This window comes from Balaenoptera musculus, chromosome 8 (assembly GCF_009873245.2).
Source record: "Balaenoptera musculus isolate JJ_BM4_2016_0621 chromosome 8, mBalMus1.pri.v3, whole genome shotgun sequence".
NCBI lineage: Eukaryota > Metazoa > Chordata > Mammalia > Artiodactyla > Balaenopteridae > Balaenoptera > Balaenoptera musculus.
In genome coordinates this window covers 24,928,452-25,000,540 of record NC_045792.1, presented here as the reverse complement: position 1 = coordinate 25,000,540, position 72,089 = coordinate 24,928,452, and the positions used below count along the sequence as shown (strand labels likewise).

At 39.0% G+C, this 72,089-nt stretch overlaps 1 pseudogene; it reads right to left on the bottom strand.

The window, feature by feature from the left end:
* Positions 1–20,778: 20,778 nt before the first annotated feature.
* On the bottom strand, positions 20,779–54,572 carry LOC118899064 (annotated as a pseudogene).
* Positions 54,573–72,089: the final 17,517 nt, after the last annotated feature.

Sequence of the window (72,089 nt, the reverse complement as noted above, 5' to 3'; positions counted from 1 at the left end):
ACCTACCATATGATCCAGCCTTTCTGCACCTAGATATTTATGCAAGAAAAATGAAAGCATATGTTCATACAAAGACTTGTACATGGATCATCATAGCATCTTTATTTTTAATAGACAGAATTTTAACAACCTCGAGCACCCATCAACAGGCGAATGAATAAACATACTGTGGTATACTCATACAGTGAAACACTACTCAGCAAAACAAAGTGATAAGCTATTGATACCCACGAAAATATGAATTACTCTCAAAATAATTACATTGAGTGAAAGAAGCCAGATAAAAGAGTCCTCACTGTGTGAAACCCTTTATATAAATTTCTAGAAAAATGCAAACACATCTATAACGATAGAAAGCATATCAGTGGTCACTTGGGGATGTGGAGGGGTGGAATGTGAGGGAAAAAAAGGGGCTTTATGAATGAGGCATAAAAACACTTGCAAGTGATGGATATGTTCCTTTTCTTGATTGTGTTGGCAGTTCCATGGGTATATGCATATTTCAGAACTTAAATTGTGTTCCTTAATTATGTGCAGTGTACTGTGTGTCCGTTCTATTTAACAGAGCCATTAAAAAAAGGCTAAGAACAGACGTTTGTCTCAACAAATAAATGTAGCAAAGAACAGAAAAGTCAAGTACAGTATGATCTCTGTCAGTTGAATTTTCCTATAGTTTATTTCCCTCAAAAAATATATCCCAGTTCTTAAAAGAGATGGGACTCTTAATAAAAGGTTAAAAAAACCCGGCAAAGCCATCACCAGGGTGAGCTCCAGCTACTTTTCCATTGTGAGACACTAGGTGCACGGTGCAGACATGCTAGGATGTTTGTTCTTCCTGCCCAGTATTTTAGAGAGGATATTAAACATCCCTGTTAAATGCCTGCAAGTTGATGGCCAGAGTGGAGTTTGGAGAATGATGGCTGTGATCTTTAATATGGTTGTGCCTTTGTAAAGAGTCTCACTCAGAATTTCCAGGGTAATTTTGGAGTCAACTTTTTTTTTGTTTTTTAGATGATATATATGTCTAACTCACCTCAAGAATATATCCACGTAGACTTGAAGTTAGGGACCAGCTGGTGTAAATTTGTGTGGTTATCTCCTGACCTAACCTTTTAGCCTCTTTTTGTTCCTTGATTATAGTTAAGCTTCATCTTGCCTCAGGGCCTTTGTATTTGCTGTTCCCATGTTTTGGAAATATTATTTCCAGAAAAATTTTGTCCATAAATGATTCCTTTCTATTCTTTGGCACTCATCTCTTAAAGATATGTTTTCCTTTATTGTCCTACTAGCCTAACTCAGTCCCAATTTATCAGATTACCTTACTTCTTTCACAGAATAATAATCAAAACAAATATTATCTTTGGTGTCTCTTTGTATTTAGATGAACTTCTTCCCAAAGAACTCAAGCCCCACAGTGACAGAGGTTGTTACCTTTCTTATCCCTTATTCTGTGTCTTAGAACTGTGTCTGGCATGTAGTAATCACTCGAGGCCTGTTGACTGTGTAAAGAATATGTGAGTAGATGAACAGATTTGGAGTTATTTGAGGTCGCTCTTAATGATGGCTGGTGTTGGTGATTAAATTAAAATTGTATGTTTTAGAGTTGGAACTGATCTTGCTGAGTCTCACAGCTACGGCAAAACTCTCCCTACTGTAGCATCCTTGAGAGATGATCAAGTCTGAGCTTGAATAACTGTATATGAAAGACCTTAACCAGGGCAACCTCCTAGCTTTCTTCAAGCAGATCACAACCTTCCATGGGAGTTTGCTCCCTATTATTCAGCTGTAATTAGGAGAAAACGGTTTGATTTACCCAGAATCATCTTCTCTCAGTCTCCTTGTTCTAGTTCCTAGAGAATAGACAGGACAGAGTTTCCTCTAAATTACATCCTTTGGGTTTGCATTCCTGCTTGTAACAAAATAAGCACCGTGCTATGGCAAAATTCCCCTTGATTGTCTGCCACTTATTGCTACATTCCTTGTTAGTGTTTAGAAATAATTTGTCTTAGTGTTCCACATTATAACTGATGGAGTACAGAAATAAAAGAGATCTCGGGGTTATGTCAGAAGCAATCAGACAGATATTTTAACTTACCCTTTTAATGTATTTAATGCTGACACTGTGAGGAATTGAGCAGTATAGTCACCGCGTTATTGCCATTGCTGAAAAGATGTATTTATGGTGAAATTTATGGTAACTTTGAAAGCATTAGCTGATGGGGCAATTGTCAGCTACATCTTAGAGCTCTGAGCATTTCTCAAAAAGTTGTGATACAAAACACCTCTGCCTTTTCTTGTATTTCTGTTATGTTCAACTACTTCACAAAAAGCATTCTTCATATTCCTGAAATAATGATGGGCTTAGCTGAGATTCTTTTGGGTCCTAAGGGACAAACATGTGTGCATAATAGTGTCGAGTTACACAGAGCCTGGATGTTTGGCTCCAGACTGAAAGCCCCGTGGAGTCGTTTTTTCACATCTGTTCACCAATGTGTATGAATGGGAGAAAACAAAAGTTCTGGTTTGTTCGATCAAGGGGAGCCACACTCCTTTTACTTTTGCTGTGACAAACAAGTAAAGAGGTGTAAAATATCTGAAAACAGCCTCTTAGGGTTTGGTAGAACGCTTAAGTGGGATGTAGAGAATATACAACAAAAAGAAAAGCAAGTGAGTACTGCTGGCAAACTTTTTCAAGGACAGCTAAAGAAATAATAATAGTAGTAACAACAAAAATAAGATTGATTATAAAAGACTTAAGAGTGGCATGGATTCCTAACCACTCTACATGTATTAACTCCACGCCACGGCTCTGTAAAATGGGTGAGGTTATTAAGCCCTTGTTTTTCAAAGAGGAAGTGAAACACAAAGAAGTAACACTCCTGAAGTCCCACCACTAATAAGTGGTGGAGCTGGGGAAAAAAGATCCAGGCAAATTAATTTCAGAGTTAGTGCTCTTAACTAGTAGGTTATGTCCCACAGGTAATATTTGCACATTTTGAAATCACTTTACGAATACTATTTTTACCCCTAAAGTACACAGGGAATACCCAGGGAAATTGGCATTATAATTATTTTTATTTCTTTGCCAATAGTCTGTTAACTTTTGGCAGTTCAGTATCCTTCCCCAACTTCTTAAAAATTCAGCCTACAATCCAAAAAAATAATGGCTAGTGAAAATAAATGTCTTGTAAATCCAGTTCAAGAGAGTGACTAAAAACTAAGGCCCCCAAGGATGTAAAAGAGAAAGAAAAAGAAAAGAAGAGACAAGAAGCCCAAACCCTATGATTAAGCTCCACGTTGTTAGGTAAAGGGGCATTTAATTAATGCTTCTTTAATACCTTGTGCACAGAGGCATGGCTCTACAGAAGCCAAGGAGTCTCCCTTTCATCACTGATTCATGGTATGCTTCTGGCAGGGTCACTTCCTTCTTTGAGCCTCAAAGCTATTCATCAATACAGTGAGGGAAATGGAACAAGGTTAGCTCTCACAAGCCAGCTCTCATGTTCTCTCATGTTACCTGTGAGTCTAGGTAAGTGCCGAATGTCTTTAACATGACTGATTATATTTTTTCTTAACCATTTCTCTTCTCCTGATTTTTATGTAATTTCTAATACATAGTAGAATGGTAGAAAAGAAAACATACCACACTGAAAAGTAACTGATACACTAACTTTCCATTCTCATTTCACTGCCAATTCAGCCAAAAGCCTTCTGTAGAATTCTGATGCAGACCATGAAAACACACTGTAAGTGTTCCAAAGTCTTTTCCATATTTGGTAGTCCTATGATTTCCATTGGCAGAACTATCTTGGACTGTCATCTGAAAATCTATCAAAAAGAAATTAAGTAATAGGAATTCATGTCAATGGTATTGGAGAAAGAAATCCTTGAACTTATCTTACTGTGTGTACCTTCATCCATGTAAAAAATCAACAAGAAAGGTTCAACTTTAAAGGCAACATATTCCAATGAATAGAAGGGAGAACATAACACAAATAATATACAATGCTAACATTATGTACATACACATATACACAAGTGGTCTTGAAATATATTCCCAGGTATTAATTGGATTAAAGTTTGCGGCAATAAAGCATTTTTTCTCATAGAGAACATTATTCTTTAAGACACATACAGACACACATATCTGCCCTGCTGGCCTCTCACAGTTTCAGTTGATTCCAGTCATGTCCCCAGTTCATTTCCCTATATATTTATTCTCGGATTAGTGATATTTGAACAGGTGTTCATCTCTTTAGAAATACCTGTGCCATGACTGCAGAGTACTCAGATTTCTTTTTGGCATTTGGTGGCATATGATGGGGAAAGTGACAAGTTGTATGACAGGAGAAGTGAAAGGTGAACCTTAGAGTAAGTAAGACTTTATGCATAGTTCTTAATCCCAAAAGGAAAAGAGAAGGATAGCAGCGAAAGTCATTGGAATAAAGGACCTCTCAGATGAATCAGCATTAGGATAATTCATCGGTTACTGGCTGTCCAGTCGTTTTAGGTTATAAAGCATTCCTGAGTAACTGCATCACTTTATGAAAGGATCTACCTAACTATAGCTTTCTTTTGCTGGAATTAGTTTAGATGGCAATAATATGCATAGAGAATGGCAATTGTGAATTCATGTCTTCCCCAAATTGAAGACACTTGTTAAGGTACAAGTTTACCCAAGACTGCAAATGATTTATCCATACTATACTAACTGAGACTGTGTCTTAGCATTCTTGTTTGTAAAAGGAGATAACAAGGCTAACTTTGAGTAGAGTAATAGCAGGCTACTTAGAAAATACTTTCAGGTTAAGTTTTTTAAACAAAGTTCAGTGTTCACCCACCAAAAGCAAATCAGCTCATTTAGGAAATGCCTTCATACTTTTTCATTGCCACTAAAGGAATTTAAAACACCTGTTGGATATATCCCCTCCTAGAATGCCATTTGTACACTTATTCCTAATAGGACCTGTTATTTTAAATGCAAACTCATATTAGAAGGCTCAGAATTGACACTCAGTATTTTTAGTGATCACATGGTTTAGGGTTCTCAGATTTGGGCTCAGACTTACATTTCAAGCATTGTAATCTGGGCTTGTTAAATGATTTCCTTGCAACCAGGAAAAATTGTTTATCTGAATCTAAAGTCCAATTAAAGAAATGTGATAGTGGTGATAGTCGTTGATGAAGCTGACTAGCATAGCAGCTAGGGCGATTATGGACAAGTTACACTTAACCTCTCTGTGCCTCAGTGTCTTCCTTTGAAATTGAGTTTCTTCATCAATGGTGATAAATACTGGTACCAATCTGACAGAGTTATTGTAAGAAATGAAGGCGTTCACAAATTTCCTAAAGGCTTAATGTTTGGCTTGTCATTACTAAATGCTGGTAATTATTAGTAAAATAATATCCCTCTATTATTTATTATATCAAAATAATAATGATAAGGGCCTGTTATTTTAGTATTTCTATTTTCTGGTCATATAGTTTAGACTAACTCATATTGTTTTAATGTGAAACCAAGAAGAAAAAGAGTTTTGTTTTGTTTCTTTAACCTGGTCAAGGAACCCAAATCACCTAATTCAGAAATGTTTCTAACTTGGCATCTGCTTTGAATCTGTCACAGCCAGAGAAAGTTTATTGTCTCAGAAAGTGACAGCCTTGTATTTGTGTAGCATAGAAAAGAAGATACAGGCTAGATAAGATACATACCCCTTATCATAGTCATGCCACATATAGTGCAAAACTATTCCTGCTGGGTTCAAACATTGTGATCCAGAGCCTGCCATTGCCTATTATCAGGAGCAGGAAAGCATAAGAACCGTATGTGTTTGCCCTTAAGTTGGTCTACAACACAAATACTGTCAATCAGCCTCTGATAGTACCCTCCCCATGGACAACCTTCTGTGCTCTTTTGAGCGTGCTCAGATGAAGTCTACCATCAGTGTGGTGGGAGTTCACTTGGCTTCAAGTGTGTCCAAGCTGAAGGGTGAAATTAACAAATACTAACCAAATTTGTGGCTGTCCAAACTAGGAAAATATTTAAAGAATCAGGACATGAAGAATCAGGCAAATACTCATTTGGCGTCAATCCAATAAAAAAGCTTCTTGGTGAGAAAAAAGTTGCCAAAGATGAAAGCCCAGAATACTGCTACTTTAGCCTAACCACAGTGTCAAAGCAAATAACACACATACACACAAACGCAGAAGGAAGCCCTCTTCACACTAATGCCCCAAAGTCCTTTATGGGTCTTCAAATTGAGCAGATTAGGTAGATTGATGGTTGTCCTTTACAGACTGGGTCCACCTAACAAGACTGGTTACTACCAGAATATCACTGTTTTGTCATTTAATAGACATCCCAAACTTAATATACCTTGCAATCAAATACACAGTCACTCATGCTTTTCCTGTAGACTTTCCAAAACAGAAAAGGGCAGCTCCATTCTTCCTGGTGCTCAGTTACAAAATGTGATTCATCTTTGACTTTTTTCTTTCTCTCTCCTTTCACATCCAATACAGAAGCAAAATGTGTCAGCCGTATCTTTGAGATAGAACCAGAATTTGACAATTTCTCGATTTTTCCACTATTACCACTCAGGATTAAGATTTCGTTGTCTGTCATCTTAATTATTATCCCTCTGAAATGTGTCCTTAACACAGTGGCCGGAGAACCCTCTGAGAATCTAAGTCAGAAGAATTATGTGACTTCAGTGTCTTCCCCTTCATCATAGTTGAAGCTGAAGTTCTTAAAATGCTGGAAAGTTGCTACATGATTACCCTCCACATTATATATTTGATCTCATCTCCTCCACCTCTACTCCTTGCTCACTCTTTTCCAAACACCTTATACTCTTTAGTCCTTGATGTTCAACAAGTATAGTAGCAGACATTTTCACTTGCTGTTCCCTTTACCTGAATTGCTGTTCTTTTTAGTATCTACAATACTCATCCACTCACTTTTTTAGGTCTTTTCTCAAATATCACCGTCTCCATTATGAGGCCTTGCTTGGATTCCCTGTAATAACCTGCAGCCCCACTAATGCACCCTACCTCCTTAGAAGCCTCCCTTCTGCTGTAGAATCTGTTGAATGAATGAATGGAGTGAGCTATGTCTAATTTCCAAAAAAATAAACATCAACCGTAAACACTTGTTGAGAGACGGGTTCAGGGTATAAAGAATAAAAGAAGTGTAAATTCAGGCCTTACCATTCACCATCCATTCCCTCAGGGTTCTGCTATGGTGTATCTTTGAATAAAAAGCAAAATTTGATAAGACTAATTAATACCTTAAATTCGTTAGAATCCCAAACCTTTTATAGTAGAAATGTGATAAAAATTGTGTCAGAGATTCTCAACAAAATGTTAGCAAGTTGAAGCCAAAAAGTATAAAAACAATTATATACCATGACCAAATGGGATTTGTGTCAGGTATGGAAGGCTGGTTCAACATTTGAAAATTAATTAATATCCATCCAAGACAAAAAAGGAAAAAAAAAAAAAAACCATATAAATACATGCAGAAGAAGCATTTGACAAAATCCAGCATGCACTCATGAGAAAAACTCTCAGTAAACTAGGAATAGAGAGGGACTTTCTTAACGTGAAAAGTACGATCTACAAAAAACCAATAGCTAACATCATACTTACTGGAGAAAAACTCAATGCTTTCCCACTAAGATTAAGCACAAGGCAAGGATGTCGTCCTTTATTATAACTTTTCAATATTGTGCTGCAAGTCCTTGCTAATGCAATAAGGCAAGAAAAGGAAATAAAAGTTGTACAGATTGAGAAGGAAGACATAAAGCTGTCTTTGTTCACAGATGACATGATCATCTATGTAGAAAATCTTAAAGATTTGACCCAAAACTTCTGTAACTAATAAGTGATTATAGCAAGGTTGCAGGATCCAAGGTTAATATACAAAAGGCAATTGCTTTCCTATATACCAATAATGAACAAGTGGAATAGGTTAAGAAAAACCCCACACTATTTACATTAGCACTGCCAAAAATGTAATACTTCAGTATAAATCTATTAAAATAAGTACAACCTCTATAGGAGGAAAACTACAAAACCGTGATGAATGAAGTCAAAGAATAACTAAATAAATGGAGAGATATTGCATGTTCATGAATAGGAAGACTCGGTATTATCAAAATGTCAGTTCTTTCTGACTTAATCTCTAGAAATTCAGTGCAATCCCAATCAAAATCCCAGCAAGTTATTTTATGGATATTGGCAAACTGATTCTAAAGTCCAATGAAGAGGCAAGAGACCCAGAATAGCTGTCACCTCACTGAAGAAGGACAAAGTTGAAGGAATGACACTACCCAACTTGAAGACTTATTATGAAGGTGCAGTAATCAAGACAGGGTGTTATTGGTGAAAGAACAAAGAGATCAATGGAACAGAATAAAGAGCCCCAAAATAGACCCACATAAATACAGTCAACTGATCTTTGGCAAAAGAACAAAGGCAATACAATGGAGCAAAGATAGTCTTTTCATCAAATAGTGCTGAAACAACTGGATGTCCATAGTAAAAAAAAGAAAAAAAAAATCTAACACAGACTTTATATCCTTCATAAAAATTAACTCAAAATGAACCACAGACCTAAATGTAAAACACAAAACTGTAGAACTCCCAGAAGATAACATAGGAGAAAACCTAGATGACCTTGGGTATGGCAATGACTTTTAAAATATAACACCAAAGGCACAATCCATGAAAGAAAGAATTGATAAGCTAGACTTCACTAAAATAGAAAATTTCTGCTCTGTGAAAATCACTATCAAGATAATGAAAAGAAAAGCCACAGAGTGGGAGAAAACATTTGTAAAAGACACATCTTGTTAGGATAAAGTGGCAACTTGCAAGCTTCTTACATGTGCAACTGGTGTAATTTATTTTGGTATGTAGTGTGAGGTACAGACTTTAGTTTTCAATGGGTGTGTAGTTTTCTAGGCATCAGTTTTAGAGATTATACCTTGACTTTATCACAATCAAACTCCCCAGACATACTTAGAAGTATTTGTGGATATTCTTTTCTGTTTAATTTGTATATGTGTTCATTCATGTAGTAATGCTACAATGTTTGAATTGTAGTGGCTTTATAGTTAAGTTATATAGCTGCCTGTTAATTAACACTCAACTTCTAATAAAATTTATGACTTGTACCTGAATGCCTCCAGATTATGTTCTTCATTCAGACTCTTTACTATTCACTCAATATAAATTCAGAGCTGATATACATTAAAAACTGAACTAAGGTGGCTAACATGTTTTAGTTTTCATCTATATTCCTAGATTTAAAATATGAGAAAGTAATAGAATGCAACATTTTTAAAAACCTCTAATGACTCACATTTTCTATCTCTAATTAAAACAGAATACCCTGTGGAATATCTTTGCATCATTTACCCGGTTTCATTAATTCTGTCTGCTGAAGTTAATTTAAATTCACTCTGGTAAAATGAGAGCTCAGTATAAGCTTTTAGCATACTCAGTGAGACTTACAAATAGTCATCTTCTAGGTGGTAAACAGTAAACAGTCTTGTTTATTGCAAATAATCTTAGCCAATAAATGTTATTTATGCTCCATTTAAGAATAAAGATGTTAATCTGATATCACAAAACGATTTTTTTGTTAAAGCTAAAAGCAATTCTGCTTTGATTAGTTGCAAATGCAAATATTACCCAACTTCTTTCTCTTTCTTTGATAACTGTATAGAAATAAAACTAAATATAAGAATGTAAGCCAAACCCACTACAAATGAAACTGCATTACAAGTCCAGTATCTTCAGTGATTTCTAGATGATTTCTATGCTCAAACCTTCATTTTATCCTCTCTTCCTAAAAAGAATTGTTTGGTTTGGTTTGGTTTTCGTTTTGAGTAACTTTTATTACACAAGGGATTCATATTCTTTATAGAGAAATCATGTAATCAGATAATCCAAAAATAGATTAAAAAGCAGCCATAATTTCACCTCTCAGATATATTATCACTGTATCTATTTTATAGTTAGCTTTCATATATACATTTTTAACATCTTTATTGGAGTATAATTGCTTTACAATGTTGTGCTAGTCTCTGCTGTATAACAGTGCATCAGCTATACATATATATATATCCCCATATCCCCTCCTTTTTACGTCTCCCTTCCACCCTCCATATCCCACCCCTCTAGGTGGTCACAAATCCCCGAGCTGATCTTCCTGTGCTATTTGGCTGCTTCCCACTAGCTATCTATTTTACATTTGGTAGTGTATATATGTCCATGCCACTCTCTCACTTCGTCCCAGCTTACCCTTCCCCCTCCCCATGTCCCTAAACAGAATTTTAAGAAGTTAGCCAAGATAAAATGAGAAACTGATTGAGACTTAGGTTCCAAATTTACACCTTCAATGATTTAGGAAAATTCCTTGACAGCTATACTGAGCCTCAGTTTTCACATGTGTAAAAGGGTGAGGATTAAAAAAACTGATACTTCTGGAAATGCCTGTCATTCTGATTGGATATTTTTAAAATGTTAACTGAAATTTACATGTATAAATTATAAAAAGAAGATGACAAAAAGGTCTCTTATCATTTTATTACCCAGAAAAACCCTGGTGGTCCACTGATAGGAGAATGGTCTTCTCTAAGCAGTTTTCTTCATCCTGATTTCTGGACACTCCCTTCTTTAATTTGCTTTTGGAGGCAGTGGATGACATTTAGGCAAGTTTTATTCAAATTCTTTATGCCTTGATTTTAGGAAAGAAGAATAGTAGCTGTGCTGAGCTCTGCCAGGTCAGATAGAATTTTGGAGTATTCTCTTTCTCTCTCTTGTAGATAGCCACTGTCATTTGGTAAGCCATAAGCCTTCCTTTGCTTTGACTGTGGTTAGTGTGTTTGCTGGATTTCTAAAATGTATTTTTAGTGTTTACTTGTTTAGATTGAAAAGATTGGGCTATATTTTTAAAAGTTTATCCCTTCATTTTGGAAGGCCTTTTAAGTTGTGATATTGCCTGCAAGAGAGCTAACAGAATTCTGGACTCCATATTTTCGTTTTTACCTTTTTTTTTTTTTTTCTCAGACTTTGAACCAACAATGGCTATGAATGAAAGGAACTCAGACCCAAATATTTTTTTCCCTTGTAAAGCACAGAGAATATGGGAAAAAATGAAATTGGGAAATTGTTTTGCTCTCTTCTTCCTCCTTTTTGGTCAGTTACCTCAGTCGTCCACCTCACTTTGTGTTTCTAGCCTGGCTTCAGAAAGACCTGAATTTGATGAACTACACACTGTTGGAGTAGTAGATTGCTAGAAGGAACCAAGATCCAGACAACCTTAAATGGCTGCTTCATGGAATTATATTCAAGAAGGAAGGTCCAGCCAATTTCCTCACTTCCATTGTGAAAGGAGTTCCCTATTCCTAAGAAAATGGACCTATGTCCGACTGACACAGAAGATGGAGATTTATCCCAGTGCATTTATATATGTATAGATATTAAAATTTTGTATATATATATATTTATATATATATAATGCCTAATGGAAATATCTCAGATGGTCTATTTTGTGTTTTTTCTTTAATTTTACTTATAAAATTGTGACCATTTTTTAACTCAAAAGAGGAGAACCTTAAAAATTAATTAAAAAGACATTCTCAGTAGTCTAAGGTTCAGAGTGACTTGGCAGAGAAAATTGCTGAATGGTTAGATAACAGCGCTGGTATGCTTGGCTATTGTAACACTTTACATTTGAGTTTCTCTTCCTTGAAATTATAGGAACTATATGACTCAAGAGAAAGATTGATAATTAGGAATATTCTGCTTGCTTTTTATATAGCCTATTGAAGAACATTTTGATTAATTATTTGGAGGTCATAGGAAGGAACCTTCATGATCTAACTTTTGAACAAGTAGTGTTGCAACACAAAGCTATGACTTAAAATTAATAAGGAAATTTGAAATGACCTATTTCTTTTGACATCTCAATCCAGATATCTGTCAGCAAAATGAGTCACTTTTCAGTCAAATGGATGGTCAGCAGTATAATTTTTTATTGGGAAGCTGAAAGACACCATTGCCAAACAGAGCATCTGCAGTGTTAACATCTATATTTGAGCATCTTTTGTTTTCCCAAGGGGTGCAGATGAGAAGAAGGAAGGCAGAGAAATGCCCTTGAATAAAGCTTTTCAAGATGGATAGAACAGAGAGCATTCTCAGAGGCAGGTCAAGATCAACCCAAGAACAACTCTCTCAGTGCTTTCACAACTAGTTAAAATACAAGACCAGTAGTAACTCAGCTCTCAAATCAGTGCTGAAATCAAGCAGAAGGTTGTTAATATTGATACAGTTAACATACATCAAATAGGATTACTGAATTTTCTGAATCCAAAAGTTCTCCACAGTGTTGACATTTCCTTACTGAACTCCCAGGATTGTTTGGTTTCAAAGGCTGTTGGGCTCAAGATGCATTTTGTTTTAAATAATCCTTCATAAAAAGTTCAGCTTTCAGTCTAATATGACTGAAACCCAGCTTGAATGTGTTTTATAATGCACTGAACTGGAAAGACTATGGGCATTGAAATATTCAAAACATGGTAGATGAAGGAGTGATATGTGGGGAGGAGGTGATCAAAGAAATCAGTGAGATTTGATATGTCTTGTTATCTCATTTTATTTACCTTTTAGAACTCTTCCAAATATTAGAGGAAAGAAATCAATATCAATTTTCACCTGTCACGTTCCACACTTCAATTATTAATGAATGTCAAATTTGACCACAGTTTTCTGTACCACCTGCTCTGCAATAATATTTCTGAGCCTTTATTAAAAATGTAAAAGTGTCATTGAATTTCCAAATATGATTCTGCAGTGGCTAATTCAGCTTGTTTTATTAATAAGCAAGTTCTGATGAGTAATACTAATTTAATACGCCTGTATGTAAGGTTAAAGTGTAAATTATTCCCGCCGAAGGTGATGAGACATGACTGCGATGTGGTGGTAAGGCACTCACCTTCCTGAACGAACCCTGCGAGCACACAGTTCTTGGGAGAAACCAGTACTTCATATAGTTGCAAATCTGATATTATTTTGCATGTCTCCTGTAGCAGTGGAATGCACATACACACACACACACACAAACATGATCATGGGTGAAAAAACACACATGCACACCTTAGATGCTTACAGTAATTTCTGAATATAGTTCTCCAGAAAGAAAAAGCTTTACTGATGATTTGTATTTTTATAGTTTATTATTTTATCCATACTAAAACACTTCATGAAGCCACTTACTGTTTTGTTGTCCATGGAATCCTTTCAATTTTGAGATGTTAAATATAAATCGAAATAATGAGTATAGTCCTTGGCCATGAAAGACTAAGTTACAGAGAACCCGGTGACTGGAGGTCAGAGCTGCCACGTAATTATTCTCTGCTCCAGAGACCATTAGAATATCACTGTGTACCCACTTAAGGATAGAATGCTGCTATTGAGAAACTAGCTCTCTTTTATTTCTACTAAAAGGATAGAACAGTAGGGGACCTTGGCTGCGTGAGTGTATGAGACTGTCTCTGTTTTGTACAATAAGCCAAAAACATACATGAAATAGCCTCGGGTCTTTTGTCTTTTGTACCCAGCTCTTTCCTCTATTACTCCTGATCAATTACACTTAAATCAACGAGAGTTGCTTGAACATTTTGACAGTTATGTTCCGCATACCCTGAAGCATTTTTAAAGGGTTACTGGGATAAAGTTATTTCAAAAAATACTCCCTCCAAATTTTTTCAGGGTGGCCTCAATGAAAGTAACTTAGACGAAAAAAACTTTACCTTGAGATCCTGGCCTACCACTCTAAGGCCAGGCAAGCATAAACCTTCATAGCAAAACCTAAGTTTGCTCCCAGTTGAGAACTTGGTTTCCATGGTCTTATATAAAAAGTATACGGAGACTTTAATTCCCTATAAGCCCTTTCCAAAGAGTAAGTACAGTTCATCATTTGTAAGAGATGATGAAAATTACAATTTTGTTGAATAGGTGGAACATATATATAATATATATATTTATTATATATATATATATATATATATATATATATATATATATATATATATATATATATAAAGTTACTATTCAGAGTCCTAAAACATGGATTTTTCTTACTTACCAAGAATGAGCAGTAACTTGATCTCTAAACACAATAAAGCACCTGGTTATAGCAGAATCATAACAAATATTTGATATCAGAATGAATTCACTGTTCAGGTGTAAAGAGGGAATACCTTCAGTTTTCCTCTTTCTTGTACCCCATTATTGCATCCTGGACAGAGGGGATTTTCTTGATTTTAATCTAAAGGAGAAATGTTCACTTTTTTTAAGATGGAAATTGACAACCTCAGTAGGCAGAGGCACTGTTTTTATTTGGCTGAATTCATGTTTCTAGAGATAATTCAAGGTATAATAGGGTTTTCTCTGCCACTCCAAAATCTGAAAATGATAAGCATCTCACCAGAGCTTCAGGACGGCCCATTACCAATTCTGTGGAAAGGATATTCAAAATACCATGCTTCATCAATGTCTTCTTTGACTTATTAATCAATGGACAACTACTGAGTTAAGACAGTGTCTTATCCTTGTTTCAAAAAAACAAAAAAAACCCCAAAAAACCACAAACACAAAAAAACTGTTAATGATGAAAACTTATTGTGCCAGGCCTTAGTATGGCCTGACTTGGAAATTTAGTTTCAGAGGCTTTTGTGAATATACCAAGGAACGAGGACCTAGGTGTATCTTATTCCCACAGGCCGTCAATAAATATTTGCTTAATGGAGAAAAAATTAATATATAGTATAGGAGAGAACCTGACAGATGCTTAACATTATTGAGTGATAGCAATGCCCAAACTCATCTGTGATCAAACATTATGAAGTATCCTCCTAAGGATAAACTTATTACAAATAAGAAGTGAAAATTCAATTATGGAGATAATTTCAGTTTCAGCTCTGATATGCAAAAAGCTTGGAAGTTGTCACTGTATCTTGTACTTACAAGATAATGCTGTACAAAATGAAAATCAATGACTTTTCTCAGACGTGATTAATAAAACATGTAACTATGAAAGAATTTTAAAACTGTAATTATGTATGTGTATATATGTGTCTCTGAAAAATCTGTGTCAAAGAAAACTGCGGCTATCAGTATAAACTCATTTAACTTCTATCTCCTTACCTTTATTTCCTCCCAAACTTACCAGTATCCATCCAACTCGAAGGATACAAGTGATTTTTATATACTGTGCAAGGTTTTTTTCTTATTCATATGCCCATGTTTCCCCAATTCTCTAAATTATTATCTACATCTTCAGGATCTCCTTTATCGGTTCCTTCATTTCAACATATAAAATATAAGTCCCGGGCTTCCCTGGTGGCACAGTGGTTGAGAATCTGCCTGCTAATGCAGGGGACACGGGTTCGAGCCCTGGTCTGGGAGGATCCCACATGCCGCGGAGCAACTGGGCCCGTGAGCCACAACTGCTGAGCCTGCGCGTCTGGAGCCTGTGCCCCGCAACAGGAGGGGCTGCGATAGTGAGAGGCCCGCGCACCGCGATGAAGAGTGGCCCCCGCACCACGATGAAGAGTGGCCCCCGCTTGCCGCAACTAGAGAAAGCCCTCGCATGAAACGAAGACCCAACACAGCTAAAAAAAAAAAAAATAATAATAATAATAATAATAATAATAATAATAATAAATAAATAAAAGTAGCTATTAATTAAAAAAAAAAAAATGGGAACTCTGTTCCCCAGCTCAGAGATGCTGAGCTTGGCCCTCCTGCAGTGGCCATAGGAAAAAAATATATATATATAAGTCCTTCTCATTCTAAAAAATTCTTTTTTGCTAATTATTTTCTCTTTTCATCCAAACTCCTTCAGAGCAGCCTATTCCCACTGTCTTCACTAGCCCCGCCTGGCCCCGACAGGCAGCCCTATGCCCTCAATTTATTGCAACCTGGCTTTCTTGTCCACCACTTCACTGAACTGCTCTAAGGTCACTGCAGACCCAACTGCCCAAATCCAAAGGACACTTACATTCTCTGAAGGATGACGCTGTCATCTACTTCCTCCTTCTTGAAACTCTATCACCTCTCTCCTTCCCAGAATTCTTTCTCTGCTATTACTTAAACGTTGTCAGTACTCAGAATTCTCTGAACTCTCATCCATTTTCATGATTTTAATGACTGCTAAGTGCTGATGACATTCAAATTTTTATCTTTCCATGTCTTCACGTGCATGTCCAGTTATCTACCAGTTTGTCTCCTGAATTCTACAGGTGCTTTAAAATTCTACATGTGCAGAACTAAAGTCTTTTCCCCAATTCAGTTCTTTATCCCCTATTTCCAAACTCAATGATACCACCACCCAACCTTAGTCACACAGATGGGGGTTCAGCCTCCGCCTCCTACTTCTTCCTTACTTCCCAAGATCAAGTCTTGCTTGTAATTTCCTAAATAAAATTAGAACTTATTTCCTCCCTTCATTTATACCTTATTTCAGACCCTTTTCTTCTTGCTATTACCTGGTCTAGAAGTTACCAAATTGCTGTTTGGTGGAACCAGTTGTTAGACACTTCTATTAAAAAAGGACTCTAGAGTCAAATAGCTTTGAGGATGGCTGTGTACCATATGCCTGCTGTGACGATCCAGAATGAACATTAGCCTACAGCAGCCCCGAGAAGCTGTACAGTAAAGAAACCTGATTAACTTTACTTAAGCCAGGTTCTCCCTTCTGCCGGCCTATAAACATTTCAGTAGGGACAGGAGAGGAGGTGGCAGCGTGAAAGTCCCACTCGAAAATAAAAAACACTGTTCCTCAGAAGAGTGGGGCATAATTGTCTCCAAGCTTCTTCAAATTCCTCATCCATACTGACGTCAGTGGTCTAAAATGCCACCTGAACTTGTCCTTTCCATCCTTAGCTATTTTCTGAGGAAACCAGCTCCACGCACATGGATGGCTAAGACCGCTCTCCTCCTCCTCGCTGCCTCCTTTAGGGGCACTTGCCACTGCCTGGTGACACTGCACTGATGCTCCAGAGCCTGTGCCTGTGGCTCCGTAACACACCCCTCTCACACTCACGGCTCTGGACTTCCGCTGTCCTCTCTGCCTTGAATGTCCTTGCCCTTCACTGGCTGACTCACCAGTTTTTCACGAGTCCTTTAAGACTTAGCTTAGGGACTGCCTCTTTAGATGACTTTTTTTGCCTCACAGCTCCCCCTCTTCTTCCACAAACACTGACTAAACGCCCTGAATATGCCCGTCACAGCATGTCACGCGCAGGATGAGACATCTGCTGTGTGTCTTCCCCTCTCACTCCACTGCTAAAGGGCCAACGCTACATCTTGCTCATTGTTCCACTCCTCTAACATTCAATCCATGACTAATTAACTCCATGTTATTTTACAGATGAGGGAAACAGAGGCAGAGAAGTAGAGTAAGTAGAGCAGCACAGCCAAGGTCACACCACTAAGTAGCAGAGCCACACTGTAGACTCAAGAAGCTGGGTGCCATTACTGTTCACGGAGGTGGTAGTCTTCCCATTCACCAAGGTCAAAAAAATAAAATGAACACTGATAAACTCTCTTAGGGGTTTTAGGAACTAAGACACTTCGGTCCTTGAAGTGGGGACACTGCTTGCAATAGGCAGAATTCTAACAGAGCCCCTAAGTCTCCTACTTACTGAAGTACACAAACCTTCCACTTATCCAATCAAACCCTAAATCTGGGTGCTGTAGTGAAGGGATTTTGCAGACGGAATTAAGGTCAAAATCAGTTGATTTTTTAAGATAGGGAGATTATTCTATGTGGATGTGACCTACTCCGGCACCCCATGAAAAGGACCTGAACTCTTTCTGAATTGAAGTACAAAAGGGACAAGAGAGAGACTCTCCATTGCTGGCTTTGAAGAAGTCCAATGCTGTGGCAGGGAAGGCAAGCGAGAGGCCTCTAGGAGCTGAGACTGTCCCCCGACTGACAGCCAGCAAGGAAATTGGGACCTCTGTCCTGCAACTGCAGAATCTGAATTATGCCAACAAGCCGAAGAAGCTTGGAGACATTCTTTCCCAGAGCCTCTGGATGCTAACACAGCCAGACTGACATCTTGACTTCAGCTCTGTGACCCACACAAACTATGGTGAACATCCAACTTTTGGGGCTCAATGTGTTACACTTAAATTTCCCGTGCTTTAACACTCTCAGGAGGGAAACCACATGTTCCCGTTTGTATCTGAGCAGGAAACCCAGTCACGCTGTGCCTGGACTTCTGACCTGCAGAACTGTGAGCTAGTCTAATAGGTATTGTTTTCAATCAGTAAAAGTGTAGTAAAAGAATTAATATTCTACTCAACCTCCAGGTTTGTGAACAAAATAAATGACTGTCATTGTTTTAGGCCACTGTTTCGGGGTGGTTTCTTATGCAGCGATAAACAATCAGAATACCTATACTTATGAAAACAGTAAGGTATATTTATACAATTTAACTGCTTTGAACAATCACTTAAAGAATGAGGAACTCTATTATATGCCATCATTGGGAGAGGAACTGGTATCACTTTCTGGAGAGTAGCTTTTGGTACCTAACAACAATCCTACATCAGGAGTTTACCCTAAGAAAATCAAAGATGTGGGCAAAGATTTATCTACCAACATGATGACATAAGATTGTTTATAACCAAACCCTAGAAGAAAGCTAAGAGCCTCCAAATTGGGATTGGTTTCAATAAAAACAGCTCACCGTCTGAAGGAATGCGCTATGAAGCCACTAAGAAAAGAATGACAAGAGGTCTCCACCAGAGTTAATGAATGGGATTCAGGAGTTCTACATTCAAAATATATCTGTGCGTTTTTCCTGGGAGATGATGCATAAGCTTAATCAAATTCTCTGATGTAGAAGAATATTTAGGGATATGGCAAAATATTTTTGATACTTTTTTAAGACAAAAGAGCAGATTAGGTGTGTGTACATGCAGAGGTGGCTTTTATTTCCTTCAATAAGTTGTTCATTGTTTTCAAACATTTGCTCAATGAACATCTATTTTTATATTCAGAACATGTTTTAAAAATTGAGAGTCTAAGAACTTCAAATTCTTTAATGTTTCATTACTAAAGCCAGTCAAGTTTCCAATTGGGAAAAAGGGAAAAAAATTACAAACTTCCTCTACTTTTAATATAATGGTTTAATCAATCTTCTAAAACTGATTTCAAAGAAATTCTAAACAAATAAGCAAACAAACAAAAAACCCTCCCCACAGTCAGGGCAAAGTAGACTAAAATTCCTGACTGGTTCTAAATAGCACATCAAAGTGCAATTACATGAAGTAGTTTCTCCCTCTAATGGAGGGAATTAGAACACAGTGTTAAATTTCTGTGAAAAAGTGTACCCTCTTCCTACAAAGTATTCATAATTCATGTCCCTTACATGGAAATATGGAACCAAAAAAGTTAGAAAGTAAAATTGCTTGATATTCTATTACTTAAATAAGACTAATGATAAGGCTTTGGAATAATTTTCCTTCCTGTCATCTGCTCTCCTTCCTCCCTTCTCGACACTGGCTAGCGTGATTTTTCTGGGACAAAGCTCCCATCATATTGGATATCAAATTTTATGTTCAACTTTTCTCCATTTGACATTGAAATCAATCATTTCTCATATAATCAAGGGATTCATAACCTTGATTTTTTTTGTGGGCTACAAAATATTCCACTGAGTGGGTTTACTGGTTAACTATTTTACACATTTAAATTCTTTCCAACTTTTCAACATTATCAGACAAAATAACCGTTTTTATGCATGAAGGCTTATTTCCATATTGAGAATAACGTTCTTGCAATAAGTCCATAAAAATGAGTTTGAGATCAAAGCAAGTGAACATTTTTAAGGCTCTGAGGTACCTATCTCCAAACTTCTTTCCAAAAGATTTCTGAGATTTTAAACTGCCATCAGCGATGTATCATTTAGTATATAACCTCTACTATAACTGTTGGCTTACTTCCTCACTTAGAGTGCAAGTTATTTGAAGATACGGGGTGTATTTTATTAAGTGTTTATCCCCAGCACCTGTGCCTAAGCACAATGTAGACGGTCAATAAATAATTGCTTAATAAGGAAAATCCCTGCCAATACAAGATGTACGTGTGTGAAACACAGTGTGTTTTTCTCTAACTGGATAGATGAAAACTTGTCATCTTCTTTAATGTGCAATTTTTTTGCTTATAATTAGTAATTAAATTTCTCTTTTAGATTATATTGTAAAAATTCAGATTCTCTGAGGCAAATGGGCCTGACACTACCCATTAGCTATATAACCTTGGACAAGTTCTATAACTCTAGGCCTCAACTTCCTCATCTATAAAATGGAGATAAGCTCCCATATCACAGAGCTTTTGTGAGGAGATAAGCTCCCATATCACAGAGCTCTTGTGAGGATTACGAGTTAAAACACATATAAAATTAGAAGAGTGTTTGGTACACAGCATATGTTCAATTAATGCTGAATGAATGAACATGTGAATGCAAGCAGTAGTGACGGGCTGAAAATGAAATAGTCTCATCCCACTCCCACATCCAGCATTCAAGAAGCGACCGATTCTTTACTCAGGTTTTTAATTGTAGAATACGATATGCGTACTGAGAAGTGCACAGAACAAAACTGTCAATGTGACAAATAAAAAGAGAATACTTACATAACCACTACTCAAATCTGAAAGTATTGATATTTGTCAGTATCTCAAAACCCCCCCATATCCTTTTCTCATCACAAGCTCCTTCCCTCTTCCCGGTTAAACACCATCCTCACTTCTTGACAATCATTTCCTTTAACCTGCATGCATCCCTAACAAAAGAGTTTAGTTTTCTCAACATCTAACTTTATGTAGAGGATCATAGTATATGAAGTCTTGTGTATCTTATTTCTTTCACTCACCATTGGTTTAAAAAATTCATCCACATTGCTGCCTGTAGATCTCGTTCATTCAATTTTATTGCTTGATAGTTTTCCCACTGTACGAATACACATTATTTAATTTTTGACTCTTAATGGACATTTGGTTTGTTTTCAGTTTGTGCTAATGCAAATCATGGACAGGAATCCTGCTGTACCGGTTATTCTGGTGTATTTACACAGGGCGGGGGTGAGGGCTGCTGGGTCACAGGCTATTTATATACCTTCAGTTGATGGAGAGTGCTAAATGCTTTCCAAAGTAGTTGCGTCGATTTATACTCCAGTATAAGCAGGGTAGAAGATTCCCATAGTATTCCAGGTCTACAATACCTGATACTACCAGATTTTATGTATCTGTCAATCTGATTGGCATGTAGTTTCATTGGTTTTGACTCACTTTTCTCTTATTACTTAATGAAGTTGTACACTTCTCTGTGTTTACTGGCTGTTTGGATTTCCTTTTTTATGAGGTTTACGTCAACTATTGTTATTTTTTATTCTTTTTTTTATTATTATTTATTTATTTTTGACTGTGTTGGGTCTTTGTTGCTGCGTGCAGGCTTTCTCTAGTTGTGGTGAGCGGGGGCTACTCTTCATTGTGGTGGCTTCTCTTGTTGTGGAGCACAGGATCTAGGTGTGCAGGCTTCAGTAGTTGTGGCACGTGGGCTCAGTAGTTGTGGCTCGCAGGCTCTAGAGCACAGGCTCCGTAGTTGTGGCGCACGGGCTTCGTTGCTCCATGGCATGTGGGATCTTCCTGGACCAGGGCTCGAACCTGTGTCCCCTGCCTTGGCAGGCAGAGTCTTAACCATTGAACCACCAGGGAGGCCCAACTATTGTTATTTTGAATTCTTCTCCATTTCCAAGTAATACTCTTACATGACTATTTTCTCACTAAATTGGAGGCATTATCTGTTCACTTTCTAACTTACTAAGTAAGAGTTTAGTTCCTTTACACTCTTTCCTATGTCCACACTGCTCAGTAAAGTTATGTCATCATTAGTTATTCCACTGCTCATGATCTCTTTGACTTGTAGTGATATACTTAAAAACCGACATTGTTGATCAACTATAAACTCTCTCAACGTCACGCTTTGTAAAATGAGGACATTCATACTATCTTCCCTTTTTTCTACCTCCTGTCTACCTTCGAAACCTAGCTTTTACGTTGTCAAAGTTGAAATTTATATTCTGTTCTATGTGCAGTTAAGTCTTCTGTTATTTGAGAGTCAGTACGGAGTAAGGTTTAAGAGAACAGGCAGAGAGCCTAAACTCAAAGCCTCGATCCAACCCTAAATTAGGTACAGCCTGGGCAAGTTCCTTCCCTGTCTCTTAGCTTCCTTTTCTCAAAAGTGGGAATGATATTAGCACCAACCTCATAAGGCTATTCAGAGGATTAAATGAGTTAATATATGCAAAAATACTTAGAGCCTAATATATACTAATTACATACTAGTACACAATACATTTCAGTACATACCAAGTTAATACTAATACATACTAAGTATAGTTTAGGTTAGTTATTTGTTATTACATGCAAGTTGACAATAAAAGCTGCAAACCAAGACAGTATTGCCATTATTACAATTAAGTTAATATTGCCCACTGCAGACGTACTGTGTCTCTGTGTATAGACTACACCTCGTTCCATACTGTGTCAGTGTCACTGCCCTTGTGCAGGGTGACCACATACCCCAAACCGCCTTGGGCTGTTCCAGTTTATACCTGTTGTCCTGATGTTACAGCATTAGAGCGTCTCCTTACACTATTGAAGTGTAAGGAGTTTGGACAAGTTCTGGTTTGGACAACAAATTACATAGGTGGTCATTACCCCTGTGTGTCACTGAAAAAGGGGACATCTATAGTGTCAAGTTTAAGTGGATTCTTCTCTTCCTCACCATTAGTAGGTTAAAAATCAACCATAGTTTAGTTTGCTTCATGTTTATGTCAGTATAGCCTTTTCTCCTCTGGAGTTCAAGTTCCTTCTCCTCTTCCTCTTCCTCCTCCTTTCCAACAGTGTCTAATACCTAGTAAGTACAATATGCCTCAAGGTGTTTCTAAGCTCTCAATCACACAATCAATAGAAGCCTCTCCAATCTAGACTAGCTGCTCTCTGCACTGAATCCCCTATTACCTTCCTTCTTGGTTTACTGCCCCATTTTGCTGGATTATTTCTATAAATAGCTTAAGGTGTAGCACAGGAGGTAAAATTTTCAAATTTCTTTGTGTGCAAAATATCTTATTCAGCCTCCACTTATGACTAATAGTTTGGCTGGATACAACCCCTAGGGTGAAAATTATGTGCCTGAAAAACTTTCGAGGTATCTTTTCTAATGCCTTCCAGGATCCATGGTGCTGATGACAAGTATGATAAAGTCAGATTCTAACTTTTTTTTCTCTCTGGAATGGATGTATCCTCTCAGTATTTTATTCTATTTTAATTTATTTTTTCAGTATTTTAAAGTTTCACAATGAAGGGTGCTTAGGTATGAGTCTATTCTTGTTCATCTTGCTCAAAACTTGAGTAACTATTTTCAATCTAAGGCATGATATCTACTTTCAGCTATGGGGAATTTTGTTGCCCTTTGACAGCTTCCCTCCATTTTTTTTCTGGGTCGAGTTTCTAAAAGTAACATGTTGGATCTCCCAGATGCAGCCTTTCTAACATATTTCTATCACATTTTGCATTGTGTCTTTCTTTTTTATATACTGAGAAATTTTCTTAATTCATACTGAATTTATTTCAGCAACCATATTTTTATTTCCAAGACCCCTCTCTTGCTTTCTGACCATTCTCTTTTTAATTAACACCCTAGTCTTATTTTATAGTTGCTAGCTCTTTTTAAACCTCTCTCAGGATACTAATCAGGGTTTTTTCTTAAATTATTTTGTTCCCTAAATTGTCCCTGGTCCTACTAGGATATGTTTTCACTCTTTTTCCCCCTCTCTCATGTTGTAAACTTTACTCAACTATCAGGCAAATGACAGTTATTTTCTATTTAAGAATGAGTGCCCCCCTGACTTCAGACTATACTACAAAGCTTCAGTAATCAAGACAGTTTGGTACTGGCACAAAAACAGAAATATAGATCAATGGAACAGGATAGAAAGCCCAGAGGTAAACCCACACACATATGGTCACCTTATCTTTGATAAAGGAGGCAAGCATATACAGTGGAGAAAAGACAGCCTCTTCAATAAGTGGTGCTGGGAAAATTGGACAGGTACATGTAAAAGTATGAAATTAGAACACTCCCTGACACCATGCACAAAAATAAACTCCAAATGGATTAAAGACCTAAGTGTAAGGCCAGACACTATCAAACTCTTAGAGGAAAACATAGGCAGAACACTCTATGACATACATCACAGCAAGATTCTTTTTGACCCAGCTCCCAGAGAAATGGAAATAAGAACACAAATAAACAAATGGGACCTAATGAAACTTAAAAGCTTTTGCACAGCAAAGGAAACCATAAACAAGACCAAAAGACAACCATCAGAATGGGAGAAAATATTTGCAAATGAAGCAACTGACAAAGGATTAATCTCCAAGATTTACAAGCAGCTCATGCAGCTCAATAACAAAAAAACGAACAACCCAATCCAAAAATGGGCAGAAGACCTAAATAGACATTTCTCCAAAGAAGATATACAGATGGCCTACAGACACATGAAAGAATGCTCAACATCATTAATCATTAGAGAAATGCAAATCAAAACTACAATGAGATATCATCTCACACCGGTCAGAATGGCCATCATCAAAAAATCTAGAAACAATAAATGCTGGAGAGGGTGTGGAGGAAAGGGAACACTCTTGCACTGTTGGTGGGAATGTAAATTGATACAGCCACTATGGAGAACAGTATGGAGGTTCCTTAAAAAACTACAAATAGAACTACCATACGACCCAGCAATCCCACTACTGGGCATATACCCTGAGAAAACCATAGGTCAAAAAGTGTCATGTACCACAATGTTCATTGCAGCTCTATTTACAATAGCCAGGACCTGGAAGCAACCTAAATGTCCATCGACAGATGAATGGATAAAGAAGATGTGGCACATATATACAATGGAATATTACTCAGCCATAAAAAGAAATGAAATGGAGGTATTTGTAATGAGGTGGATGGAGTTAGAGTCTGTCATACAGAGTGAAGTAAGTCAGAAAGAGAAAAACAAATACAGTATGCTAACACATATATACGGAATCTAAGGAAAAAAAAAAAAAAAAGGCCATGAAGAACCTAGTGGCAAGACGTGAATAAAGACACAGACCTACTAGAGAATGGACTTGAGGATATGGGGAGGGGGTGGGGTGAGATGTGACAGGGTAAGAGAGTGTCATGGACATATATACACTACCAAATGTAAAATAGATAGCTAGTGGGAAGCAGCCGCATAGCACAGGGAGATCAGCTCGGTGCTTTGTGACCACCTAGAGGGGTGGGATGGGGAGGGTGGGAGGGAGGGAGATGCAAGAGGGAAGAGAAATGGGAACATATTGTATATGTATAACTGATTCACTTTGTTATAAAGCAGAAGCTAACACACTATTGTAAGGCAATTATACTTCAATAAAGATGTTTAAAAAAAAAAAAAAGTAATGAACAAATAATAAATGCAACATGAGCAAATACCAAAAAAAAAAAAAAAAAAAAAAAGAATGAGTGCAGAAAGCTCCCTGAAGTCAACGATTGATTGGTTTCTTATGCAGGAAGAAGCGGGGAGTAACTGTAATAGGATCCTTCCCAAACACAATTTTCTAGGGTGTAAAAACTCATACTAGCTGCCCTAGTTCTCGCCAGTTTCACTGTTTTCAAAATGAAATCATCTCATTTCAGGAGCGTGAGGGCGGGGCTGGGAGTCCACTCCTCCAAACCCAAACCTTCAATGAGCTCCCCTATTTCTGTCACACTTTTAACTAACTCAACCATCTCCCCTACATGCGCATCTGAGCATGGGGCTACTTCTGCAGGTGGCGTCAGAATCCTCCTCAGTTGCAGGTGGTCTCTGTGCTTATTCTAGGTGAAGCTTTTCATCTGTTCTACTGCTTCAGTTTCACACTCTTCCACTTGTCTTCCGTCTTTCAAAACTATGTTGAAATCTCTTGATTGTTGTGGGCTTATATACTTAAACACTCTGATACCATCATTGTAGTGTCTTGTGAAAATGGAGGAGAGCTGCAAGCGTTCTCAGTGCATTCTGAATCTGCTATTCTGTGGTCCCAGTGTTTAAACTTCTTGGTCTTCCCCAGTGTCTATCATTGCTTTTAGAAATACAATCTCCTGGTCTTCTCGTGAAGGAAATGAACACATCACATCTAAAATGACAAGGAATGTGGGTTAGATGCTCTAGGGTCTTGTCGTACTCTGCCATTTACTAATAAACCACTTACATGTTACAAATTGTAGGTGCTCATTTATAAATGAAAGGGGGTAACTCTACATGAAGTATAGATTTCTCCTACTCTCACATTTCATAATTTCCTAAGTTTTTTTCTTAAAATGTCTCTACATTATCATTAATTTTAATTTAAAAAATAAAAGTCTAACTTTCTCTTTTGAAAAATCAAAGAGTAATTACCATAATCCTACAACAATGGGATAATTAGTTCTGAAACCTGTCAAGTTTCATGTTTCATACGAAAAGAAAATCATATTAAATAATTTTAAAAAATTAAACATGGACTTTGTAGCACAGAGACAAGGTCCCCCCAAATAGTGTTCCTTTATTTACTAGAAATGTTCAGCTCTGCATTAAGTTCAAATAAAATAAATATTTTTGAGGTGCAAAAATTTCTTATGAAAATCAGTTTTTCTTTTCTGTCCATACAAACAAAAGTATGGAATGACATTAGAGGTCAGGTTTATTTGGTAATATAATGTAGCTTCTTGATATTTTTTATTTTAGGAAAGGAGAATATCAACATCAAAACTTTTTTCAACTTAACTTTTATTTAAAATGAGGCCATATTTTCCTCTTATAAAAAGAGAGTTCAACTAGAACTGTCAAGTTTCTCATCTGTAAAACAAGAGCACTGAATCAGCTGACTATATTCATTCAGAACTCAATTTCTTTATCGTATGATCACTAAGGTTCTCCCTAAATCTAATATACTAAGGTTCTAAGGAAAGGAAAATATATTACTAATGACATGTTTTGATTTTTATTTCTTAGAGTTCAAGTGTCCACCATTCACCTTGGTCTAAGCTTAAGGAACCATTCAAGGGGATACAATGCAGATGGGAGGGAAAAACAGAACCCTCACACAAGCTGTGCCGTGTTGCAATCAGGCTTCCATTTGAAAAATAATCTTCTCTATAGCTTTAAAGTGATAACTTTGTACCGGCAATGCTTCTTGTTTCAGACTGATTTTCTCTGGCTCTTCCTGAACACTTTCTGAGGAATCTTCGACCTCTTCGATTTCTGAGGAGGAAGGACTCTCTACTCTCACAGTCACAGGAAATTCTGATGGACCTGAGTGTCACAAGAAGAAGAGTGTCACAGAGTGTCACAGAGTTGTTAAACTAAAGTGCAAAGAAAGAAGATTGTATAAAAGATAACACAAGCCAGATACCAAATATCCAAATATTAGAGGACATTTAACAAAAGTGATCTGAGGTATCATTATTTATAAATGTCTCTCACTGCTCCTTAGTCTAAAACAGGCAATGACTAAGTAAAATTACAGTAACTTTTTTTTGCTATGTTACTGTACAGACCTCTGTTGTACATGGTTAGGATTAGTAATGGGAATTGCCCATATTATTTTATTAAGGTTCTTTCACAGAAGCCAAGTGAAGAGCCAAGGTAAACATTTTCTCTCAGATCAACTTTATACTGCAAATAAAAAATTTATTCTTCACTATCAGACAAAAACAGTCTGGAAGAAAATGTAGTTTTTCAGAGGAAAATACATCAGTAAAGGGACTGAAAGAATCAGAAGAATAATCAGAAAGTCAACATATCTAAGCTGTGTATGATAGATGTTAGAATTTTTAAAAAATAAATCACATACACATACACAACTAAAACTGACCCATCAAAAATTTCACCTTCTCATCACCCTTAAGCCAAAACTAGGGTAACAGTAATACAATTCTCCTGTCAAGCTTCACTGCCACTGCAATGTTGTTCAACTGGACATTTCCAAATATTTAAAACCTGACCTGGCCACAACCCCATAAATTCTACAGATCATAAAGAAGTGTGCTGGCATTATGTAACTACGCAGAAGACAAGTCACTAGGACATCATTTTGACAACAAGCAGCAAACCTGCAGCATAGGAAAATCCCAACAGGAGAACGAGGTGCACACTCCTCTCTCTGGGCATGCAAGGGCAGGACTGACACCCAAGATGCTCCTCTCTCAACCTCAGCAGTGGTGCCTTTCACAGAGCAACTATGCAGTCTCCCAGAACCACTGGGAAGGAGAATCTGATACAGACAGTATTAGCTTGCCATGAGGCCATAAGTGAGGGAATGTGTGTGGCCTTGGTGAGAGAGCAGAGGTGAGGGAGATGTTGCTTTATATTGGCTTTCAGATCAGGAATTTGTACATATAGCCTGCAAACAATGTTTCTTGCAAACATATGAACATTCTTGAGTATGACAGCTCCATGTGAGGGGTCAGAAATGGCAGTCAAGTTCGTTTCACTGGGTAACAGCTGATTTGCGGACTGGAGAACAGGCTTCCTTGTTTACAGACAACCACAAGGCTGCCAGTTGTGTGCCAAATCCACACAACTACACAGTTGCATTGGGAGAGTGACCAAACATGTTTTACATGGATTTATTTCAGAGAGGGAAATGCTTCTTGTAAGGCTCTGTCAGTTTAAAAAGCAAGAAGAATGACCATCCACCTTTCCCAACTCAAGCCCTATATATCATAAATATGATAGCTACACACCAGCAACTGATTACATACATCACGAGCTTTGATGAATGCAAAGCCCCTAAAAAGATATCAACAAAATGAAGTTAGATCTTGATGTAAATACATCACCAGTTAAACTCAGTTAATACAACTATTTAGTATTATGTACAGTATCCATACAGAATTGGGTATAAAAATAAATAAGCTCAAAAGAAGGACCTGGAGGGCTCTGCTACAGAGAAAACTGAACAGAATTCAGCCGACTGGCTTGGTGATAACTCTCTGAACTGCTGAGAGGCCCCTTCAGTTCCTATGTTCAGGATGGTTGAGATTTCAGTCTCCCTTCTTTAAATGGTGATATTAATCATTCTCTAATCTACCACTCTGTGTGACGAGGATGGACCTGATATTAAGTGTCTCAAGAAGAAGATAGGAAACCACAGAGTTGTTAAACTCAAGTGCAAAGACTGGGGATTCAACACTATAGTTTATGCAACAGCAATTCACATTACCATTTGCAAAAAAGTAGTCGGTTGTCCAATGGGGATTATAAACATCAACTTAACATGAGCAACTGAACAGATATTTTACACAGTAACTACTTCAAGTACTATTTAAAATCAATTCTCTTTGTTTTCTTAAGCAATTGTTAATCCCCAATTTCGTGAATACTACCAAGTAAGTCACTTAAAAATCATCTAGAGCAATCTATTTCACTTCGCAAGCCTAAAGCTATAGTTCAACAATTTTATTTACTGTTCTATGACAAAAATTACTGTGAACAGCTGTCCCCTGGATAAATAATCAGGTAAAGCTAGTTTGACTCACTAAATCTGATTTACTGAGTTAATAAGCCAGTTGATTTAGAATAGGTCTAATGCATATTTCTCATCCATTCTGCATTAAACTATTTCCCATGCCTAAAATGTCTTTTTTCCCATTCGTACATATCCGAATTCCTACTTCTGTGCTGTAGGGCTTGGCTCAACTACACCTTCCTTTAGTGAAACTTTTCTCACCTGCACAATTGGAGATAATTTTAGTCTCCTCAAAACTCCCACGGGGTTACCTCTGCTGTGACACTTGAGAAACAACTTGAAACTCCCAATTACTTTTTGTTTTTCTTCCTTAGAGGGATCATTAGGCAGAAGCCATGTGTGAGTTATCTTTTTGCCTCTATAGAAAGCACCAGAGACCTCCCACATAATAGAAGTTCCAAAATAAAGAATTCTGAACGACTGAAAAAGACAGGGAATGCAAACACGTTACCTGTTGCTTTTTGCACGTTCTGCAGTACGCCACGGCAGGAAACCAGACACACCAAGTGGTAGAGGTTCAGGACCATAACATTCTTTACCAGCAGAGTGTTTACTTACAGGTTTCTTTGCGGCCAAGCCTATGTTTGACAAAGCATGAAAAGAAGGAATCAAGATGCACCAAAGGTCTACAGAGCAACTGTCACATGTGTACACTTTGAAAGGAATCAAACAGGCACTTGACAATGATGCCAAGGCCATTAAAAAGAGGAACGTTTTGTACAAAGGTTTTACATAAGCCAGCATTTTTTAAAAGTATAAGTTCTCTACCGTAACAAGTTATTTAAACTAAAACAAAAGTATAGAGATGTGTAGAAATGCAAAAATAAATTTTTAAAATAATCCCAAAGTATGATACATTTCATGTATCATGCAGAAACACTCAAGTTTACTGAATCTTGGAACACCTTTGGCATTTCTGAATCTCAAGGACACAGAAACACAGATACACCCATGACTTCTGCCAAACAGAATCTTCAGAATTAGACCAAAATTTCAATTTAAGATGAATTTTTCTATGTAAAAACAATAAAAGTTATAAGGCTGCAAGTTGCTGGGTGGTAGGTGAGTCAATGTTACTCTCCTACAAGCCTGTCAACCTTCACTGCTCCTTTGATTTCATATAGAAAATACACAAAAAAGCAAATGAAACCCACTGGATAAAAGAGTGAAATGTGGAGACTTATCCTATATTTCAGTAGTAAAGAGGCAAGTATCTTTATATGAAATATTTGGTTGCAAAAACTAGACTTATGTGTTAATATTTTATTTAGAACAAGCCATATATTAAAATTCACATTTAAATATTTAATTTGAATTTACTGAAAACAAATATCATAGGTTAAAATTGTTATATTTATCCTTCAAATCTACTATATTTTATGTTATTTGATTTATTTTAATAGATCTTTATTGGAGTATAATTGCTTCACAATTCTGTTAGTTTCTGTTACACAACAAAGCCAATCAGCCATATTCATACACATGTCCCCATAGCCCCTCCCTCTTGAGCCTCCCTCTCACCCTTCCCTATCCCACCCCTCTAGGTCATCACAAAGCACCGAGCTGATCTCCCTGTGCTATGCTGCTGATTTCTGCTATATTTTAGCAGCATTAGGATGCAGGGTAAAATGGAGTGTATGTGGTAATATAGGACAAATATTTCATAGAGTGTAGCTTACTGATAATCACCACACAATCCTGTGTGATTTACATGCCTCTTAAAAATATATAGGAGCTCAGTTCATTTTGTGCTATTTTATTGTGTTTTTTAACTTAATTACCGTCAAAAAAAAAATGTTTGTATGCACGTGGTTTGTATGTGTATACCCTTCCTTTACTTTCAGAAACTAATGCAAATACATTTGTATTAAAATTTTTTTTAATTACACTTTTCTTGTTAGGAGATAAAAAATATTTCTAATAAAAGTTTCCATCTTTTTTTAGGCATACATAATTTCAATATAAATGTGTCACAATTCACACCATTATTTCACGCCTATACTCACCTGGATCTAGGTATATACCCAGATACTGATTTGACTTACCTCTATGTCTCCAAATAACTGAGGCAAATACAAAATAAAGCCCAAGAAATAAAATTACTCTTCAAATAGCTCAATGAGCTGGTATACTTCAGTTACATTTCCACTTTGTTTAATCATGCTAAATTAAAAAAAAAGTTTAATTGTTTTCTTCTCATTCCATGATGCCCTATTATATACCACCAGGTACTAATTTTACAGAATTCCTAATATGTTTTACATATACATGTTTTATTTATATATATTTCCATTTCTAATATCATAGCAAAAGTCAACTTAGCTATTTTAAGAACACTTTACATATGATATAAATTTTTAATAATAATATCTAATTAGTGTGATATCACAAATCTTAACTTCTTAGTTGTACTATTTGATTATTAAAATATCATTCTCTTGAAATAACAATTGGCAGATGATCATAAGCTTTTTTTTGACTTCATAAACACTCTTAACAACTTCTATTTAATACACTATTGTCCAAGCAAGTTGATTAATAGAGAATCAAAAACATACATCTTTAAGTAGAAAAAAAAAGCTGTATTTATGAAGATGTTTACAATAGTTGATTTTAGGTTATTTCCAATTTTTCACCAATTTAAAAAATTGACCATCTCAATGAAATCTTGTGAATACAATGTTAAAAAGTATAACTATGAATCATAAAATTTAAATTTAGTATGAAAAGATAAACATGGCAAATTATATTGAAGCTATGTGGAATTATGTTTATAGACAGCAGGAAGAGAAAATAAAAATGTATATATTGCTTGATAGGATAATGGGATTAGAGGTGGTCTTTTAAATTTTTCATTGTTATGCTAATACAATACCTTTATAAAACCCAAAAATCTTCAAACAACACATTTTTAAAAAATTGTGGGGCTTCCCTGGTGGCGCAGTGGTTGAGAATCTGCCTGCCAATGCAGGGGACACAGGTTCGAGCCCTGGTCTAGGAAGATCCCACATGCCGCGGAGCAACTAAGCCCGTGTGCCACAACTACTGAGCCTGCGCGTCTGGAGCCTGTGCTCCGCAACAAGAGAGGCCGCGATAGTGAGAGGCCCGCGCACCGCGATGAAGAGTGGCCCCTGCTTGCCGCAACTAGAGAAAGCCCTCGCACAGTAAACGAAGACCCAACACAGCCAAAAATAAATAAATTAATTAATTATTATTTTTTTTTAAAGTGAAATTCTTAAAAAAAAAAATTGTGGTAAAATACATAAAACAGAAAATTTATTATTTTAACCATTTTAAAGTGTACCGTTCAGTGGTATTAAGTCAACAAATTTTTAAAACTTTCAGAGGGCACCTGAATAAAAGATGTGTTGTCCATTGGTGATTTTAATGTATCTGGTATATAACTAAAGTCACCACAGAACTTTTTTTGGGAAATTGGCAGATCATAAACATAAAAAATTTATTTTGCTTTATATTAAACCTTATTGCTTTACTGTTTCAAAATTCAAACTTACTCACAAGAAAGAGTCAGTTTCATATTAGATTTGGTTTAACAAATGCTGCTCCTACTATTCATTCTCATCACCAAAAAAAAAAAGACTATTTGTGACTAACGATAATATGTTCCAGAAAATAAAAAGTTAAGGTCTCTTAGAAACAATACAAACATTATCAGTAGAAGTAAATTATAGCAAATTTCTATATTCAGGAGAATGTGAAACTTACACCACTGATTGTTAAAGGGTTTTAAAAGCTTTTTATTACATTTGGTAACAAAATAATAGGCTTAGTTGTAAAATCCTGGGTTAACTACCATTTGGAAAATTAAATATACATTACAGTAAACATTGTTTTTCTAAAATGTTCAATCTAGGTCAATGAACTTGTCTGTAGAAGTCTTCTGTAAGGATAATACATATTTCAAGTTTTTTTTATCATTGAGAGAAACAAGATATTACCTGATTCAAAAATTTAAGTAAGCATTTCTAAGAAAGAAGCAGGAAACAATGGGAAGGTTGGAACTGGGAAGAAATTTTGTTTCTAATAGCACACAAGGTAATTCTGCATTAAAAAAAAATCATTCCTCAAAAGCACCACTACTAAAATTATTATCAAAGTGCACCCCAAATTTCAATTGCAAAGTATTAGAAGTAATTATCAACCAGGAAATATTTTCAAAATAACGAAGTTTTTATGAGATCCAAACAATAATGTTGGTTAATATTAACATTTCTTTAAATTCATTTATTATATCTATATTCTATAAATTCTCATAAGTATCAAAATAATCATAGGTCTCCTAATATGCATGTGGTTAATATTGGCTGTTTTAATTTTAGCACACCGGAAAACATAAGGGGTATAAGTTCTAGTAACATTAAAAATAAGAAAGAGTTACCAATTCTAATAGTAGCTTTTCCTTTTTGATCACTTCCCAAAATTATAGTTCTCTTTTTCTGTCTAGCAGCTTTGGATGGTTCCTTCACGATGGAGAAGTTATCCACTGGTACTGAGACAGAAATGATAAATATGCCATTTAAGTTACAGGTAATTTATGACGGTTTGATCTTAATTGGAAATTAAGATACTTTAAGTTAATCAAAGGTTTTCAATCTGCATTTCTGGGAACCTAAATTAAAGCATCACACAACATTTTCAAAAACAGAAAAGCCATTTGATTTGACGAAAAACTTAGTTTTAAGATGGCAGAATTGATAATTTTCTTTTAAGAAAGAAAGAAAAACAAGCCATTAAAGAGAAATTCTTCCGAGAAAACTAAAACATGTTATATACCTCTGACTTGGCACTCCTTCCATCTGGAGAACATTTCTTATAACTGCTTTCATCACAGAATGATCTAAAGTAAAATAAATTGAAATTAGAGTACTTATTTCCCAGTGAGTGGCTATTTCCATTTAAAACCAAAAGCCAACTAATTATTGCTTTTCCCATAAAATTAAATATGAAATCTACATTATATAATTATACACTTATTTCCCCCTTGTGTATTCTAATTTCTTCCTCAAACACCTAAGATGCCATCTTGCAGACTGCCTCCAGTGGCTACTATTTTGGCAGCAGCAAAGGTCAACTTTCAACATTTTGCATCTAAAGTGATTTGGATACCTCTGGATAGAAAGTACAGTCTGAGCACTGTCCAGACACTTAGATACCTAAAGGGCATCTAAGCTAACAAACCAAAGTCCTGATATTCCCTCAAAAGCTGCTCATCCCATCAGCCCCCTTTTTCTAAGTGATATCACCCAGTTGCACACATAATCGTCAACGACTTGTCTCCTTGTTACTATTTCCTTCATACCCCACATCTAATCTATCGGCAAGCCTTGTTAGCTACACCCTCAAAATACAACCTGAATTCAACCACTTTTCACTTGCTCCAAACTTCCAGCCTAAGCTAAGCCATAAACATCTCTTATTTGGACCACTGTGATAGTCTCCTAACTGGTCTCCCTGTTTCTCTTCTTTATGCTCTCAAGTCCATTCTCTATACCAGGTCACCGTATTCAGATACTATTTGGATCATGCCTTTTTCCAGTTCAAAACCCTCTACTCATTTAGAAAAATCCAAATCTTTACTCTGGCCTTCAAGACTTTACAAGATCAGACCCCTGGCTAGCTCCTTGACCTCATGTCATACCACAATCTTCTTCACTCAGTACTCTGGTCATGTTGGCCTCCTTGCTTTTCCTTAAATACTCCACCCACCTACATGCCTGCATACTCATTGCCTCCTTGTCCTGGAGTGTGCTTACCCCAGATCTTCCATGGCTTGCTCCTCTCTTCATTCAGGTCTCCGTTCAAATGCCATTTCTCCAGTGAAGCTGTCCCCTAACAAACTTATCCAATGGAGTCCTACCTGCCCCCACTCACTCTCCTTACATTAAGATATTTTTGCACTTCCTACTATCTAAAATTATATTACTTATCTGTTTACTCATTTCTATCTGAACTCCTTCACTAGAATGTAAGCTCCATGAGGGCAAGACTTTTGTCTGTCTGGTTCACTGCTTTATCCATAGTGCCTAAACCCGTATCTGGCACACAGTAGGTATTAAAAAAATTACTTGTGAAACTGACAAATTAATAAACTACTCCTTGCAAGAATTCAGAGTTCGCACAAGAAGGAAATAATGCTCTTGGTGGAAGCAGGCTTAGTATCTAGGTTCACCTCTATTCTGAGTAGAGATAAGAACAATTTACAAGTATAACTCACTTTAATTAGTAAATTATCTGCTGAAAACCTAAGGGACGTACAACATTAGAAAAGTACCATTTTCTAGGATACAAATAATAACAAATTCAAACAATGTGTGAATAGAGAATACATACTAAAAACCTATCATGAAAGTATGATGGTCAAGAACTCTCACAGTAAAAGGTCAGACAAAAACCAGAACAAATGATCATGAATTCTAGTAGTTCTGGGGCTGAACAACCTACTCATTTAAACAAAAGGGATCATCACAAAAGCACAGGTATTAAAAAATATTACATGAAAGGAAACTATCATGAGTCATTTATTTAAGTGTTGCGTGGACCATCACATTAAAATAACTAGAGTCTTTCAACACCCCATGACACACAGAAATAGCAAGTCAGACATACGGATCTGACAGGATATGATACAACCCTTACAAACTCTCACTACAGAAGAATGGACACAGGGTGTAATTAACCAACTAGCCAAATTAATGCAAACAGCCAGTAAACCTCACCAGTAAATCAAATGAATACAAAATAAAACAAAATGTGGTTATTCTCCTATCAGATTAAGCCAAGATTCTGTAAGAAAAGTCTTTAAAATGTCTATACTCTTTTGACCCAACAACTCTCTTTCTACGAATTTAACCAAAAGAAACAGTCACAGATATAGGTAAGGATATATATCAGAGTACTATTTGTAACTGAAAAACTGGACATACATTTTATACAAGATTGGATAAGCTATGTGTACTGTGGCATATTCATATAATGGAACACTGAACAGTCACAAAAAAATGATGCAGTAGATGCAAATTTACTGACTTGCTAAGATGGTCATACTAAATTAACTGGAAAAAGTTATAAAATTTGGAGTAATCCCACTTGCATAAAAAAGGGAGAGGTACTCATTTTTGTAGTCTTACAGTTTTTTAAAACTGCTACCAGCCAGTGTTTGTGAGAGGCAGGTTTTACATCCACTCTTGGGGTGGACTACAAATTGGCATAGCCTTTCTGGGTGGTAATTTGGCAATGTGTATCAAAAGTCTTAAAAATATGTCACACTTAGTCATTCCACTTCTAGTACCTTATTCTACAGAAGTAATCCCGATGGACACAGAGATGTATATACAACGTATTCACATTGTTTGTGACAGGGAAAAGCAAACTGTCTAAATCTAATTGTAAAGAATTGATTAAACTATGGGACATCAATATGATGGAATACTACATGATACCTCATTAAGTGAAAAAAGCAGGAATATGAAATAGCAAGTATACTACAATTCTATTTTAGTAATCACTAAGTGTACAAATATATTTATAGAAAAAAAAAAGACTGAAAATAAATACACCAAAATGAACAGTGATTATGTCTGGGTATTAAGTTTATAGGTAATTGTTCTCTTGTTACTCTGCATTTTCTGTAAAGACTATATGCAACTCTTAGAGAAAGTTTAAAAGCAACATAAAAGCTATTAGAAAAATGAGGCTTTAAAAAAATCCTATCACAACAGTATCATGCCAAAAGCTAAGCATATATTATATTAAAAATTCAATATTTTCAATTTTAGAATTTACCTCCAAGCCATAATTCCTCACTAAGAGATTCTGCAAAAGCACGAGCACCCAGGTCACCAATGAGCTTGTTACAGTTCAGGATGATACGCCTCAAACCAGGCATACAGTCAAAATCAAGTATCCTGGAATGAAGACTCTCAGCCCAAGTTTCTTCATGCCTTCTGATAGTCTGATACTTCAAAGATTTAATGGGATGAAATTAAGATGCTTCAAGAAGGAAACAGGGTGTGCCTACTGAGTATGGCTTATATGTCAGAGATTTACACATACACATATCAAGCATATATGCCAGGAGAATCAACCTGAGAAATTAAACAGTCAGTTCAGCTTTAAGAGCCTAGTGACCCAGATTCTAGTCGGTCAGTGATTAGATTCCAGCCACTGGATGACCTGTTTCTGAACAGGTTATGTAAAGTTGGACAACTCAATTACAGTCTAAGAATTATTTTCCTTATCTTCTAAGTCAGGGAATTGGTTCTAAATTCTATCATTGCTGAGGCTCTAAATGTCATCATTCTGTCCTCCAATGGTCTCCAACCACCTGACTGGGCAACCCATAAGAAAACTTTTTAATATGCATCTTATTTTTTAACAAATTATATACACGAAGTTCTATACATATAATTTATGTACATTATAAACTACACAGATATTTTTTAAATGATACAAAGCTAAATAGGTTCTAATATTTTCTTTTCCTAACTTCTAAGGCATTATTTTATTTTATTTATTTTTAAAAAATATTTATTTATTTGTTTGTTTGCTTGTTTGGCTATGCCGGGTCTTTAGTTGCGGCCTGCCGGATCTTTTACTTATTGCATGTGGGATCTAGTTCCTTGAGCAGGGATCGAACCCGGGCCCCCTGCATTGGGAGCACAGAGTGTTAACTGCTGGACCGCCAGGGAAATCCCAGGCATTATTTTAAAAACTATATTTACAAAATGGATCTCACATACTACCTAGGGTATGCACACAAACTTTAGAGGCCTGGACTATGCACAGCCAGTTGAATGTGCCTTGGGAAAATAATGGTTTGACATTTAACCACAAGTCTTGTCTTAAAGACATTCAATTCTTTACATTCATAAAATAAATTCTGGTAACAGGGAACACTGACTTTAAATGAAAAAAGTCTTGTTACAGTCTTGAAAAAATAAAAGACTCAAAGTGCCTTTGACACTCTAAAAGGAAAATCATTAGTGTCATTTTCCTCTTAACAATAGCTTATAAAAGCTCCAAGCAAAAATAACAGCAATCACTTACACAGTGCTTAGTATGCACCAGGCACTATTTATACAAATTAGTTCATTTAAACCTCATAATGAGGCATAGACGTTAAGTGATTTGCCCATGGTCAAATGCTATGAAAAGGGAGAAAAGGAATTTGAACCTAGGCCGTTTGGTTTCGGCACCCAAGTTCTTGACTGTTTTCTCCCCCAGGAGTCAATGGACTTGCCCTGTATAGGCTCAAATAATTCTTCAATTTTTAAAATCTAAATTTAAACATTTCCAGCTTTGTGGGCTATACAGTTTCAGTTGCAACTACTCAACCCCACTGGTGTAGGCTGAAAGTAGCCATAGCTACCATGTAAACAATGGGTGCGACTATGTTCCATAAAAACTTTCTTTACAAAATCAGGCAGCGGGCTGGATCTGGCCCACAAGTCATAGTTTACCTATCCCTGATCTGCACCATCAAACTACTAAAAAGGCTTCATGTCAAATTATTAAATAATTTAGGCCTAAATACAGTAATTATAACCACTGTAAAGTTGTTAAGGCATTAGTTTAAAAACTGTATTTACAAGTTGCTGATGTAGTAATTTTTATTAGTTTATAAACTACAGCAGCTAATAGACACTTGATTCATTTAAATCTTGAAGACTATAATGGCATAGTTTCTTCACAGCATCACAATAAATGTTTTCAGTAACTAAAAATACATAAAAGTATTATTATGTATTATATATTAAATCTCTTATTTCTAAAATTAAGTGGACTATCTTTACTAAATGGTAGGATCCCAAACTGAAAACTGGTCATATTCTTTCAACAACGTGAAGATGCACTCACAGGTATCAAAAGACAAAAATTAATGGCCATCTGTGTCAATGTAGTAATGTGCTTCAATCACATATGTTTTCATGAAAGTTTAAACATAAAATCGCCTTTAAGATCTTGGCCATGTAATCTGCTCCCTGCCATGTCAGATTACAGCCCGTGAAGTTTACTGTCTTAAGAGTGATAGAGTTCTTTATACCTTGACAAATAACTAAAAGGAAAAAAAAAAAACACACACACACACAATAAGATGAAGAGCCTATATATTTGTCAATCTTGACTTATTTGCTTTTCTTGAGTCAATTGAAGGTTTATAGCCACATTCTTAAAATCATTAACTATAATCTTCCCAAACAGGTAACTGATGAACTGATGCATTCTAAAACTTGTCAGTAACAAAGTGTTATTCCAGTTTACAGCAACAGTTTAATTCTATTTAGGTACTAAAACTGAATACACTGAATACTGCAAACTTTATTGCCAACCACTCAGTAAAGTACTACATACTTTTGAGAAAAAGGAAAAAAAAGAAAAACCTAAAAAGCATAAGACTCTTCCGATTTTCATTTCCAATGATACATGCCAATCTTGATGATCAATCAGCGATTTAAATGTCAACTATAAACCCAGTATTTTATTAGCTGCTATGCAGTATACTAGAGCAATAGAAGAGAGAGGACCTCAAACCCTCTGTTCCCTCAAATTGAAAGGCAGGCTTCCTTACCCCTCCAGACCACTACTGGACATAGGGCACGCACACTAATGTTTCAGGACCCCAATGAAGAGTCACCTGCTTTGTGATTACTTCCATGGCACACCCTCACCAACACCACTGAATTTGCTGCTCCTACGGGACGTTACATATATTTCCTATTTTAACACATACCACAGTGCATTATAATTATGATTGTAGATAGATGTTCTAACAATTTAAAGAAAATGATGACTTTTTTGCTCTTTATGTTTTGCTATTTCCCTTCCCATAATATTTTTTGAAGAGAAACCTTAGAAATATAAACAAACACAAAAAACAGAAAATATACAAAACGTGTGGTTTGTGGCTTAACACAAACTTAAGTAAGATTAATTCTGACAGTATCCAGCATGACAAACTTCCATGGTACAAATGAGAATGGACCAAGGTTTGAGCAGGTACAGGAGACAATCCAGGCATGAACAACACCAAGGAAAGGTAGACAGGAAAAGGTAGATAGACATGGTGTGTAGGAAATCACGAGACCAGTCTGATGGGAAGAGACTTAAACAAGACTGAAATTCACTTTCTAAACCTCCATCACCAACTGGACGATTCTCAAGACACAGGTGCACCAAAGAAGTCAATTATTCAATCCCTTTAATGGGGAGGAACAGTTTAAAATTTTATTTTTTTAGTTTACCCCAAAAGCAAGTATCAAATGTTGGCAGGACACAATGAAGGCTTACCTTTGTTAACATAGTTAAGTCTCTCTCAGAACTAGCCCATTTAGCTTCAGGTTCCTTAGCGCACCCGACGCACTTACACAGCATTCATGAGCTTTACACAACTGGAAGGTCACATCTTTATTTCTTATCGCAGGAACACGACTTCTGTAAACTTTATTTCTGTCACAACCTAAACCAAAATTATTGTAAAATGAGTGATTTAAACCGTACATTTTATCATCATTAAAAAGTATCTAAATAAATAAAAAAGCATCTGCTCTGTGCTAAAGATTAGAAACGACTCCTGCCTTTAAAGCCTTCATTAAGAAGGAAGATGTATAAACTCAAAATTTCAATCACATGAGATAAGTAAACATAACCTTTATGCACAGAGGTTCCTATGGAGGCAAAAAATTATATCTAAGTGACGGCTTCATGATAACCCTGAAGTAGAATCTAGAAAGATGAGAGTATGCAGAGTTGGAGTAGGAGGTGCATTAACTGCAGAGGGAACATCTGTGAAGAGACACTCAAGCCTGATTCCTGCTGGGCACAGTAAATACTGCAGGTGGGGATGACTAAAGGCCAGGGGGCCAAGTGCGAGAAGAGACAGAAAGGAAAATAGAGATGCTGGCCAAAGCAAGCCTGGGAGAGAGCATGGCTTGTATCCCACAGGTGATGAGGCCTGGGACTACCACTGGCTGAGTAAGGGTGCCTCCGCTGATTAGAAAAAGGCGTCCCGCTGCTGAAGGACCGATTAGATAAAGGGAGTGATCACAAAAAGCTCCCCTTCCTCAGGGCCAAAGAGCCCCATGAGGGTTGGCCGAGCACAGTTCAGACTAAACGACTCTGGACAGGGCACACGCTGGGCAGCTAGTATGCACTAACTCTGTGTGGGCAAGCCATTAGCAGCATTATTTTAAGCGTATCTTTTTATGTTAGAAGACCACTTAACCCGAGTAGGCAGATGAACTTAGAGGAACTGAGCCCAGGGGCCGTGAAACCACCCAGGAGTTTCTGCCATAGTCTGGGCAAAATGTAATATGGATGAAGAAGCAAATTTAAGAGGAGGCCAAAATTTACAAGCTAGATCCACTGTATGCAAGACATAAAGAAAGTTCAGTGAAGGAACTCTGAAGAGAATGGGCTCTACAATAAATTTTTCTTATATTCAATGTAAAATATTAGGCAAAATTAAGTACAGTGGCCTTTAAGGTCCCTTCCAGCTCTAATTTCTTTTGATTTCTAACTTATTACTCTGGTTAAGTAAAGTCCCTTCAGAGGTACAGAACAGTTCTTACACCTGAATGGGATGCAAAGAATAATCTGACTTCTTTTCACCAGGGGATGAGTTGAACGGTCCTTGCAGGAGAGATAACAGATGGTGTGAACCCCAGATCCTAGAAGAGGGCCAGGCACACAATAAGTATTCAGCTTTTCAAAAACAAATGAACAATCATTTCCTCTCCTAGATCTTCACACCCTTCCTCTGCTGGCTACTTTCTCTCAGCTTATAAACATCCTCAAATATACCCACTTAAAAAACTCTCAAACCTATGATTCTTTGGATCTTCTTGTGGATAACCTAAGTCTCTCCCATGCCTTCAAACACCTGTCCTCCCAAAAAGCCCAGATCTGTATCTTGGGCCCAGACCCATCTACCAGGACCCTCTAAAGCACTGAACATGAAGTAAGATCCTCTCGCCACCCCCAATCCCTTTCTACTGTGCTCTGTATCTCACAAAAAGATGCAGCTGTAAACTGTCACCCACGTTTGCTGTCCTCCCTTTTCTAACTGGTCACCAGGCTACACCCATTCTCTCTCAGATCTCCAAAATCCAGTCCAACTTTTTATAACTTAAGTGGGACCCTTAGATTACAATTCACCCTGCACCCAATCAACTGCATTCCACATGGAGGTCCCAGTGAGCCTCTAAACCAGAATTCCATTTCACTGTTCTTTGGTGTTTCCCACAGCCTTCAGGATAAACATCCAAACTTCTGACAGGACAAACAAGGCCCCTTTCTGTTGGGCCTCACTAGGTTTCCAGTATCAACTCTCATTTCTTTCCCAAACCCTGAGTTCCAGTCCTGTACATTAGTTTTGCCATATTTTCTTATATTTCTCAATCTTTAACACACACTGCTCCGTCCTGCCACCCCAGGAGCTTCTACATATCCTTAGAAAGAATGGCACCTCCTCCAAGAAATCTACCCTGAACTTTCCCTTCCAAGATTCTGTGCTCTGCAAAGGTGAAAGATGGGGAGGAGGGATAAATTAGGAGTTTGGGATTAACATATACACACGACTATATATAAAATAGATAATCAACAAGGACCTACTGCATAGCACAGGGAACTCTACTCCATATCTTGTAACAGACTGTACAGGAAAAGAATCTGAAAAGGAATGGATATATGTATAACTGAATCACTTTGCTGTACACCTGAAACTAACACAATATTGTAAATCAAGTATACTCCAATATAAAATAAAAATTAAATTAAAGAAAAGAGAGATTCTGTGCTCTGTAGCACCAGAACTCACTTCCTCCAGAGCACTGACTACTGTGCTTGTGTTTACCTGCCACCCAGTAGAAGGGGAGCTTACCTAGGGCAGAAGCATAGTCTCCAGCAGCCCATGGTTCTGACAACTCATTCAAGTGCCAGGATACTTTACACACATAACCTGCTTAATTAATTCTAAGAACCCACAGAAAGAGTGGTTTTTAATGTCATTTTACAAGTGTGGGGATTGTAGTGCAAAAGAAACCTGCCCAGGCCACAGAGAGCATAAGCCCTGGAATTCAAACCCTAAGCTGCCTTCACACTGGTGCTCTTTCCACTATATGATATGACTATTGAAAAAAAAAATTTTTTTCCTGAGCCCTCTTTTAATGGAAAGGAAATGAAGCTGGGATATATCAATTTCCTAATCGCTTTGGTGTGTACAAGGCAAAGTCATTCAACAGACCAGGTAACATCTGTGCAACAATTAACGATGCTCCAAACTGTGCTAAATGTTCTACATTGTAGAGTCTACAAGCATTAACAGAGTGAGACCTTGTAACCTCCACAGAGAGTGGGTCCTATTAAGCCCATGCTACAGATGAGAACACTGAGACCTAGAAGCCTTAAAGCACTCAGCCGAGGTCACCAAGCTGGCAGGGGTCCTCAGCCGCACGCCCTATCTAGTGCACACACACCCGGGCACTGGGCACCGGTTCTAGTGCCCACCCTCCACCTTGCACCATCTAAAACCCCGCTTTGCAGCGCCCACACGAGGGCCCCTGGAAGCGGGAACTACAAACCTGTCTCGCCAAGCCGTGGCTGGAAGAAGCTCTGGATACAGATCAGGGGCAGAGGGTGCTCAAGAGCGGCGTCCAGTCCACCCCAAGGTGGCGGTCAGCGTTGAAGTCCAGCAGGCCCTTCTGCAGGGAAGCGCACATGGCCGGCAGAGGCAGCGAGTCCTGCAGCACACACAGGCCCTCACAGGGCCAGAAGTCGGCCACGCTGTCGCGGCGCAGCTTCACCGAGTGATCACGGCCAGAGCATGGCCTCGGGGACTCTGGCTGCGGACACGATGCCCACACCCGCCTGGGGGTCCCGGGTCACCACCCAGCCCCTCGGGCGCCCACCGCCCGGCGGCTGCAGCGCCGCAGCGTGTGCAGGACCCGCGTCGCAGCCAGAAGACGCAGGGCCACGGGCCCCAGCTAGGCAGGCCCCTCCATGCCGCGCTCCCGCGCCCCCGCATCGACGGCTGTCGCCGCCGGCCTCAACACCTTCCGCGCCGCAGGGCTGCGGTTTAAGCCTGCGTGCGGCCCCGTGGGGGTGGGGCTCAAGGACGTCAGTGCTCTCGCCCTGCGTCCGCACGCAGCCCCGCCTCCCATGGGGACCTGGCCTGAGGAGCAGGGACGGGAGCTTCGAGACTAAGGCAGCGCGAAAGGTAGGAGGTGTGGAGAATTTGGGGTTTCCAAAAAGCGTTTGCTGACTGATCCAAACAGAAGTGAGACATGGTTGTATCAACACATTTTAAAAGTAGTTGAACTCCCGATAAGTGTCTGTGCTCGCCCCGCCCAGGAGAGAGCGTGCACTCCGTGAGGGACACATGAAAGGCTGAGTGAACGTCTAACTGTGGTCTGTTACCTGGTGCACGGGTGTGTGAATTTCTGCGGAGAGCTCTCAATTTCTGTAGTTTCTGCTGACTTAACACAGTGAATCACTTTGTTTTGTACTGACACCTCCACAGAGAATTTACTACAGAATATCCACTTTACAGAAGAGAAACTGAGGCGTAGGAAGAGAAGTGACTGAGTAAGAGGAAGGACTCAGACCCTTGGTGTTAGTAAATTAACCCTGCAAGGAGGCCGTTAGCCTGCGATGGCTCTAGTGATGCGGCCGCCTACGTAAACCAATCAAAATCTAAGCCTGTCAGCGCCTCAGGGTGACGAACACCGCTGAGGACGACCAGTCACAAACCACCAATTAGGCTTTAAAGCTATAGCAAATCAGTCATTTCCTTGCTTTGCTTCTGCCCTTTTAAAATAAAAATCTCTGCAGCTCCTGTGGCTGGAGTGCTCCTCACCACTTCCTCTTTGTGGTGCCTGAATTGAATCTATTTTTGCTCACATAAAGTGTTAAAATTTTAAATATGCCTCAGTTTGTCTTTTAACATTGGCCGTAGAAGTTGGATTTGTGTCCAGTTTCTAGAACAGTGGTCCTCCTCTGGTCAGGCCTTAGGCATTACGTGTACAACGTTCCTCTTCTACCACCACATTCTGGATGCCTCCACCCACTACCAGCTCCCGTGCATCAGATCCCCTAGATGTGGTCAGCAATGGCTTTTACATGCAGCGTGGTCACATTATAACATCGCAGACACTCCTCCATCCTCCAGCCAGCGTGTGAAGTGAACCATTACCATTCCTGTTGAAGAGTCTGGTGTGACCACTTTCCCAAACACAGCCACTCCCCAGCTAACCCTGGGTAACCACTCTTCTGAACTTGGTCTCCATCACTGCCATGGATGTCTTTATATTTAGGCTACATTTTTAAGTATTCTTAAACAGCATATAGTATTCTACTACGTTTTCTCTTGTTACTTGCTTTATTTAGTGTTATCTTTGCTAGGTTCATCCATGCTGACATGTAAAGATGTGTCTAGTTCACGTACTTTCCTCGCTATGTAGGATTCCCATGTAGGGAAATACAATAATTTATATGTGCATTTTCCTGTTGATGGACATTTAAATTGTTTCCAATTTTCGGTATGATTTCTTTTTTAAAAAAATTTTATATACTTTTTAAAGGTTACTTTACATTTACATTTATTACAAAATATTGACTCTATTCCCTGTGTTGTACAATACATCCTTGAGCCTATCGTACACCCAGTAGTTTATATCTCTCACTTCCCCACCCCTGTATTGCCCCCTCTTCCCCCTCCACGCTGGCAACCAGTAGTTTGTTCTCTATATCTGTGACTTTCCTTCTTTTTTGTTATATTCGGTAGTTTGTTGTATTTTTTAGATTCCGTATATAGGTGATATCCTACAGTATTTATTTTTGTTTGACTTATTTCACTTACCACAATGCCCTCCAAGTCCATCTATGTTGCTGCAAATCACAAAATTTTGTTCTCTTTTAAGGCTGAGTAGTATGCCATTGGTTATATGTACCACATCTTCTTTATCCATTCATCTCTTGATGACACATAGGTTGTTTCCATATCTTGGTAATTGTAAATAATGATGCTGCGAACATTGGGGTGCATGTATCTCTTCCAATACATGTTTTTGAAAACACATGTTTTTGTTTTTTTCGGATTTATACCCAGGAGTGGAGTTGTGAGGTCATATGATATTTTTAGTTTTTTGAGAACCCTCCATACTGTTTTCCACAGTGGCTGCACCAGTTTACGTTCCTACCAACAGTGTACCAGGGTTCCCTTTTCTTTAAAAATTGTAAATTTTCTTCCTAGTGGTAATTGAGATGATAGTTCACTAATAACATAAGATCAGGTGAAGTCTAAAGAAATTTTAGAAAACCTGGATAAAGTAAGAAAACATCTGTTCCTTGGCATCTGAATGTTAGAGAGACACCAAGACATGTGGGCCAAGTTCTGGAGAGAAGGGAAACACAGACGTAAGCTTGACATTTAGTGCAGCTTTTCTCCTTGGGGCATTTGCTAATTCAAATCTTACAGCCTAGGAGCTGAAAAGCCAAAGAGTTCAAAAGACTCTAACCACAGAAGCCAAACAGCAAGAGCCATTTTACATTGATAAAAAGCATTTTAACTATGTAGAAGCAGAAAATGAAAAGAAAGAACTTTGCATTACATTTAATAAAAGTTTAGGGAGATCTTTGTGGTATATTAGTAAACTTATTTGTGGAAATTTAGCCATGTACATTGTGTTGGAGAGGCACCAATAGTTCAAGAATTCTCACAATTTGGGTACACAATTGCCTTAATGTAGGCATGGTGGCAGCCATTTACATAACAATGATTTGGAGGATGCTGTGTTAGTCAGCTCTTGCTGTGATAATGCTTTGGAACAAATCGCCCCAAAACTCAGTTACATAAACAAGAATTTATTTTTCTTGGACTTATGGGCTAGCTGCAGTGGCTCTCTTTTAGAACTCTAGATGGCTGGCTTTGCTCCATGTTTTGTGTCAGTTTGAGGTCTGTCCCACACATCTTCCTCTGGAACTCTGCTGTGAGGCCGCAGCTCCCAGGCCCTGTCTTTTCACAAAGTTCACTGAAACATAAGAGGTGAGCCCAACTGCACAAGCCCATTTAAGGCCTCTGCTGCTCATTTAAGGCCATCATGTCTGCTCACACTTCATTGGCCAAAACATGTCACAGATCTAAGTTGTATTTAGAATATGTGTATTTGTTTGAAGTTGGGTGCTCTCACAGAAGAATATTGCATTTTGGACAGTGTTACCTTAGCATTTTCATTGGCATTTGCAAACGTGATAAACGTCATGTGCACTTTTTCACCTTTGAGAACTTTCTGAAATTGTGGGACCATTTCTATGGGAAAAGAGGAAGGTACACTTTAGAACTCAACTCTAGTTCTGGCATTGTTGGGAGAAGAATTAATGAGATAAGGTCAATACAAATGAAAGATTTGGGATTCACATATTCATCATTAACATCAGCATTCTACAGAACATTCCTGGAGAATTGTGATGCTTGCTTTAGGTGATTTCTATCATAAATCATTATAATTTGACCAAGCCACTTCAGTAAAACATACATCATACAGTACATCGCATTTTAGTTTTTCCTACCACTCCACAACTTATCATCAATACTGTACCATAACCCAGAAACAGAAAGAGAAACTGAGTGAATTCATTGTTAGCAGATGGGCTTCACAAGAAATACTAGTGGAAGTTCTTCAAATGATAGCAGACAGTAACTCAAGCCATAAGAACAAAACAAAGAATGCTGACTAGAGCAGCTGTGTAGGGAATTATAAAAGATAATGTAATTTCAAATTTCTTCTCCTTTCTTCTCTTAACTAATTTAAAAAGTAAGTGCATAAACAATATGACTATATTTGGATTGTTCTGTATATAACATAAAGAAATATCATATATTTGATGATATGGCACAAAGAAGGCAGTGAGAACAAAGCTGTATTAGAATAAAAATGACAGTAGATCATAAGCTGAATCCACAGGAAGAAAGGAAGAGAACCAGAAATGGTAAATAGATTAACCCAACAAACTCAAAAATATTTATTTGCTCTACTTTCTTCTCTAAGCTCCTTTAAAAGATAAGCTTGTGAGAAGTAATAATTATAATAATATGTTGTTAAGTATGTAACATATAGAAATGTAACAAAAACAAAAAAGAGAGGAAGGAATACAGCTCTATAAATGTACAGTTTCTGTTTCTCACTGGAATGAAGCTAGTATACATCTGAAGAGATTCTGACAAGATGTATTACATAAGCCCTAGAGCAGCCATTACTCAAAAAATATGGTTAAAAATCATTAAAGGAATTAAATGTTACAGTAGAAAATATCCACTTAATATAAAAGGAAAATGGAGGAACAACAACAATAACAAAAAACAAAAACATAAAACATGTAGAAAACCAAAGGTAAAATGATAGACAGAAATAAATCCTACCATATCAATAATAAAAACTAAATGTAAATGAATTAAACAGTACAGTCAAAAGGCAGATATTGTCAAACTGGGTTTAAAAAAATGTTTTCTATAGAAGACACTCCTTGGATTCAAAAGTCTAATGTGTACAAAGTAAAAGGATGAAAAAAATACATCATGCAAATAACAACCATAAGCATGCTGAAGTGGCTATACTAATACCAGAAAATATAGCCTTTAAAACAAACAAAAAAGTTACTAGATATGAAAAGGGACATTTTATGATAAAAAAAGGGAAGATACAAAAATTTTTAACATATTTGCCCTGAATAAGATAAAACCAAAATACATGAAGAAGAAAATACCAAAATCCATGAAGAATTGAAGGAAGAAATAGATAATTGCACAACATTAGGTAGAGGCTTCAGTACTCCACGGTCAATAATGGATAGAACAATTAGGCAGAAGATCAACAACGATATAGAAGACTTGGACAAGACTATGAATTAACAAGACCTGATAAGTGTCTACAGAACACTCAACCGAACAGTAAAATACTCATCTTGTTCAACTACATGTGAAACATTTTCCAGCATAGACGACATGCTAGGCTATAAGACAAGAGATTGAAACCCACATACATTGCTAGTGGCAATGTAAAATGGTGCAGCCATTTTACAAAACAGCTTGAGAGTTCCTGCAAGTGTTAAACATCAAGTTACCCTATGACCCAGCAGTTTCACTACTAAATATATACCTAAGAGAAATAAAAACTTATGTCTGCACAAAAGCTTGTACGTGAATGTTCAGAGAAGCATATTTCTAAAAACAAAAGGTGGAAATAATTCAAATGTCAATCTGATAAATGAATAAACAAAATGTGGAATATCCGTACAATAGAATAGCATTCAGCTATAAAAAAGAATGAAATATTGATCCATGTTACAACATGGATGAACAATGAAAGCATTATGTAAAGTAAAAGCAGCCACTCACAAAAGATCACATATTGTGTTGTCAAATTTATATGAAATGCCCAGAATAGCAAATCTGTAGAGACAGGAAGTAGATTAGTGGTTGCCTAGGGCTGAGATGGTTGAAGAGAATGAAAAAAACATTGTTAATGTGTAATGGGTTTTTTGTGGGGGGACAAAAATCTAAAATTGGATGGTTGTGATTGTTACACAAGTCTTTTAGTGGTTACACTAAGAACCACTGAATTGTATACACTAAAGTGTTGAAATTATGGTATGTAAATTACATCCCAACAAAGCTGTTAAAATTATGATAATTTTATATTTATAAATTTGAAAATTCATCCAAAATTACACATTCTTAAAAAATGCAACCTAACAAGGCTAACCCAAGAAAGAAAAAAATATCTAAAAAACCTGTATCTACTCCAAAATTTGTTTGTATAATTAAGTACTTTTACAGAAAATGATTTCCAGGGATAAATGGCTTTCCAAGTAAATTCTTCCAAATATTTAGGGAAGAAATATTGGTAATCTTACATAAAAATCTTCCAGGAAACAGAAAAGTATATATTGCTCAAAATCTTTATAAGGCCAACATAAGCTTCGGATCAAAAGTAAAAAGAATATTACAAGAATACAATCACAGGCCAGTTTCTCTTTTGAACATGCATGCAAAATGTGTAAACAGAAGCACAAACTGTATCCATGGTATGCAAAACAATCATATATCACAATCAAAGTAGCTTTATTCTAGTAATGCAAGGTTGCTTTAATGTTTAAACATGAAACTGATCCCAGGAATGAATTAGAGTGGGAAAAAAAGTCATTTAAAACAGAAGTCTTGGGAATTCCCTGGTGGTCCAGTGGTTAGAACTTGGCGCTTTCACTGCTGGGGCCCTGGTGTCCAATCCCAGGTCAGAAAACTAAGATCCTGCAAGCCATGAGGCAAGGCCCCGAAAAAAATAAAGAAAAAAAAGAAGTCTTAACCAGGAGAAGCACAAGATCGAATAAACCTAACAGATAACACCTTATGAAAAGTAGGTGAAGATTATGGAATATTCTAAAATTTAAAACAAAAAGAAACTTTTAAAGATTCAAGAGGATGTGACAAATATTGTACATAGGCAAAAAATAAAATGAAATAATATATGCAAATGATGGGAGCCCAAAAATCCAGATGTCCAAGTCCTGTCTCTGAATATTCTCATTCAATGGGTTCTGGATTTCCTCTATGTTTAAAAACCTACAGATGATTCTGATACGATACACAGACACAATGTAAAGCTTCTGCTTTACAGGAAATAATACCAGATTATTTTGTTATTTTATAGTTATATTAACAGGTTGTACTATTGACGGATAAATCTGATGTCAAAATACACTCCCCACTTGGGATAAAAAAGGAACTAGTAGTCTCTACTGCTACTTGGTAGCAGCATGCATGTATTGCAAGGGCAATTATTGTAGGGATCCAAATTAGGGGAACATTTTAGAATTGGAAGACTACATACAGATCATCTAGTCAAGCTTCCAACTATTATGGTTGTGAAAAGTAAGGCCCATATAAATGAAATGATTTATCTCCAAAGAGCGTTAGTGAAAGAGTATGAAATAAAAAATATCTCAACTTTTAATTTAGTGCTGTTTTTATTAATCTCAAGTATTAGCTTAAACTTCAGTGTGACAGATTTGGGATTGAATTCTTGCTCAAATTTACTGATTGCATGCCTTTTAGTAAGTTACTAAAACTTTTTTTAAAAAATAGATTTATTTATTTGCTTATGTATTTTTGGCTGCGTTGGCTCTTCGTTGCTGTGCGCGGGCTTTCTCTAGTTGCGGAGAGCGGGGGTTACTCTTTGTTGCAGTGCGAGGGCTTCTCATTGTGGTGGCTTCTCTTTGTTGCTGAGCATGGGGTCTAGGTGCGTGGGTTTCAGTAGCTGTGGTTCATGGGCTCTAGAGCGCAGGATCAGTAGTTGTGGCGCACGGTCTTAGTTGCTCCATGGCATGTGGGATCTTCCCGGACCAGGGCTCAAACCCGTGTCCCCTGCACTGGCAGGCGGATTCTTAACCACTGTGCCACCAGGGAAGCCCTACTAAAACACTTTTAACTTTGCTTTTCACATATGTAAAATGGTGAGCCTTGACTGATACAGAATATGAGATAACTTAGCACTGTTCTTAACACATACATGTAGTTAAAATTTTTTGGCTCACATCCCTCTTAAACAGCCTCTATCCTCTTAACAATGAATGTGTCTTTCAGCTAACAAAGCACCCCAGAGCTGACCACATTCTGGCAAGAGATATAAGATTCTTTTTCTTACTGGGGGTTCTTTATAGCTGATATTTGAACTGCACTTAAACATGAACATCTCTTGTTTATACTGTATTAATGGATTTGATAGATGAATTTTAAAAAGTGATACGCAGGAATTGAGCTGCCTTACTCTCAAGAAATATAATTCGATAGTGGTGGCTAGAACGATAAACAGTGTTTGAACAGGGAGTCCATATTGGATGTGAACTACCTGTACTCCCATTTGTCTATTAAGAATAAATAGAATCCTTTCAAAATCTGTTTTAAAGGGCAGTTATTTCCCTCTGCCTCATTTAAGTTACCTGAAAGAAAAAGACAATCTCCTGAATCCTTGTTTAAAAGGCTTTTAATATAAAGCAGACAATTTTTTGCAACATTTCCCAAACTTTCCATTATCAAATTGGCTGAGGCTTCTCAACGATTATCATTTCACAACAATATCTCCATTTTCACCGTCTTTAAATGAATTGGCCTAATAGATGTGCCATTAAAACAGAGCTTCACCCTCAACATATTTTAAAGTTTGTATTCAAACAGTATGAAGAAAACAGGATCAGGGAATTCAGCCATAAAAGTGAATGGATTACTGATACATGCTACATCATGGATGCAACTAAGTGAAAGAAATCAGGCACGAAAGGCCACATATTGTATGGTTCCATTTATACGAAATGTCCAGCAGTGGCAAATCCATACACATGGAAAATATTATACATTAGTGGTTGCCAGGGGTTTGGAAGAGAGGGAAATAGGGAATGACTGCTTAAAATGGGTGTAAGTTTCCTTTTGGGGTGATGAAAATGTTTTGCAACTAGGCAGTGGTGATAGTTGCACAACATTGTGACAATAAAATTCCACTGAATGGTACAGTGAATTGTAAAATGATAAAATGGTGAATTTTGTGTTATGTTCATTTTCCTACAATAAAAAGGAGAAAGAATTAGGGAGAGACTTAGAGTTTGGGAAAGTAAAGTGAACTGGTCAAGAAAAAGACAGCTCTACTGTTCACTTTTCTCTCAGCTCTCCCAGTGCATTAATCCTCAGCAAAACGTAGCCTGAACTTGTAGATGATAGGCATTCAACATAGTCCAGGGAAAAGTAAATAAAATAAAACCTAACTCTTCTTCTTTAGCGCATCTATGACAGGTTACCTTCCTGCTCAGCCACACGGACATTCATGAAGACGTTTCACTTTAGGTCTCCTCTACTTCAGTACTTTACTCACAGCTCATTCACACATGTAGGCAACAGCATCCTTAATTCGATGGAATCTGCAGTGCTGGTTGTGATCAGTCTCATGAATAGAAAAGGAAAGGTGGTGCAGAAGCCAAGAGAAGAGATTTTCAAGACAGAGACGTTGTTTAAGATATAACTCGGCTTGGCGGTCACATAGATAAAGATTGAGAAGTAGTCCCCTGGACTTGTCAATTTAGAAATCATTGGGGGCTTCAAGGAGATCAGTTTCATGAGAGTAGTGGGGCAGAAACCAGATTGCAGTGTAGATGGGAGGGGAGCAATGGGGGGCAAGTCAAGAAATTGATGGCAAAGGGAAAGAAGGGAGGGGTGGATAGAAGGACAGGAGAATAGAGTGGGGGAGGGCATTTCCTTGTGGCTCTTTAACTCTGGCTGGGAGGGGCCAACAGAGAAGGAGAGCATGAAGATGTAGGAAGAGAGGATGGCATCCCGAGCCCAAGGAGGACTGGCCCCTGTCTTCAGCTCCCACCAGCTGGATGTTCCCTTTCTCTAGCTTTCCACGTAGGCTGTGGAAGTTGCCCCATGCCTCCTTGGATCAGCTGCCCTTGATTCGTTCGTCCTTTTCTTATTTCTCAGCACATCTGGGTCATACGTTATGTGAAGACAAACAAATCACTACTGATGGTTAATTTTCTTGAAAAATCCCCCAGGCATGTACCATTTTGGAGAACTACATATTGTTCCTCAAAAAGCCAAAGTAGCCCATTTTTCCTCTCTCATTGGGAGAGATTGCTGTTTCTTGGAGAACCCGAGGAAGATGGTGACTCGCACTTAGGAATAACGTTGCTTGAAAAGTGCAAAAGGTGAGGTAGTTTGGCTGTGAGGGGCCTCTGAGTCCTGAGACTTCCTGAGAGATGGCAGACACACAGCTCCCATTTCCCTCTTACCCTGGGCTATGAGCTCATCAACGGAGATGGTAAATAAAGTCACCGACATGGTTTAAAGGATAATTTTGTTCTCTCTTTTTCATTCAGAGCAAATTTAATGGAATTTGTATACAACATATGGATGAAATATCCATAAGATGGGGCTTGACTATATCCTCATGATTCCCCTTCCCTTTTCTACATCTGGCCCCTTTAGCTCTGCAGACTTAACCCCACACCATCAATCCACCCAGTCCCCAGTCGGTCCACTGAGCATCTCTTCCTCCTTCGCATCTGGTCATTGTCGTCACCTTGCTCTCCACTACCGCCTCCTGCAGTAGCTGTTAGGTCCAAGGAGGTTGGTTCACTGTGAGCAAGTAACTGTCAACTCCATGGACAGGTGGAAGTGACTTGGCAGCCGGAACGAGCCCACCCTGAGTTAATTATACCAATGAGGGTCAAGGAGAATGGGGATGCAGCTGGTCTGCAGAGCCCCGGCAGTTCTGAGACACATGCTCCTGGATCCACACGTTGCTCCATATCCAGCCTTGCCTTTCTTTGTTCTCTCTCTTGACTCCATCCAGTTTTCTGCTCTCCTTGTCCCTTTGGGGAGGCAGGTCAGTACCAGCCCAGGTGTAGTCCCCAAATGCTTCCTACTTCCAGGCCCTACGTAGGCTTGTATATCCACTTGCTTGGGTTGCCCTGGCATTCGTGATAACAAGTTGAGTGGTTTCTGCCCTAGGCTATCTTTTCTGGCATCCTTCCTTGCTGAAATGTCAGAGGAGGCCATTGAGAGGGCATAACCGCCAGTTGACCCAAGAGCTGGACCCGGGCAGTCAGAGACTCCTCACCCCCTCCCCTGACCTTGGAATATACATTCTGCCCACCATTCCCACAGTGGGAACCATTTTCAAGAACTCAGCCTTGAGAGAGTAATGTGTTCTTGAGACCATGTGGACAGTATACGTGACTGAACCCTGTTAAGGTCTCTGTGTAAACTCAAGATCCTGGCGGGTGGGTGCTGAGATCTATTCGTCTTTCAGCTGACCAAGGCAAGCCTTGTAAGCAGGTTCCCTTGCTTGTTAAAACTGCCACTGACTAGTCTGGAGCGGGCTGCCTCTTTCTTCAGTCTCTCGTTGCCCCCTGTGTATAGGGGCCAGTTTTCACACCAGCAGATAATCTTAATGCTTTGTTTTCTTCCAAGTATGTACAAATCAAATAATCCTTTTGTGATGAAAATTATACAGCATTATACAGAGAACCAAACATACACTTTCCATTACATCTTTGATGTACTAGTTGGTGATAAATTGACATATTTCTTCACCCGTGTTCTTTGGACTGTTTTTTTCATTTGTGTCTGTTTTTCTTCAGATGATTTTCTAGTAATTTATACAAATATGTGAATCTGAATAAACTAATATATTTTAGTCTCAATTTCAGTTTGCATCCTTTGCTCTCCAACAATCATTGGAGTGCTGTTTTCAATATGTCCACACAGGGATTCAAAATAACAAAAATGCTTTTGAAACATAATGTCGTAGCTTGACAGAGTGGTTTATAAATTATAGCATATGCTTATGTTCTTAATTCTTCCTCACAGCCCTGCTTATCATGGCTGGAATTGCTGCTACACCTGTGGGGTCAGCTGGGGGCTGGCTGTAGCCAGGCTGGGGGCCTGACTGGGCCATATGCCTCTTATGCCCCAGCTAGTAACTGGGGCTTGTGCTCATGGGGGTAGCAGGGCTCCGAGAGGGAGAGTAGAAGCATTATGGGACCTAGCTCTGAACTGGCACACCATCGTTTCTGCTGCCTTCTATTGGCCATGGCAAGTCACCTAACTTCAAGGGTGGGGAAATCAACTCTGCCTCTTGATGGGAGAAGTTGGAATGTCACGTTGCAAAGAGTGAGGACACAAGGAGTCAGCCTGGAGCCAGTTTTGCAATTTGGGATGATGCTTTGTGCCTTCCTCAAGGAGGTCGTCCAAAACCATTTTTCAAACATCCCAGGTTCCTATAGATCTCCATCTCTGGTTTGGTGGCCCCTAAAAATTCCCAGTCAGTTTTGGTGAGGGGACACTTGGTGACAGTGTTGTCTTTCAAAATGAGTAGTTCCGTTATCGACATTACATTTCTCCCCATACATTATTTATAAGGTTTCCCTGTTTGTATGTGCAAAATATTTCTGTGTATATTTTGAGAAATAAATTGTACAGGCCTGTTTCATTCTTTTACACACCCTAGAGATGTTCTAGAGGCAGTCAAAGTGTCCAGATTTTTGAGAAATTGGAACAGTCAAGAGTTACCTGTATGGAATGCTGTTAACGATGGCAATTCCCGTTACAGTACCTTTCATCTGAGACACTTAGGGTCTGTTAACCGATTAAAAGTATTATCTTGGCCAACGTCAAGACAGAACAAGAGGCATCTTTCCCAGCCAATCAGAGATTTCCTTGGGCATGAGTAGGGATGCCTTTGGACCTTGACGGCAACTTAGAGCTAGAACTTGCTCAGACGAGAAGGGAAACTGGAGAAGAATGGCTTTCTGGACTGCCAGCATCTCCAGCTAGCCCTAATTATCAGAGTCTGGAGCAGAACTGCTTATTCTAACAAGACTGTGGATGGAGCCACAGGAAGCTTCAGAAGTGCCCCTGTTGTCTGGAACAGTGCCACTCACTTTGTTAGGTTCTCTGATGATTGGCTCACTGGAAGATGCTGGGACATGTCTGATAGTCAGACTGTGGGTTGTCAAGGACAAAATGTCTGGGACTGGTTTTGCTATCCCCAATACAAGTTTGCATGGAGCAAAGAGTAAACTCGCTTAGAAAATCAACAATTCATTTTTCTCACAAGTGATATTGTGGACTGAGATATTTACCAAACATACATTCATCCATCACAGTGGTTGCCCACACCCAGTGTGGGTTAGAATCACCTGGGGGCTCAGAAACATTGCAGATTCAGACAGTGCCGGTTTTGCTACTCTCCACGTGTGGTCAGGAACCAGAGGTATCATCCTGGGCTCATGTCAGAGATGCAGATTCTCAGGCTAGTCCAGCCCTATTCCAGTCCAGAATCAGAATCTGCATTTTAAGAAGACCCCAGGTAATTAAATGCACATTCAAGTTTGAGAAGCCATAGTTGAGGCAGTGCTTCTCAATAGAAATAGAACATGAGTCACAGGTGTAATTCTAAAGTTTCTTGTAAACTTATTCAAAAACGACTTCAATAAAATATGTATTAAGCTCAATATATCCAAAATATTATCATTTCTCTATGGCACTACCCCTGTTTTGAGTGCTTAATGGCAACCAGTGCCTACCCTATTGAACAACAGAGATCAAGGCATGACCTAAATACTATATCCTCTTAAAAATCTCCAGGTGGTTCTAATTCATATTCAGGGTGAGAAACACCATTGTTTAGGGGATAAAAATTTAGGCGCCAGGATTCAAATAATGCCCATATTTAATGGAGACCTTAGCAGAGCTGCTTCTTCCTGGGTCCTCCGTGGAGAGGAGTAGTTAGGACAGATGCCTCCCCTTGCAGCTTCAGCGTCCTTGGGTTAAACTGTGGAACATTACTCAGGTGGGGCTCCATGTCCTTGATCTTGGACACCAGCTTCGTCAACTGACCATTTGTCTTGGTCTCATTCTTATCAGTGGCCACAGAGCAGAACGGGCACAATGAACGCTTCCATGGGACTCCCTCTGTGTTGAATTGATGCACCAGAGGCAGCAGACATATCCGCATTTCAGGTACGTAAGTTTTTCAAGATAACCTAGGCAGATGAGACTTCTACTTGCTTCTTTAAAATGTTTAGCCATAGTCACTTTCTGTGGAAAAATGAGCAAGATGTTTCCATGAGTTGAATGACCATTAGTGCTTGGGGCTCTATCCTTTTTACTTGTATAGATACATCAGGTACCTAATATGTGCCATCCATCGTGCTAGGTAATGACATAAAATGTAAATATAAATATAAGTATAAATATAAATATAACTGACTTTTGCCCCAGAACTTCTGATATTTAGAATGCTAGTTAGAATGAAGACTCAATCCAGGGACTTCCCTGGTGCCACAGTGGTGAAGAATCCACCTGCTAATGCAGGGGATGCGGGTTCGAGCCCTGATCAGGGAAGGTCCCACATGCCCCAGAGCAACTAAGCCCATACGCCACTACTGAGCCTGCGCTCTAGATCCTGTGAGCCACCACTACTGAGCCAGCATGCCACAACTATTGAAGCCCGTGCGCCTAGAGCCAGTACTCCGCAATGAGAGAAGCCACTGAAATGAGAGGCCCGCGCACTACAACCAAGAGTAGCCCCCGCTCTCCACAACTAGAGAAAGCCTGTGCACAGCAATGAAGACCCAACGCAGCCAACATAAATAAATAAATAAATAAATTTATTTAAAAAAAAAGTTAAGTGCATTGATGGAGAGATGCATTACATATAAAAAAAAAGAAAAGAAAAGGAAAGGAAAGAAAGACTCAATCCATCATTTAGCTTCAACTTGAGTTGGTGAATGGACTAGACGTGGGTTGTCCAGTACTGTAACCACCAACCACAGGTGGCAACTGTCCATCTGAAATGTGGCTTATTTGAACAGAGATGTGCTCTGAGTGTAAAAATGTACAATGGATTCTGAAGACAGAATAAGAAAAAGCAAATTTAAACTATCTCATTGAGATCTTTTAAACAATGTTTGTATCATCAGTGTAAATACCTGTTGAAGTGATAACATTTTGTTGATTAAAATTATTTTGAATTGTTTCTTTTTACTTCATTTAATGTGGCTACTAGAAAATTTATAATTAGATATGTGGGTTACATTCTACTGGACATCCTGGTCTAGACTCAGAGATCCTCCAAATTCCGCCAGCTGGTCCTGCTCGGCTGTGGCTCAGATTCCCAGCAGCAGCTGAGAGGTTGAATCAGTCAATGGGGGAAACTCGATTCACCATGTGGTAGAGGACTCCAACCAGGATCTGATTAAGGAAAAAGAGCATCATCTCTCCAGCCTGGGTGTTGAAACCTAGTCCTGCCTACAGCTCCTGGAGCAGAGGACCCAAGGGTCCCTAAGTGTACACACTAGGTCTGGGATTGAGCTGGCCTCGGCAACACTTACTGTATTAATAAATTACTCCAGGGACTTCCCTCGCTGTCCAGTGGTTAGGACTCCACACTTTCACTGCCAAGGGCTGAGGTTCAATCCCTGTTTGGGGAACTAAGATCCACGAGCCACACAGTGCGGCCAAAAAAAAAAAAAAAAAAAATTACTCCATTCCCCAAACTTTGGTTGTCATATTTGCCTTTTGTAGAAAACTGAGAGGTAAAAAAGAAATTATGTAAGATTAGACTCACCTCTCCTTTACTAGATTCTCCTTCTTAAAGTGACTCAGTTCTGGAGTGAGAGTCACCTACAAGGGGCTTTTTTATATTGAAGCATCCTCTTCCCACCCTATTCACAACAGGCCTCACCTCTTTAATCTGATCATATTTTGATTTAATTTTGGCAGAAATATGATTTGCTAATGACTAAGAGGTCACCACAAATGTTTTTATTCAACATTGAACCAAAATTTCAAAATGAATTGCATTTTCAGAAATTTTGTATTTGAGCACTTATAAATCTCAAGAACATTGTCTATGGCCAACAATTATAATTTTTTCTTGGCTTTTAGATAAAATCAGACCTTTACATTTAATTTCATTAATATTACTCTGCGTATATATATGTGCGTATGTATGTATATTTGTAAAAACTTCATGCTTAATCTCTAAACTACTCAATGGTAGGTAAAACTCTCATTTTAATTTCACTAATATTTTCTTAAGACCTAAAACCCTCAGCTTTACTGATTAATATTCACCCTTCACTAATACCTGATATAAATTCTCACTGGCTTTACCTCAACTATTTAGAATATGTGGGTCCAGGTTGATGGACACACAACCTATTTACTAAGGAATCATGTAGTAAGAAGGGAAGGTGAGATGGGATTTGGCCGTGCTTAATTCCCATCCTATGAGATAGACTAGTCACTTTCATTTTATTGCCAATGAATAACTAGAAAGAAGAAATCTATTATTACTGTCATCGTGTTTTACCGCACAGTGAAATTTTTAAATGTAGGTGGATCAAAAATCATGACTCATTTTCAGTGTTTTTGAGATTCAAAATATGGGAAGGTCATAAATCGTACGTTTAAAAACTATCCGTGCTACCGAACCCTCAACGAAATCTGAGAGTTTGTTGTTGTTGTTAAACATTTTCCCACAGGAACTTCCCTGGTGGTCCAATGGGTAAGACTCCATGCTCCCAATTCAGGGGACCCAGGTTTGACCCCTGGTGGAAGAACTAGATCCCGCGTGCAGGTGGCAACTAAGACGCCCTGGTGCCTCAGCTGAAGATCCCACGTGCAGCAACTAACACCCGGTGCAGCAAAAATGTATAAATAAATATAAAAAAAATTTTTTTCCCACATATCTTGGCTTTTTTCCTTCAAATATAAAAAGCCTGGAGTGGCTTTAGTTCTTGAGTGACAGTTGCAGACATATTTAACATTTGATTAATGAAGTAATCATAAAAGGCTCCAGCCATCTCACAGCTACCCGCTAGGCGGCGCTATGTCAAAGTCTATGAAAGGATTTGGCTCTTCCCTGTTCTGATCCAGGTTTCCTGCCTCCTAGATTCTACTTTCTGAAATGCTCACCAGAAAGCAAGAACCCGTCTGATCCTGTGACGGCTCAGTTTTGTAGACATGTCTGTCTCTTGATAAATAGGATATCCTGACTATCTGCTCCTCACAAGATTATTAAAAATTACAGCAGTTTAAATTCATAGGTAAATGTTCAGCCTTCCTTCTTCCCGGAGACATTTCACCCTGAGTGACATGGCAAAACTCCGCTGCACCCAATGCCTGGATCAGCTGCTCCTTCTTCTAGGAACCGTTCCTTTTGTCCCAAGACAAAACATTGTTTTATGTTGCTCTCCCAGAACAATTTATAAACATTTCTAATAGAATCTGTTACCATTTTTATTTGGATTGGTGTGGTCTTAAAAATTCCTTAATGAGACAAACTTAGTAGAAAGCTGAGTCTGTGGCCTTGATTTTGGATATGAAATACAAAGATATCCAGCAAAAAGTAGACAACAAACAATTACCGTTGGATTGATAGACAATTGTATGTAATAATTTGAAATCAATCTGACTTCCTTTATATTTTCTCCTGATTTCCATCCTCCCCACACTCTCCTGGTCCTCTAGGTGTCATCTAAAATAATAAAAGAACTCAGCTGGCCTCATACCTCCAGACCCTGAGTAAGGAACCCAGGTTAGCCAGAACAGACTTCTGACTTACAGAACTGTGTGATAATAAATGGCTATTGTGAAAGAGAAAAACAAATATCGTATATTAACGCATATATGTGGAATCTAGAAAAATCGTTCAGATGAACCGGTTTGCAAGGCAGAAATAGAGACACAGATGTAGAGAACAAACGTATGGACACCAAGGGGGAAGCGGGGGAGGGGGGGGGATGGTGGTGGTGGAGGTGGGATGAAATGGGAGACTGGGATTGACATATATACACTAATATGTATAAAATAGGTAACTAATAAGAACCTGCTGTATAAAAGATAAATAAATAAATAATCTCCTATAAAAAATGGCTATTGTTTTAAGCTGAAAAAAAAATTGTGAATTAATAATGTAATTTTATTCATTGATTAAGTGGGTGGTATTTATCCACTCATATTTATTTTATAACCCAGACAGACGTACTGTACGTTACTTTGTCCATTGTTTAATTCATCAAAAACGCCTAGAGAAGACAAGCCTTGTTTTCAAAGCTTGACCATGGTGTAAAAAATTAATAAAGGGAAACCTCAATTAAATAGAGTTGGGAGACCAGAGGGGGAGCTCTCGTGCCCTGTGACCATAGCAGAGCCCAACAGGAAGAAGAAAGACTCCTCTTCTTTCCTGGCAAGACTCAGCCAGTGAAAAGCCGTGAACTCTTGACTAGAGCCCTCCCAACTTCTTTGTCCCCTCTATAAAAGCATTCTCCTTCCCTTGCCGCTTGGGGACTTACACGAAGCTCACCATGGTGGCCGACCCTGAACTGCAATTCTCTGCTGATCCCGAATAAACCTGTCTTTGCGGAAGAAATATCTAGTAGTCTATTTGTTTCAAGTCAACACTTTCAGAATATATAAATGCCAAGGTTTTCTGATTTAGAAAGTACCCATTTTGGCCAATTAGTTTCTATTTATTGTCTCCTCTGATGCTCATTTTAAAAAATCTGATTTTTTTTTCTAAAGACGAGTTTATCTTTCAAACACATGTGGGGTTTTTTTGTACCTAGAGATTTTACCGTGGGATGGACTTTTAAAAACTGCAATAATAAACAAGTGCAGAGTTTTAAAAAATCATGAAACTGTAGCAAGCAAACTTGACTGTACATCATACAAAGAATAAAACAAAGGAAACTGATATGAGTTGTGGTACAACAATGAGAAGGGGAAATATTAAGATTGTATATGAATTATTTGTGATTTCCTGAGAAGTAAAGACCACACTTATCATTATTCTTGTGTATTTTCAAACATTTCCAAACTTGGAATGAACAAAAGAAAGCAAGTACAAAACACATAAAATGCCAACATTGAGAAACAGTGGTTACATTTGACTTTTAGGTTCATTCTACCATATATATTTCCCAGTCTCTGTGGGAGAGTAGAAGCCTAACTTTGATGGGTACTAAATACCACACAGAGATGTCCTAATCACAGAGAGAAACCATTGCAAACTCAGGAATAACTCAATGCTCTGGAAGCACCCCATAGATCAACCCCACCTCAGCACTGAGAAACTCTCCTGCCTTTTGTTTCAGTGAAGCTGAGCCCAGACTGAGTCCTGGCCTTTCCCCCTTATTACAGTAGTCTTCAATATCATCTTCCTTCCCTATTTAACTCTTTTGGGTGCAATTTTTAATTTTTATTTATTTATTTATTTATTTATTTATTTATTTATTTATGGCTGCACTGGGTCTTCGTTGCTGTGCCTGGGCTTTGTCTAGTTGTGGAGAGCAGGGGCTACTCTTCCTTGCGGTGCGCAGGCTTCTCATTGCAGTGGCTTCTCTCCTTGTGGAGCACAGGCTTCTAGGCACGCGGGCTTCAGCAGTTGGGGCACGCGGGTTCAGTAGTCATGGCGCACGGGCTTAGTTGCTCCGCGGCATGTGGGATCTTCCTGGACCAGGGCTTGAACCCGTGTCCCCTGCATTGGCAGGCGGATTCTTAACCACTGTGCCACCAGGGAAGTCCCTGGGTGCAATTTTTGCTTTGAGGAAAGTAAAATGTATTACAGAAGTCTTACAGCAATATAGATTTTCTTACCCTTTGTTCTTTATGTTATAGTTGTCATATGTAATACCTCAGCATGAATTGACCTTCTGAGATTGTGGTATAATTTTTTCCTTCAAAAGTCATACTTATAGTAAAAGAATTTAAGAGGAGAAAACTAAGCTATCTCCTTTATCCAGATGCTACCCCTTCTGTGGCTCTGTCTTTCTTCCTGAAGTTCCAACTTTAGGAACTCTTGTGTCATTTCACTTCAGCCTGAAGAAGTTCCTTTCCCATGATTTTATATCTAGCCACCTGATAATTAACTATTTTGTCTTCTTTCATCTTCATCAGCCTTTGTTTTATTTTCATTTTTGTTTTGCCTTCAATCTTTAAGGATATCTTGGTTACATCAGTATCCTGAGGTGATAGTTCTTTTCTTTCAGTAGTTTAAAGATATTATTCCGATCTCTTCTAGCCTCTGTTTTCAGATGAGAAATCACGTCTTGAAACTGGTATTCTTTTACGTTTAACTGACTGCATTCAAGATTTTTCTTCCTCTTTGATTTTTAGTAGGTTGATAAAGATGTGTCAGGTTGAAGGTTTTCTGATTTTATTTGAAATGAATGCCAACCTCGGACACTCCTCAGGTTGTCAGAAATCACGAGTTGTCATTGGATGTATCTACATGTGAGGTCATAGCCACTGGAGAGAGAAAATAATTTAGCAGGTAGACCGAATCCTTGGCCCAATCAGAGAAGGCACCCACATATCCCATTTGCATTTAAGTTGGTTTATTTCTGCTCTTTCCACAGTCAATAAAACCTTACCCCAGAAATCCTTCTTGAACTCCTAACGTAGGACCTAGGAACAGGGCCTAGATGAGATTTTTCAATACCCAACCTGAAGAAGTGGATTATTTCCTTATTTTCATAAATGAAAGTATAGCCTGGGGTATATATCTTGAACAGACTGTCCAATATATATTTCTGTGATGGAAATGATGTATATCTGTGCTGCCCAATATGGAGGCAACGAGCTCCATGTGGCTCTTGAGCCCTTGAAATATGACCACATTTCTCCTGCCATATGTAGAAATTCTAACATTTTGCAGATACTGAATTAAAAATCTATTATTTACATTGACTTCACCATTTTCATTTTCCTGGTGTGTTCATTAGAAAATTCAAAATTACATATGTGCCTGGCATTATGTATTTTTTGGTGAGCAGTGATCTAGAGGATGGAAATGTATGCCTCCTTTGACTCCTTAAGCTTAACCCCACTCTGGGGCAATGTCCCAGTGTGGCAGAAACTGCAGGTGGAGCTGGAGACCTTGAAAAGTTTGGCTATACTCCCAGCTCAGCCCAAAGCCCAAGGATGGTTCTAGACTACCATTCTGACTCGTGCATTTCAGATCTTTCTGGGTTTGGGCCTGGTATATATGTCCCTCCCAGCCCGCCCTGGCTGCCCCTTCAGTTGTCACCCCAGCAGGATCTGGGTGGCTTAGGCGCTTCTGGGTTTTTTTGGGGTTTTTTTTGCACTTCTGTTCTTAGTAGCTCTTCCCTCCAATGTCACCAGGCGGGAGGGCAGGCGGACGCACAGGCGCTGATGCCAAAGCTGCTACCTCGGGCGGCGGCTGCTGAGCCAGGTACCCTGCTCTTCAGCTTTCCCGCTCTGGTGGCCGGGGACCCATCCTGTACAGTTAGAGCCGGCCAGGGGAGAAGGGGCAGCTGCCCTGCCAAGAAGCTCATCACCCTCAAGGCAAACACCTGCAACCCACAGACCCTGGGAGATCTGGAAGCACTTATGCAGCCCCAGGTCCTCACGCGTCCTCCGCACACGCGCCATCCCTCTGGAACCTTTGCGCGCACCTGTTCCTCGTGGTCCCCGGGCACGCGCGGCTATTCTTCGCTCACAGGTTCCAGAGCTGCGTCCCAGCAACAGGCCAAACAGTGCGCACTTCGCCTTTGGCCCAGTTGGAATCTGAAGGAGAGCGCTCGGAGCCCAGCTCTCTGTCCAAGGACCGACCTCACCCAAGTTCTCTAGGGGCAGTTACCTAGGCAGGCCCTGCCCCTCACTCCCGCCCAGGGCACTGGGGGACCAGCACCTGCCAGGAGGGCTCGGCCGCCCCCAGCCCGCTCCCCGCTCCCACCGACTTCCCGTGGCCGGCCCGGGTCACCCAGCTGTCCATGGCCCGCTATCCACTCTCAGGCCAGCCCACAAGTGTCTGTCCAGTGACTTTGCATCTGCGCTTTGCCACAGAGTCTCTGAGACCACATTGTAGCATCCCGCAGACCCTGCGCTCCTTTCTGGGGCTCCTTATCTCCATCTGCAGGTGAGGCCATCGGAAGAAGGTGTTGATGGGTGCTCACACCTCCACGATGTCCCGCAGCTCAGTGTCGGCAGTGGACACAGTCACTGTCAGGGTGGCGCGGGGGCAGCCAGTGCTGCCCACGACACCCAGGTGTGTCCCGAACAGTAGTTGGTGCACAGAGAAGACGGTGTTGAGGGCCCTGGGAGAGAGCCGGAAAGGGATAGCCAAGCAGGAGGAAGTCCCCACAGTCACAGGGAGGAACGACGACCAGAGAAGCGGCCCCGATGGCACTGGGGGGTGCACGATCTGCATTTAGGCCCCTGGGGGTCTCTTTCTTCGTGCCCAGGCCTGGACCTCTGCAGAGAAACTTCCACACCAAGAGCGCAGAAGACAGATAAAAAAGGAAACTCCAGACCTCTTATATGAGCTCCTGCCCCCAAAGAAATGCCATCACGAGCTCATATAGCTCCACCCGAGGTTTCCCGCCAGTGCAAAGAAGGAGGGGTCCTGCTATACCGCAAGGGCTGCCCCAGAAGTCCTCAAAGAAAGGGAGCGAGGAGGGCCCTCCATCGCCCTCTGCAGCGCCAGTGGTTTCCCAGAGCAAAAACGAGCCTGACAAGGATGCAGAGGCAGCAAGAGGGCAGAAACGGACCAGGACGAACTGCTCACCCACATCTGACAGTCCCAGGCCCCGAAAACGCAGGATTCCTCTGCTGCTGCACAGGCGAGGGGAGCCTCTGAGGCTACCCTCACCCCCTGAGCTGGGTTTCTGGGTGACCGCTGAAGATGTAGACTCAGAGAAAGAAGCAGTGCTCCGGCGCATCAACAGTGCGCTGCGGGGTGAGACCCAGGCCATCGGGGGCCTCGGCGTCACGCAGCCTTCCTGTCCTTTCCCCCTCTGTGGCATCAAGCACAACTCTGTGCTTGTCCTGGAACAAGGGGATGCCCCCTGTTGCCTGTAGCTGACTCCTCCCCCTCCCTGTTTTCCTTCCAGAACCCTTGTTTTGTGTTCATAACTTATAATAAAGCTTTGTTCTTGTTTTTTTCATAATCCTCACCTGTCTGTGATCTGTAGATCAAGTGTGGAAAAGCACTGGCTTGTATGAGTGGTGACATGGAAAGCCAGACCTGTTTACCGTTTCCTGTGACCCTGCTCATGGGTTGTGAAGAGTAGCACAACAAGATGGCTACAAGGGCCCTATATCAAAAGTGTGTTTTGAATTTAAACGATGCAGCCCAGAATAAAATGGGCCCCGGGGGAGGGGTAAACAGGGAGGATCATCCTTGTCTGTTGTAGTTGCTGCTTCTCACCCACCTCTCTGACCTGGAAGGGGCTGGATCATCCCGAACATACATCAGCCGCCCATACTCTACACGTTTAGTTTTTTCTAATGTAACAGTTTCTTTGACTTTTTTTGTTTTGCTTTAATAAGTCTTAGGCAAATCACCTACATACACGTCTCACTCAGAGAGTATATGTCCATACAACCTAAAGCAATCTATAGATCCAGTGCAATCCCTATCAAAATTCCAATGACTTTTTTTTACATAAATAGAAAAAACAATCCTAATATTCGTATGGAACTGCACTAGACTTCAAAAGCCACAGCAATCCTGAGAAAGAAGAACAAAGCTGGAGGCAACACTTTTCCTGATTTCACATTATACTACAAAGCTATAGTAATCAAAATGGTATGGTACTCGCATGGAAACAGACACATACACCAATGGAACAGAATCAAGAGCCCAGAAATAAACCCACACACATACAGGCAACTAATCCAAGGGTACTCAACAGGGAAAAGATAGTCTCTTCAGTAAATGGTGTTGGGAAAACTGGATACCCACATGCAAAACAATGAAACTGGACCCTTATCTTACACCATTTGTAAAAATTAACTTGAAATGGATTAAAGACTTAAATGTAAGACCTGAAACTTTAAAACTCCTAGAAGAGACCATAAAGAGAAAGCTCCTTAACATTGGTCTTGGTGATGATTTTTTGGGTATGACAACAAAACCAAAAGGAACAAAAACAAAAAGGAACCAATGTGACTACACCAAACTAAAAAGCTTATGGAGAGCAAAAGAAGTAATCAACAAAATGAAAAGGCAACCTAGGAATGGGAAAAAATATTTGCAAACCCCATATATGATAAGAGGTTAATATCCCAAATCTATAAGGAATTCACACAACTCCATAGCAAAAAAACCCCAAATAATCTGATTCTAAAATAGGCAAGGCAGAGGACTTCCCTGGTGGTCCAGTGGTTAAGACTCCACGCTTCCACTGCAGGGGGCACGGGTTTGATCCCTGGTCAGGGAACTAAGGTCCCCCATGCCATGCAGTGTGGATAAAAAAATAAAATAAAATAGGCAAAGCAAGACTAGGAAACAACTCAGTGTCCATCAACAGGTGAATGGATAAAGAAAATGTGAGAGAGATATATATAATGGAATTTTATTCAGCCACATAAAAAGAAGGAAATCTGCCATTTGTGACAACACAGATAGACCTTGAGGGCATTATGCTAAGTGCATTAAGTCAGACGGTGAAACACAAATACTTATGAGATCACTTATATGTGGAATCTTTAAAAAAAAGAAAAAAAACTCACAGATACATAGAACAGACTGGTGGTTGTCAGAGGCGGGAGGTGGATGAAATAGCTGAAAGTGGTCAAAAGGTACAAACTTCAAGTTATAAGATTAATAAGGTTGTGTTTGGTTGGCATCTCTTGGGAATTGAGCACTAGCGTTCTAGGGTTGGGTTTTGGGGTTGACTTACAATGCAGGCTATCTGGTTGGACACTACTCCCTCACAGACACTTGAACCTGCAGAGTCCTTCGTGTGTGATCCAGGTGCTGGGTGAGAAGCAGACTTTCTCCCTCTGCACGTTCAGGTCTTGTGGCAGCACCTTCATGTCCTGTCCTCAGGTTTACTCCTGGTTTAAGGGTGTTGCCAGGGGTGGGGAAGTTAGAGGGGGCATCAGGGACCCAAGTTCTCACCTCCACCCTAAACTCCGTGCTTTCTCTTCCCAAGGCCACTCCATCACCATCACTGCCCTGGTACCTGCAGAAGCCTGTGTTACAGATTCTGAGGATTAGGATACAGACACCAGCAATTGGCACGTAATTTATTTCCTACTTATGTCTCTCTTTTTATTCTGTTTATTTCATATCTGTAGACTCCTCTCTGTAGCTCTTCCCTGTTCCCTCTTTTTATGATTCTCATCCTGAAGGGCCTGGTCTCATCCAGGCACCTGAGGTCCTGGGAACTTCAATGTCTATAAAATCTCTCTCCAGCCCTCCTTCCCCACTCTCTCAGTGTCATCCTGTCTCCTGACACCCTGTCTGCACCCTTGAGCCATGTTGAGCAACCCTGAGTGGCCCAGGCATAGAGGTGGGCTGGGTGTCAGAAGAGCTGTGTACCCCTTCTACGGGGGTTCTTCTGCACTGGATGGCTCTGGACATGCACAATTGTTTTCTGCCTTTCAGCTATCAAGATTACACAATTTTTTGAAAAAGGATTATCCCATCAGGAATCTGATTCCAGAAATCCTCTCATCCTGGATTCAAGAGAATGAATCAAGAAAGTAAAAGGAGATGAAAAAGAACAAGAAGAGGAAATGTGAGTGTAGAGGGGGCATGAGGAAGCACAGAGGGCAAATAAGGGCACTTGAGGAAAACCAAAAAACCGGAGGAGCGCTCTGGGGTGGCCACTACTGCATGTGACCATGCAAGGGAGATAAATAATGGTTAATATCAGTGCCAGCGAGTGAAGGATGAACTGAGTACGTATCCCAGGGAATGGATAACCAGTCCTTGCAAGGCCCTAAAGAGAGCACTCTAGGTGCTGTAGGGCTGCCATATGCATGACTTCGGGAGGTGCAGGTTGCGTTGTGTTTTTTGTGGAAAGTGTCCCTGGATTGGTTCAACATCCTAGTCCCACAGGACCCAATCCTGCCCTCCCAAGCCTCTCAAGGTGAACAGGGAGCACCTCAGCTGATCAGTGTGGTGAGACAGTGTGGGATGCCCTTGACCTCCCCTGTTTTAGGCCTCCTGGGTAAAGGGTGAGGAGGACAGAGGCACCGGGGCTTCTTCTCATGCAAGCAGACAGCTCACCTGGCCCAGTGCTGCTGCATCCCTGTAGGCACGCGGTAGCCCTGGCATCAAGTAGGGAACACTGCAGGATCCAAGCCCAGCTGGGAGTCTCTCATTGCCCTGCGGACCCCTCAGCCTCTGTGGAGCCCCGTGGAGGGCCTGGCTTAGCTCATGGCACCGTTTCTCAGGCTGAGGTTCTGTCGATTTTTCATAAACAAATAAAAATCAAGCAAAACACAAAAATTTGAAGGAAATTCAATGCAATGCTACCTTGGAGGTATGTTAAGGAGTTAGGATTCTAAGTTACTTACATTTCTTTTATTTTCCAATTTTGTAAATAAAGAAAACAAATATAATTTGTGTTCTATTTTCAAAGGCAATATCTTCTGTGACCTTACTCAGTCTATTCCAGTATGAATATGGTTTTATTATTAAACATATTATGGTTTTATTATTTATGGTTTTATTATTAAACATTTATGGTTTTATTATTAAAGCATATTAATTTTCTTTTAATTGAGAGGCAAAGTTTGGCTGGGGTGTTAGAAAGAACAATGATTTTTAGGGGAAAATGTGCATTCCAGGTCTCTGCCCATTTCTACTGTGCAGGTCTCATGATGGGTCGTGTTGAGTGTGTTCTGGGAGGACCAGGGTCACCACTCCCACCTGTGTCATCAGACCTCCTGCTCCTCACAGGGTCCAGGTGGGTGGGATTCGGCCCTTTGATCCTGGAGTTACTTACAATATTTTTTGGAGATTTGCACAGACAGGAGCTTGCCCGCCTTCCCCTGGGTCAGTGGTAAAACTTTCCTTGCCCGCTCTCATTGACAGCTGTGGACTTTAAAGGTCTCCTATGTTTGATTGGACCCCGTGTTTCAAGATCTCACTCAGCAGGGGTCAAATTCCCACCTCCTGTCCCTGAACATGTGTCCTGGAACCCAAGATTGAGGCGTGGAGCTGATCTGCTCCGACACACAGGCTTCGCTCAATGTCATGCCACTTGCTCATGTCAGCACTTGATAATTAATGCTCCACATTTAGCTTTTGGCACGTAACTGGGTCCTCGTATCTCCCTGACTTGACTGAAAGTGCATCTTTAAATAATTTAGCGATAGATCTCCAGTATTCTTATGTGAACGGGAAATACGGGCTCCTCAGGGTCTCTGGAAACAGGAATCTCAAATCTCTTCTTAAATAATAGCTGAGTTTTGCATTTGAAAGTTCTTATTTATAATTTTTGCATTTGAAAGTTCTTAGAGTTCTGAAACTCTAAAGAATATCTGCAGATCTGAAGGAAAACTTTGAGTTGACTTTATCTGTGGTGGAAGGTCATAATTTGGGAAATGAGTATCAAAAAATGACCCCCAAAAGTCTTACCTTTCAATTGCCCAGTGGTGCAGTAAGGAAATTATAGGAGGGCACAGCAATGGGGAAGCCAACAGCAGAAAGTTAGAGGGCAAAGGAATGATGATTATATCCAACTTGACAACAGTAGCCTTTATTTATTTATTTTATTTATTTATTTATTTGCCACACTGTGTGGCTTGTGGGATCTTAGTTCCCCGACCAGGGATCGAACGCGGGCCCTCAGCAGTGAGAGTGCAGAGTCTTAACCACTGGACCGCCAGGAAATTTCCAACAGTAGCCTTTAGACAACAGCATTCAATGTCTGCAGCACCTAAGGGTCATTGTTAACCATGAGACACTCAGGTGTAGTGAAACATTAGAAAATAACTCCATGACTTCATAATGGTGAAAATGTTTATTTAAGAATATAAATTATAGGGACTTCCCTGGAGGTTCAGTGGTTAAGACTCCAC